This window comes from Nycticebus coucang, chromosome 14 (genome assembly GCF_027406575.1).
Source record: "Nycticebus coucang isolate mNycCou1 chromosome 14, mNycCou1.pri, whole genome shotgun sequence".
Lineage (NCBI taxonomy): Eukaryota > Metazoa > Chordata > Mammalia > Primates > Lorisidae > Nycticebus > Nycticebus coucang.
This window is the reverse complement of record NC_069793.1, coordinates 61,498,267-61,564,407: the sequence shown is the minus strand read 5'-3', so window position 1 is coordinate 61,564,407 and position 66,141 is coordinate 61,498,267. Positions and strand designations below refer to the sequence as shown.

General features: G+C 38.0%; 4 protein-coding genes across 4 annotated transcripts; all 4 read left to right on the top strand.

The window, feature by feature from the left end:
- Positions 1–13,348: 13,348 nt before the first annotated feature.
- Positions 13,349–14,287, top strand: LOC128565429 (olfactory receptor 51B6). Its single transcript, XM_053561861.1, has one exon. The coding sequence runs from the start codon at positions 13,349–13,351 to the stop codon at positions 14,285–14,287; it is 939 nt and encodes a 312-aa protein (XP_053417836.1).
- Positions 14,288–35,385: 21,098 nt separating this feature from the next.
- Positions 35,386–36,429, top strand: LOC128565760 (olfactory receptor 51M1). The gene has a single exon (XM_053562471.1). It carries the CDS (start codon positions 35,402–35,404, stop codon positions 36,392–36,394), a length of 993 nt encoding a protein of 330 aa, XP_053418446.1. The 5' UTR covers positions 35,386–35,401; the 3' UTR covers positions 36,395–36,429.
- A 9,404-nt stretch (positions 36,430–45,833) lies between these two features.
- LOC128564448 (olfactory receptor 51L1-like) lies at positions 45,834–46,781 on the top strand. The gene has a single exon (XM_053559924.1). It carries the CDS (start codon positions 45,834–45,836, stop codon positions 46,779–46,781), a length of 948 nt encoding a protein of 315 aa, XP_053415899.1.
- An 11,589-nt stretch (positions 46,782–58,370) lies between these two features.
- Positions 58,371–59,309, top strand: LOC128564623 (olfactory receptor 51I2-like). Its single transcript, XM_053560110.1, has one exon. The coding sequence runs from the start codon at positions 58,371–58,373 to the stop codon at positions 59,307–59,309; it is 939 nt and encodes a 312-aa protein (XP_053416085.1).
- The last annotated feature ends 6,832 nt before the right edge of the window (positions 59,310–66,141 follow it).

Genomic DNA, 66,141 nt, shown 5'->3' with positions numbered 1-66,141 from the left:
AACATTTCCCTCAACAATGCAAATTTTATAGAAGAATTCATATTCTGTGGAGTACTTTAGGGGATTGTCAAGGAACTCATCCCTAATGTTTTTTCCAATTTACTGCATAAATTTGGAATTGCTTTCACAGTAGTGATTCCTAACCCACATTTTCCTGCATATAACAAATTAAAAGTACCTGGAGCCTAAGAGAGAAAAGTATGGGAAGAAAAGTTCTGCCACTGCCCTTGTGACTGAGGAACAGGTAGAGAGAGGAAGAAAAGTTTTGACTCCTGATTCTATGGAGTTGTGGGGGAAACTTTGACTCCTGATCTATGGAATTGTGGAGAAAAGATGTTCTCACTAAATGTTTTTTAGCCCCTTCTTGACACTACAGAACTACTCCCTACTTGTAACAATGACCAGACTAATTTTAAGTTAGATGATCATAGACCTTTGGGCTGGAATAATTGATTAGGCCAGCCAAAGATATGCCTTATAATAGTGTTTCTATTTCAATTTGAAAATTTTATTTTCCCCTATTTCCATGTAGTATTTCCCTCTCTGTTTTTTTTTTTTTTTTTTTTCTGAAGGTCCACTAAAATAATTCTCTTGAACCTGGTCTCTCCCATTTCAAGTTCTTTTGCATTTAAGCGACCATCTTCCTGGTATCCTTCCTTTAATTCTCAGCCACAGGGTTCTGAATCTTCCCTCCCCCATACAGAGTAAGAGTTCTATTGCTGCTGAAACAGGGAGTTATCTATTAGTGAAAAGAAGAGATGTGTCCTTTGTGATGACACTTCAGTCACTAAACTAGGGTCCCCTTACGTGTAAAATTCACCTTTTATTTGCCTTGCACAACACTGTGCAAAGTACCTAACATGTGATATATATATATATGTGTGTGTGTGTGTGTAATATATATATATATATATATTTCATTATTTACTGAGTATTTTTAGTGTCCATCCAGTGACAGGAATGACATTTTAAGCACTATAATTAAATGGTAATAAGATAAAGTCTTTGAGCTTTTAACCCATAAGGTAACTTGAAAAATGGATAGTTTTAGATAAACATAAATATAATTTTAAAGCAAAATAACAGTAGTTAGTGATGATTGATTGGGGGGGGCTACTACATACAAGGTAATATAGTAATTGGGGTGGTCTTTGAGTATATCTCACTATACCTATGAGGAGGTGACATTTTAGCAAAGACCTAAATAACAAAGAGGAGTTGATCATGTGAAGATGTAGAGAAGATTGTTTCAGTGAGAGGGGAGAAAAGCATGTCTGGAGTTTGATGAGCAAATAGGAAAGGGAAAGTAGGTTATATTAGAGATCCATACAGTGATCAGGTCTCATAGGGCTTTACAGACCTTATTTTTTTCTTTTTGATTTTATTAAAAACACGGTTGGAAGACATTGAAGACATTTTTAAAATCATAATGAATGAAGGGGTGGTGACATATTCTTATTTGCATTTTTAAATTATTAATCTGAACTGCTATGTGAAGCATAATCATGTTGGGGGGAGGGAATGGAGATTAGACAGTCCTTGCAATAATCCAGCTGAGTAGTAATGATGACTTCACCAAGAAAGAAGCAATGGAAAAAGGAAGGAAAAAAGGAAGGAAGGGAGGAAAGGAGGGAGGGAAGGAGGGAGGGTATGGAGAGAAAGAGAAAGAAAAAGAAAAAAGAAGTAAGGAGAGAAAAGGAAGGAAGGAAGGAAGAAAGGAAGGAAGGAAGAAAGAGAGAAAGAAAAAGAGAGAGAAAGAGAAAGATTTTCGAGATAGTACCAAGACTTGATGATAAGTTGCAAATGGAAGTAAGGGAAAAGCAAAGACTGACCCTAGATTTCTGACATGAACAAATGGAAAACTGGTGAAATAGTTTCCTTAAAAGTGAAAGTCTGAGGGAGATACATGTTTACTTGTGAAGAAATCAAGAGACATTAGTAAATATAGCTGAATCAGAGAAAATCTATTTCCTATATATTTTTTGTCACACCAGAACAGTTTCTTCAAGTTATTTTTATATCAAATCATAAAGAAAATCTCATTCAAATATGCCTCTTGGTGGTTATTTTGTCACTGTAAGGCATCACCCTTAAGATGCCCCCCACCCCAGGAAAAACATCTTCTTATCTTGCACCTGCACAGATGTGATCTATCTGTAATAATTTCTAGGAGTTATGAGGTGACAGACCACTAGGCATGAGGTGACAACTCAACACTTTTGGCTTGATGCTAAGGAGTGGAAAATTGACAGAATCGCTTTTCAGTGTCTATATTCTGTCTCCCAGAGTAAGGGACAAAAACCATAATTTAGTGCCTATTGAGTATATAATGAGTGATATTGTATTCTTCATTTAGTAGTTTGATAATCCTTCATAGCTCCTCCTTCTCTTCTGTTTTCTATGGACAATTCCACTCCCCTATCCACACTGCTACCTCTCTGAGCCTTCAGCAATGATCTTCTTAAGCCAATCTTTTACCATACCACCATTTTGCAAGAAATTCCCAATTGTAGATGTATATGTAGCACAAGTAATGAATCACTATAGGTAACTCTATCCAAAATATGAGGGATTGATTATGTGTTGCCAGTAGGCTTGAATGTAAAGTTTTCTCTTTCTATTCCTCAGAATTCCATGAAGATCTACCTTGCAATGCAGTGATAATGGGAGTTATAGAATCATCCTATTTCATACTGTGGGAAATGCACCTGTCCTCAATTAGGAGCTACCTTTGATTTCTAAGAAAGACCAAAACTAGGGTAAGGTCATAGGGAAAGAAAGAGGTTACAAAGGCTGAGGATAAAACCAAGAAAAAGAATCTATAATTGAACATACAGAAAGATGCAGGCAGAATGGGGATCAAATACCCCATTCTTGGCAAAGAAAAACACACCTAGAAAAAGGGAAAAACACAGAAATAAGCTGAGCAAGGTGGAATAAAAACAGTTTAGCCATTTACTTTTAAAACAGCTGCTAAGTTATTTACCTGAGCAGTTCCTGCTTGTACCAAAAGCCTGACCTGTAAGGGATACAGCTTGCAAACACCCCTGCTGGGTGTGTCAACACTCTGAAGACGAGAATGGCCATAGGAGGAAGCTGAGAGCAAGAACTGGGGAGGAACATTAACCAGGCCATCCCCTGCCCAGTCAACAGTCAAAGCAAATACTCACTGTGGGGATTTGTATGATGGCCAGGGCAGAGATCAAGGGAACAGCTTGAACCCTGAAATATGGACAGGAGTACTTGTACCCTTATCACAGAGAAAGATGTCTGGGTTGGAGATCAGAGGAAAATTCCTCTGTTGCACCAGTTATTCAGAGGAGACTGATGTCATGGCATCTACTCCACAGAGGACTAAATGGGATTAACTTCCCTCAATGAATCTGTGGTGTGACCACAGACAGGAGGCTGACCCCCTCACAAGGCTCAAGTTTTGGATTTCTCAAGGCTGCTCAGACCCTTAATGTTAATGATTATAGATAGAATAAGAAGTAACATACTAACTCAGAGAAACTTGTGGCATTTTTTGTTCCCTTCCTCAGCTTACCCTCTGGGCTAAATGAGAAAATAGCATTCAATAAAAGCTAAGTGGAACACTCAGGGCCATTTGCTGGAACCCCACAAGCTAGTGATAGTCCCCTGTGTTCTTACCTTTAAAAACTCTATTCTGCGTGTCCTGTCTCTTTATCTCTCACTGCTTTTAAATTTACTTTTCTTCAGTCAATTGCAGCCATATCCACAGGTTTTAAAGGACCCCACCCCCGGGATGGGACCCCAGTAGAAATGGAAATAAACTTCTGCCATTTACAGTTATAATCCTTCTTTGCCTCTTTTAAAAAAAGTCGAGTAGAATAAGGGCTGCCTCTTTGTTCATGTCCTAGAAAAAATAAGAGCCATAGGTAAGGGTCAACCATATTTATATATGGTTATATATATCACTGAATAAAATGTTTCAGTTATACTTATTCCCAAATCTCTTCACAAGTTCTATTAACTTCAGTTGAGATCTGTACAAACATCCAAAATTGTGGACTAGTAATGCTCCTCTCTTCTTCCCCTTAGTTTCTCTATAGAGCTTACAGAGGATTTGCCTAGTATTGTCTTTCTGTATCTGGTGTATATTTCACCATACTTACATATATCATAGCTTAGTTGATGGTGTTGGGGAGCAGGATTATTATGTCCTTCCTGAAGACTCAGCTCATGTAGCTTCTTCTCAAATTCTGATTAGAGAATCAGTCACTGAGGTTATTAATGAAGAAACTATCTCCCTAGATACCATAACCTCTCCTATGAAGGTTATGGACATTTAATGTCTCCAAGCTCTTAAATTATCATATCTAAATACAATATTGGGCTAATGAAGCCACAGGTGGCAGCTTTATGTGTAGGGAATAAGAGAGTTTTTCTTTATAGCCCCAGTAGTCCTTGGTACCACCTTTGGGAGGCCATTTATTTTTACAACTACTTTGAAAGCCAAATCTTTTCCAGTTGCTCTCAGGAGAAATTTATAAATTTTCTTGGCCTAAGTCTTCTGAATTCAAATTATGGTTTCTGCTTGGTTTGTCTCAGAGCTAGCTTGAAAGTAGGAAGCTAGATGAAGAAGAGTTAGTATTGCAAAAAGCCCAACAGCCTTCCCGAGTAATCAGCCAGAACCTGCAATCTACACTTATCACTAACTTATTCCCTTATTGAGTTCATCTTGCCATAATTTTTCTCTTTTCCTGATCTGTAACAAACATGCTTATACTTGCTTATACTCACACACTAAACTAAACATACTCATAGCACAGTTCTTTGCTAGGCATACCCTATTGCCTTAGTCCTGGGGATGATATTTTTTTCCCTTTCCAACTCAGACAGGAACCACTCTACCTATTACTGGTTTTAAGAGGAAATAAACAAATATTACCAGAAGAATAAATTTCCTATATCTGAAGAAATTTTTCATTTGTTACTATGCTCTGTTATAATTAATGTATTGTTTAAACAAATCAGATTAAGAGAGTCATTTCTGGAATCATCAACTGATTATTGTTATAGGCTGAAAAAATGTTTGCACCCAAAATTTGTACATTGACATCTTGACTCCCAGTATATCAGAATGTGCCTGTATTCAGAGAGACAGCCTTTTGTTTATTTATTTGTTCATTCATTGATTTGTTTTGTTAAACAGAGTCTCACTTTTTTACCCAAACTAGAGTGCCATAGCATGGTATCAGCCTAGCTCACAGTATTCTCAGACTGCTAGGTTCAAATCATCCTTATGCCTCAGCTTCTTGAGTTGCTGGGACTATGGATGCCCACCATGATGCTCAGCTATTTTTTTCTATTGATAATAGAGACAGAGCCCCACCCTTACTCAAACTGGTCTCAAACTTCTGAGCTCAAGGGATCCTCCCACCTTTGCCTCCAAGAGTGCCAGGATTATAGGAGTGAGCCACCATCTCTTGAAAGAGATAATTAAATTAGAATGAGGTTATTAAGGTGGGCCCTAATCGAATAAGACTGGTGTCCTTATAGGAAAAGGAAATTTCAAATACAGATAGAAATTTAAGATACAGACAGATACGGAAAGAATACCATGTGAAACACAGGGAGAAGACAGCCACCTACAAGTTAAGGAGAGAGGTCACAGAACAAAACAAACCCTGCCAACAGCTTGACCCCAGACAACTAGCTTGCAGGACTTAGAGAAAATAAGTTTTTATTATCTAAGCCATACAGTCCATGCTACTCCATTATGGCAGCCATGGGAAACTAACACTCTAGGAATATAAACACAGACAATTTACTTAACCCCTTTAAGAGTGAATTCTTATTAAGGTATAAACATAAACAAATAATAGAATATTTGCTATACATTACAAAATGCTAATGAAAAATATCAAAGAACACCCAAATAAATGGAGAATCATATTATGTTCATGAATTAAAAGACTCAATACAGTAAAGATACCAATTTTTCCCAAATTGAGCCACAGTTTTAATGCATTTTTTGTGTAAAATACTATTAAATGCTTTTCAAAGACCTAGTCAGCTTTATTCTAAAATTTATGCAGAAAGACAAAACATGTAAAATAACTGAAATAACTTTGAAACAATAATAGGAGGAATCACTGCATTCAACGTAAAGTTTTATCATATAGCTGCATGAATCAAAACTAGGTGGTGTTGGTGGAGAGACAGAGACACAGATACACCATTCTCTACTCTCACACAGAATAGAGAACCCAGAAATAGACTCACATAAATATATAAGTGGTTTTTGGCAAAATTTCCAAAGCAATTTAGTGAAGGAAGGATGGCTTCTTCCACAAATGGTGCTGGACCTAGGTAACTATTGGTGTGGGAGTGGAGAGGACACTTGATCATAGTGGATGTGGGTAATGAACTTACATGTGAAATATAAAATTCTAAAACTTTAGGGTAAAATTAAACAAAAAAAAATTGAAAGCTAGAGCTAAATGAAGAGTTCATAGATTTGACAACAGAAGACTCTGTTTAAGAGGATGAAAAGATAAGCTACAGACTACAAGAAAATATTTGCAAATAACATGTCTGACAAAGAACTGTTGTATAAATTACTTAGAGAGTTCTCAAAAGTCAATTATAAAGGAATCAAACAATAAAATTAGGAAATGTGCAAAAGTCATGAAACAATTTTTATTGGAAAAGGTGCACAGATGGCAAATAAATGATAAAAATGATGTCAATGTCATTAATCATTAGGAAAATGCAAATTAAACCCAGTGAGATATCACTAACATTTCAGACTGTCCTTAACACAAAATTTGATAGTACTAAATGCTTACAAAGATAATGAAACTCTGGATCAATTATACCTGACTAATGGGAAAGGAAAGTAGCACAGCCCCTGTAATAAATGGAAGTTTCTTGTAAAATTAAATATACATTTATCATGTGGTCTAGCAATTGTTTTCATGGACATTTATTTCATATAGATGAATACTTATGTTTATAAAATATCTGAACATGAGCATTCATAGCAACCTTTTTTTTTTTGTAATTGCTAAAAACTGGTAAATACCCAAATATCTGTCAACAAGTGAACAGATTAACCATGGTATGTCTTTCAATGGATTATCACTCTGCAATACAAAGGAATACACTATTAATATGTGCTACAATTGGATGCAACTCAAAAAAAAACATGCGTTGAGTGAAAATTGTCAATGATTCCATTTATGACAACTTTCTTAAAATGGAAAAAAATTAGAAATGTAGAGAATGTATTAGTAGTTGCTAAGTATTAGTTAGGAATGAGGGGAGTGGGCAAGAAAGAAAGGTGGGTATGTCTATAAAAACTAATATGAGGGACTATGGTGCATATCAGAGAAATGCAAAGTAAAATCGTGATAATATACCACTGCATGCTCAACAAAATGGCTTTTGAAACATGAAAACACCTGTGTTGTTAAGGACGTGAAACAACCAAGACACTCATAAACTGCTAGTGGGATATAAACTTATAGAAACTTTTCTAACTATTTGATAGTACATACTGTGAATAAACATACGCCTATCCAAGGAATTGTATTCTTATGATTAGGCCCAAGACAATTTCATACTTAGGTACATAGAAACAATCAAATGTATAATAGAATGATCAGAGCAGCATTTTTGTAACAGCCCCAATGATTGCTATTAACTATCAAGAGCAGAAGAGTAACTATGAGATATACTCGTATAATGAGGATATTGTGTAGGAATGAAAATGAACAAACCATTAGTACATGAAAACACATGGGTGTTTCTTACAAACATCATGGTGAGCATAGACGCTGGATGCAAAAGAAAGCATAGACTTTGATTCCACTTATACAAAGATCATAACTAGGCTCAAGAAGTCTAGGAGGTGAACTTAATAGAAGTGAAAAGGAGCTTTTGAGGTACTGGTAGTTTTACTCTCTGTTCTAGGTGCAAATTACTGGTGCAAACTTACTCTACAACAAATTCATTCTGCTAGACCTAAATGATGTGTTCACATTTCTTTACATAAATTAACTTCAATAAACTTTTACTAAATAAAAAATTGCTCAATGAAGACCTTCTTAATGTATCTATAATATACTTTCTCAATATAATTTTCATTCTCATTATATTAATTAATCAATATAATCAATAGTTAAATTAAATCTTATCACTTGATGAATTAATAAAACACATTGTATCCATGCAACTATGACTAACACTTAGTAGATGTTAAGAAAATCTTTTTACTAGGTAAAAGAGTGATAGCGATTTTAAATAGGAAGTGAAAGTTATTCTCCATCAATCAGAGAAACATAAAATTGCCTGCAAGAATATTTTGTCTCCAATATGAGAAATTAGGAAAGTGATGCCCCAGCTTACAACTTTGAATATCTACGTGCCATAAAATTATAAAATATAGAGTCTATTTCTCAAATAATTCACTGTTCAGTGAGGGAAGATAGTCCAAAATACAAATAATTATTAAAGAATAATTTTGTTTATGAAAAAGGTAAAAATACTTGATATTAACTATTGATCAAACTCTGACTACCATTTTAAGTATATTAGACTCTCACAATAACTTTATGCAATGCCAACTTTCATATGCATTTTAGAGATAAGAAACATGAAGTATAATGAGATTAACATTTTCAAAGTGGCACAGAAAGAGCCAGAAGCACAATGTAAACGAAGTATTCTAATTCCAACATTCAGAGTAGGACACCTGGCCTCTGGGGCATTGGCGTTATGATTCTCATCCTCATACCTTACTCATCACTTAATTAAACATGACTGCTACCCTTGCCCTCTCTTTGTGTGGAGGATGTGAGAATGGAGGATATAGAGAGAATAATAAGGGGAAAACAAGGACTAAAAATGCTGGTCCCCATTTCTGAGATGGCCATCTATGAGGCTCTAGATTCACATTGCAGTCAGACATCTACATTTGGGGAAAGAGCAGCAGAGTAACTTTACTGAAACAGACATTCTACTCTCTAATTTTTGCACATTCCTTATTTTAGGGACAGGGTTGGGAGTTCTCAAAGACAGCTGGGGAAATGTGCTCTCCCACAACTCTGTTTCGTTTCAGATCTCTAGCTGGTCTACTTTTGCTTCTATATCCTGGCAAATATTAATCAGTCTCCTAGGACAGAGCTTGAGTAAAAGCTAGGACATAGACAAAGATCTTAAGGATGGCTGATCAAAGCTCAATGCCTGAGAGGCTGGCAGGTACAAATACAGAAGGAAAAAAAGGAAGGAAGAAAACCAGAAGGGAGACAGAAGGGGCAGTGTCTATCTAAATCAGGAATGGCCCCTGGGGAGGAGTTTCTAAAGTAAATATGTTCCTGCCAGCCAGAGCCTTATGTGCAGATTCTGAAAACCTGATGTGACCAAATCCTTCGTGGACTAAAGATATGAGATTTATGACTGGAACTGAAGAGTGGCAGAGAGCAAAATTTCAGGTCAGTGAAAGTATTCGATGAATCCTCTCTCTCAGATCACCAGGTAGGCACCAAGGCAGAGCAGGGCAGGCAATAGGAAGCTGGTTTCTCAGCAGGAGAGAAGTTGTAGTTCTATCTGTTTAGAGTAGATGGATAATAGATCCTAAAGACACCCAGACATCTCTAAAACTTGGTTTCCTTAAGGATTACCTCTTCAAAGGCATAAAATAAGTCAGGGTTCTAGAACACATGAGGCAAAGGACAGTGTGGGAGTAAATCAGGGAATAGATGTGAAGTCTGGCATAAATTATACCATTGGCCTTATTTCTCTCCTCCTGTCTGAGATTTTAATCTCTTTGCTTTTTATTCTAATCCTAGGTTTACTCTACCTCTGTTGTCCCCACCCTCAGAAGTCTAGATAAGTTCCAAAAATGGATTATTTTTCCAAATTCCTGAGGCAATATAGCTTTGTAATTATCAGAGTTTTAAGCACTTTCTGGAAAAAAGTTCTTAAATATCCATGAGAATGACACAGCACAAAATTAAATTTAGATGGAACCTGGCACGCGTGTGGCTCCACATAAGATCGTTTTGCCCCATGATCATATCAATGTACACAGCTATGATTTAATAAAAAAAAAAAAAAGATCATTTTCAGCATGTGGAAAAGTTCGTATTGTGTAATAGGCACACAACACCTCCTGAATCGAAAACAGGGCAGAGTTTTTATTTCTGGATCCCTTATAAGGACCCTCTAGACCTATCCAGGTGCTGGGGATTAGCAGTTAGTATACTTAGAGTGAATAGACCACTGGGAGGGGTGTATCAATTGCTATGTGCTTCTGTGGCTTGAGACTCTGCTCAAAGCCAGGGATGCAAGATGGTCAGAAAACCAGCGTGTAAATGCAGACAAACCAATCAGTGAAGGATTCTGAAGAAAAAACAAAACAAAACATAAATTATGTGCTAGGGACTGTATCAATGATTAAGTATTGGGAATGAAGCTCTGGTAGATAAGATACATTGAAGAGTGAGCATAAGTTTGAACGATCCAAAAAAGACAGATAAAAAACAAAGGTTAGAAGATAAAAGTGCAGAGTGGGGATAAGTGTGTCAGAGGGAGGATAGTGTCAGTGAAGGAGAGAGTCCCAGGGAAAGTGAAAGGATATGTAAGAGGTGAGAGTCTGAGTGGGCTCTCTCTGGACTGTCTGCACGGAGGCCTCGGTTTATGGGGCAGCATTTGAGAGTCTGGGAATTAGCTTCTCATTAGTGAAAACACAAGTCTACATTAAGACAGTGACAATGGGAGAAGATAAGTGGCTGCAAGGTTGAAGCAACAGTCTTAGATTTTTTAACCCCTGACGGTTTATCTCATAAACTACAAAAGCAGCTGAATAAAGCCAATAAAAGCATTCACCTTTTCAGTATGAAAACAGAAAAGAGAAAGAGACAGCACACTTAATTGTACTTTTGAATACTATAGGGATTTCACCCATGTCTAATATCTCCTAGTCCTTAATAGACAAAATAAAGACTCTGTATTTGAGTAATGGGTCGCCTTGGCCATGCATAACTACATGAAACTGCAAATAGACTGTTGTGAGGAGTCTACAGTAAAAAAGAGGTGAATGTAAAGCCCCAGTGCAGAACTTGACACATGAAGAACGTGTTGAAAACTCAAAGATTATTGTCCCCTTATACTTGCTTCTCAGCTTTCTAGTCCCCAGCAGGTTCTCTCACTACTGTTTCTTCCCTTCTTTTTCCACATCATCTATTATGTGTTTATTTATTATTACCATAACACGGCTAGATTCATAGTCTGTCTGATCTCTGCCCCCCATAGCTTTATGGAGGTGTACTGCAAATTTGATAAGAAGGGAGACTTATGTATTCTCACTACCAAAAAAAAAAAAATCGGGTGGCGCTCATGGCTCAAAAGAGTGGGATGCCGGCCCCATATGCCAGAGGTGGCAGGTTCAAACCCAGTCCTGGCCAAAAACTGCAAAAAAAAAAAAACTTCAAAAGAAACCATGTGCTGCAGCATCTGTGTCTCAGTGATAGGGCACTGGCCCCATATACTTTGGCTGGAAGGTTTGAACCTAGCCCCGGCCCACTAAAACAGCAGTGGCAACTGCAGCAAAATTAGCCAGGCATTGTGGACGGTGCCTCTAGTTCTAGCTACTCGGGAGGCTGAGGCAAGAGAATCACTTAAGCCCAAGAGTTGGAGGTTGCTGTGACCTGTGTGACACCACGGCACTCTACCAAGGTCGGCAGAGTGAGACTCTGTCTCAAAAAAAAAAAAAAAAAATCATGTAGAGTGATATTTATATTAATTATATTGTGGTAATCACCTCGCAGTGTATACTTATGTGAAAACATCTCATTGTATACTTCAAATATATAACATTTTTATTTGCCACTCCTCTTTTGTTTGACTCTGTGTAAGTTGAGTGTTTTTCTGACCCTTTCACTAACAGGCAGGATTTAGTTATTCCATTCCTCCTGTTCTAATATTTTGAGGATGGAATTGCTTTTCTCCCAACCTCCCAGAGTTCCAATGCTCCAGTCTCAAGGTCTTCTTAAGCTCAGTCAGAGGTGCCCACAATTGTTCATTACTCTTTTCTCCTTACCCTTTGCTACCCAGACACATCACCTTTTCCCTGCTGCTTAGAGAAACTCTAGTTTAATATTTTCATTCACAATCAAAGACAGTCCTCAGAAATTCATCGTCATCTTACATCTGATCCCAAGGCTTCCTGAGAAAATTGGATCATTTGACCCATCTCCTGGTGAACAATCCTGATATAACATCCAGATAGAGAGCAAGGAGGATCTTCTCTGTAATAACCACCTCAGAGGGTGGTCACATTTACTCTGGCTCACGACATCAGTGAGTGCATAATCTATTCTGAGGTTGGCTGCTTGCACCAGATGATACTTCAGAGTGCCAGTGAGTCACAGAGCCTTCTGATATTAGTTACTTCTCACCAGACCACAGCTTTAAAAAATACTCTCTTTGAGCTAACCTAAATAGCAAATTTTTATACCATTGCATCTCCAAATAGGTGATATACTACAGTAGTTTGGTACCTTTATGAAATGGTGTCCTCAAACCCTTATTATAAAATCTATGTTAAATTAGTTGTTTTTATCTATATTATGAAATTAGGGGTTTTTGAACAGGGCATCAGTAAATCAGGCCATGAAGTTAGGTGACAGAGATTTATGTATTTAAAGACATTTAAGTAAAATGTATGTCTTATTGTGTTCAAAACTCTCCAGTTTCAACAATTGAATTTTCCACCCTGAATATAGTCAATCCTTTAAATTAAATTACAATGTAATTTATTTTGTTTATTCATTTTGATATATTATTTGTTTCTTTGTTTTGAGACAGGATATTCATACTGACTCTTCAAACAAACATGCTTAGAGCCATGTTTCTACAGATCTTTTAGGTCTGGAAGTCTCTAGGAAACCCTTATATCCACCCTCAGTGCCACAGTCAAGGTGAAGAGTACCATGAAAAACACCCTGTAAGTCTAAGCCATTATAGCACTATTCAAATATAGTGATTTTTTTCTTTCCTTTTGTCTTCATTTGGGGGGTTATTTGATTTATAAGAACATCGACAAAGTCTACTCTGCATACATTGCTGTATCCCTTGTGTATTCTCGAATAACCTCACATATAGTAAATTCTGAATAATATGTAGAGTTGCTATTTATAAATTCTATTCTACACTCAGGAATCTCCCAGGAATGACTAAGTTACCATCCTTGCTATTGCTGGAAGTCAGGACTGGTGGACATCTTATGAACAGGTAGCATTCTCAAAGGGAAACTTCTAAAAAATTAGATTCTATTTTATTAACTGAAGGGAGTATCCTCCTCTTGACAACACTGGTAATGTGGCTCAACACCACGGCTCCCCACTTCCTGCTTACCGGCTTCCCAGGCCTGGAGAAGGCACATCTCTGGATCTCTATCCCATTACTGGTGGCCTATATCTGCATACTGCTTGGCAATGGTACTCTTCTCTTTGTCATTAGGGATGATCATAACCTCCATGAGCCCATGTACTATTTCTTAGCTATGTTGGCTACTACAGACCTTGGAGTAACATTGACTACAATGCCCACTGTGTTGAGTGTTCTATGGTTTAGCTACAGGGAGATTGGCCGTGGGGCCTGCTTCTCTCAGGCTTACTTCATCCATACTCTTTCTATTGTGGAGTCAGGTGTCTTGCTTGCTATGGCCTATGACCGTTTCATTGCCATCCGCAACCCCTTACGATATACCTCCATCCTTACCAACACCCGAGTAATAAAGATTGGGGTAGGGGTATTGACAAGGGCCAGTCTGTCAATTATGCCAATAATCCTTCGCTTGCACTGGTTTCCCTATTGTCGATCCCATGTACTGTCTCATGCTTTCTGTCTACATCAAGATGTCATCAAGCTAGCCTGTGCTGACATCTCCTTCAACCGCCTCTATCCAGTCATGGTTGTATTTGCGATGGTACTTTTGGACTTTCTCATAATCTTTTTTTCCTACATTTTGATTCTCAAGACTGTCATGGGCATTGCTTCTGGAGAAGAAAAGGCCAAGGCCCTCAACACATGTGTCTCCCATATCTGCTGCATCCTAGTCTTTTATGTCACAGTAGTTGGCCTGACATTCATTCATAGGTTTGGAAAGCATGCTCCTCATGTGGTCCACATCACAATGAGCTATATCTACTTTTTGTTCCCTCCTTTTATGAACCCTGTCATCTATAGCATTAAAACCCAGCAGATCCAGAATGGTATATTCCGCTTGCTTTTGCTGCCTTGTTCTAAAGCATGACTTTTACTCCTCGGTCTCAGGGGAATAACTAAGGATAACTAAAAGTAGACAAGTTTGTTGTCAAGTGAAACTAAGAAAATGTGTTTCAACCAGACCCTCTGCTACATGGATCATCTTACCCTGACTTTTATTGATGAGTTGTATATAACATGAAATATGTATAATACTAAGCACATATCTCAAGTGCCCAACTAATGTTAGCTGCTTTCTCCAGGCAAATCATAGTGTTTGGAACACTATGGGACCTGATATACATATGTATGTGTGTATGTATGTTTACATGTGCGTATGTATACATATATACTTATATATGTATGCTTATATGGTTTGGGGGTCTATGGCATAGGTCCCAGTATTTGTTTGTTTGTTTAATTTTTGAGACAGAGTTTCACTCAGTCACCATAAGTAGAGTGCTGTGATGTTATAGCTCACAGCAACCTCAAATGCTTGGGCTGAAGCAATCCTTGTATCTCATCCTCCTGAGTAGCTTGGACTGCAGGCAGCTGCTATAATGCCCTACTACTTTTTCTACTTTTAGTAAAGATGGGGTCTCATTTTTCTCAGGCTGAGCTTGAAGTTCTGAGTTCAGGGGATCCATCCCCCTTAGTCTCCCAGAGTGCTATGATTGCAGGCATGAGCCACCGCACCTGGAAGTACCCAGTATTTGAATTAAAGGTCATGATTTTTCATATGGTTTGTTTGTATCAGTCATGATAGACCTGGGAATAAGGCTTTCTTGGTCACAGATATACATTCAGTTTGCTTGCTCATATGGAGCCCATTGCTGTTTCTAGAAAATTGCACCACATGAAAGAAACGAGTCTTATTCTGTTCCTAGTTCAAGATGGTAATGACTCCAGGGAGAGTATATCTATGAGAAATCTGTTCAGGTAGAATCATGGTAAATAAGTATCAAATAATGATATTGTTGGTAGTAATTTAAAAATAGAGATACAATTCCTAATCCAGATGAGCATTGTCTTGATGAGCTATTCCCAGATACTGCTGAATGGAGAGATGTATTTTGAGGCAATAAAGTGGTATTAATAGTGCAATTTGCAAGCACACCATAGGCAAGGGTAGATAGCTGTGTCTGGGTATATGACACATACCAGAGTTGAAAAATCGTTGGTCCTGCATGAGTGGCAGGGGAAAAGGCAAACAATGCTTGCAACTGTATGGTTTAAATATCATTCAACGTTGATTCTACTCACAGTCTAGGCATAGAGGAGAGAAATAAATAAAATTTAAAGTGACCTATGTCTTTCTGTATGTCTGTTGGTTCTTCTGTACAATGTCCACCTGAAGAAGCCAGGTCCCATGCCTCAAATACACCTTTGAATTTAACTCAGCAAAAGCTATTCTGTGAGTGGAATGTAGCACATGAAATTCTGGGAGCATGTGTACATGGAGCTGGGTGGCTCCTTTTAGACTCCTGGCATTTCATGTCCGATTCTCTCTCCCTGGGCTATGTCATACTGTCAGAGTGGGCCATCGCTGCTCTACTGCTGTCCATCACAGAAAAATAATAATCTTAAAAAACTCTTTGAATTTATGAATAATGTGAAGAAAACAAAATGAGGACATAGCAGTTTTCAGGTTAGAACATGATCTTTGTGTGATCAACCCCAAAGACTGTTTTATACTCAACTTGGCTGTGTTTGCCTATATTACATGTGAAATTTATGTTCCAGAGGATAAAAATAACAGGTCTTATTCACCAGTGTATTATAGAAACTCCACATGCACAGTTTTTACTGAAATACCATGTTTGAATAAAGTAAGTAAAAGACATTTAAAGTGACCCATGTCTTCCTGTGTTTCTGTTTAGGTCCCTGTTATTGTTTCCTGTAATGCCTTTCAAGATAAGAGCAACCTAAATTGTATTCTCATCTGGTACACTCAAAAATGTATTCCTTTCTTTGTGCTCTTAGAAGGGGGACAAATTCACATCAGAGCCAATGATCCTGAAGTATGCCATACTACACTGATATAAAGGGTATTAGAAGAGTGATATATTTCATAAAATCTGTAAATAGACACATTAGATGGACACCCTCAAAAATTTCTCTCTTCCCTTCTCATCCTCTTTACATCAAAGAGAAATGATGGAGAGATCAGAGAAAATACATTAAAGCAGTGGTTCTCAACCTTCCTAATGCCGCGAACGGCTAATACACTTCCTGTGGGTCGTGACTCACAAGTTGAGAACTGCTGCATTAGAGAAATATGTGGGTCACTACAAAAATTTTGAAACAGCCTGCATTATGATCCATTATTTCACTTTCAAGAACACAGTTGCAACGTCCTTTCTGATTTACCCATGCAAGTTTCAACTTGCTGGGCTTATTAGTTTTGCTGGGAGTGCGTCCTTTGTTTCCATCCAAGTGGATTTTATATTTCTTGAGATTGTGCATCTCAAAACTTTCATGATGACACATGTAAAAAACTGAGAGTTTCAGCTTCTGTTGTGGAAATGAGTCCTGTGAGAGAGAGCCGAGCTCTGGGCTCACAATGATCCCAGGAGAACATCTGAAGATGAGAACCAAGGGGAACAGGATGGGAGAGTGTTCATGATGGGTCAAAGCAATGCTCTGTTCTGCTCTATATATTAACATACACTTCAGTGTATAGACAAGGTCATGCAAGTTCTTAAAAAAAAAATGGTCCATTCATGGCTGTCTTTCATAAAGGATAAGCATCTCTGCAACCAATGAATTCCACGTTTTAGTTGTCCCTCATGAATAGTGAGTTACCATTTTTAGAACATTGTCAAAAGTAGAGCTGAGTCCAAGCTAATTTCCAAATGATTCCTATTTAACACATACACATAGAAGACAACTATACATCTAAAATATAAATGCTTAATTTTTACATAGAAAGTGCACTCAAAATGAAGAAGTAGATCAATTCTTGATCCAGAGGAAGAGGTTTTACTGTGAATCTTGGTGGAGGGCTACTAATTTGAACTCTTTATAACCAGAGCCTGAAAAGGAAGTAAGTTCATATTGAGTCTGGACATGAATGAAGCTTGGTGTACATTCTTTAAATGTGAGAAAGGGTGGGCCATATGTGCAATTGCATGAAAAATAAAAAATAAATGAGGAGAAGGAGCTTGGACTAGAGGCAGAAGAATGCCTGGCTTAGAGAACAGGGCTTCACAGCAGGCTGTAGGGATGTTTCACCCTCATATCCGTGAGAAGGACTCCAGGCCGGGCAGGTTCTCACTCTCCATGGTGGCAATTGAGGTTGATTACAGATTCAGTACAAGAAGAGACATCCCAAGGCTGAGGAAGAATAAAATTGCCTTAAAATTTAAGACCTTGGCTCTGTTTATGCATAGTTAGATGAGCTTTTGAACTCTGCACTTTAACTCCTTGACTTTAATCACCAAAAGAGGACTAAACATAAACAGAGCGTTTTAGGTAACCCAGGGGCAAGCCAAATGTACAAACATAGACCACAGCAAATGCTCTGCCTCAGTTTAAGAACTATGCTATGCATAATTTGTGTGGATGGCCCAGGACATTTGCAAATATTTCTGTTTAGAAATACTTGCCATACTTGTAATTTCTGCTGTCCTATCCCCAAGTTGCTCCCTATGCTAGCTCCAAATTCACTAATTAGAATAGAATAAGAGGCTCAATGCCCATAGCTCAGAGGCTAGGACACCAGCCACGTACACCGGAGCTGGCAGGTTTGAATCTGGCCCCGGACCTACCAAAAAACAATGACAACTACAACGAAAATATAGCCAGCTGTGTGGCAGGCGCCTGTAGTCCCAGCTACTTGGGAGGCTGAGGCAAGATAACAGCTTAAGCCCAAAAGTTTTAGTTTGCTGTGAGCTATACCGCCACAGCACTTTACCCAGGGCAACATAGTGAGACTCCATCTCAAAAAAAAAAAAAAAATAGAATAGAATAAGAGGTTAAAAATGTTCTCATCTAAATGGAAGAATTAGGTAAAGAGTGAGTTTGTTTCTTTATTGCTCTCCTTCCTGAATCCTCAGGTGTATCTCTGGATGTCTGTGTCTTCATGCACTCTAAGGAATCTAAACTGTTTGCCCACCTACTATGTGACAGTAGACTCCTCAAAGTGAATGATCAAAGTCCCTTCATACAAGGTTCTCCCCCTCCTTCCTGAGCTTGTATTCTGGGTATACCAAGCTCACAGGACATCTTCAACCATCCTAAATTTTAAGCAGCCACTTTCTATTTAATACTCTTATGAAATATTGATTTTTGGTGAATAGTTTTTAATCATTGAGTCATCATAAGAGCACTGAATACTCAAATGAGGGAATGAGGGAAGAGAGAGAGTCAACAGAAGACTAGGAGACTATAAGAGGACTGCTCAGGCTGCCGCTGATCCTTCTCATTCATGCCACAGCAGCCCAGTGAATGTCAGGCAAATAAGAGACCCTCAATAATGATGCTTATAATACCTTTGAATTCTAATTCAAGTGATGGATTTTCACAGCTTCTAAGTAACTTTCCTTTGTGTCTAGTGAAGAGTTCTGTAGGTGTTTAAAGTATAAGTCTAACAACTTTGCTTAAAATAAAGTCAGGACTCCACGGAAGCATATAATGAACTTGAGCAGCTGTGTCACTCAGCAACAGGTTCAGTCTCTTCACAGCAGAGTTTCTAGAGGGCCATTGGTGTGGGCTGGTTGTGGGAACCATAGGATACATGCCTTTGGCTGGTCCCAGCCTGGCAATAAGTAACCCAACATGGAAGGATGGATAGGTTCAAGTAGGTATGGATAGAGGGACAGCCAAGTATATTCTTATCTATCAGTCAGCAGCCATTGTTTTTTGTATGCGCATGAGTGGATATGGTTACACTACCCTGAAGAAGTTTTTCCATAAAGCATATTTACATTCGTGCATTGCACATATCATCTGGTTGCCCTGATAGGGTTCTGAGTGCAACTCAGACTACGACTGAGTTTACATTAATCCAGGTGTATCGAGTGCCCAGTGAAGTAAAATACACCTGATTTTATTCAACCCAACCTGATATATGTCAATTATACTGTGATTTTAAAAAATGGTTAGATAAAACTTTTTGAGGATAAGGTCTGTAGTTGATGCATCACTTGCACTTGAGTCCACATTCTCTAGCATGTTATAGGTGCTCAGGATGTGCTGGCTTGATGGCAGGTGAAGTTTATGTCCTGAACCATTCTTAGAGGAACTTTGTTTGCCTCTTGGGGATCTGACTGTCCCAGTCAGAAACGGAGAGGGGAGATTTAGCGTCGTCACCGGCACTGTGAACCACACAAGTTGAAGGTGCTAAGTGCTAATGTGTGGAGACTTAGGACCAACCAACCATGCTGTTAGCAGCCAGGCAATCAGTATGGTTATTGCTGACCAGGCATATGAGAGCTCCTAAGGGGCGTGCTTACTCTGCCAGCTTTGTGCTAAGGATCAGGTGATTTACAGGTAAGCACGGGTAGGCTCACAGTGTGTAAAGAGCACAGAGCAAGCTTTAAACAGAAAATTAAAGATCAAAAGAATAGATGGAAGGAAGAGGAATAAAGGAAGTACACAAGGCAAGGGGAAAAGGGTCAGAGAGACAGGAGGAAGGACCAGGAATGGAACCCAAAGAAACGTCCTCTGCAGGTAGGATGCTAAAGAAAGAAGGGAAATCAGGGTGTTTTCCTTGGACCAACGGGTACTAAAGTAAAATTTTAAATTTAGGAAAATAATATTTCACTGGTGACTGACTCCTGTCTAACAGCAAACAAGCGTCTCTATGCACACAAGGTGGGTAGGGTTGAGGCGGGGTACTATCTGAGCAGAGAGACAACAGGCCCAGACTCTAAGCCCCACCCCAAACTTGGTGTCTTATCTCTTGGGCACATGCCTTATGGTCTTCTAGCATTCCCCTCCCCAAATGTGCCAAAGCTGCCACCTCCCCTTGGAGTCCATGAACCAGAATAAAGGCCTCCAAGGACAGGGACAGAAGACAGTCTCTCAAGTCCTAATGTGGCCTAAGGAAGAAAAAGTTCTCCCACACATACACTAAGGGCAAAGACACTTAGCCAAGTAGAGTTTTAGCTATCTCATTGTGAACTGGAATAAAACTGTTTGAAATCAAATTTTTTAAGCTAAAATGAAAAATTATGTTTCTGTTGTGTTGGCACATCAGAATAGGGACTCTGGCACAATACATGCATTTGGTAACATGTTCTTTCATTTATGATTTGTGCCTGCATCTATTTTCATTATCTGGAGTCTTATGTCCAAATACTGAACCAGGCTAAGCATTTCCTGCCTTTACCCAGAAGTCAGTAGGGATTCAGACATCCTTCAAAGTTGTGAGCTAGAGCTACTTCTCTTTAAGCCTCACTTGCTCCTATGGAGTCTTCAGCTGTGAGCTTCTTATATATTTTGATATTAGCCACCTTATCAGAGATACAGCTTGCAAATATTTTCTCCCAAACCATAGGCTGATTTTCCTTTTGTTTATTGCTTCCTTTGTTGTGCAGAAGCTTTTAGTTTAGTATAGTCTATTCTTTTGGTGTGTGCCATTTTATTTTATCTTTATTTATTTATTCTTATTTCTTTGGATTAATATAAGGGTACATACAATTAGGTTACATTGTTTGGATTTTTTAGGCAACATCTAAATTGTAGTTGAGTACTTCACACAGGAGGTGTGCCATATACCACCACATCATACCCATTAGGTGAAAGCTTACTGAACCCCTTCATTCCCCCCTTTTTAAATTTTATTTTTCTCTCCTTTCTTTTTAATCTATCTATTTTACTCAGTGTTTCTGTTTGAATGATTTATACTGATCTGTCTTCAAGTCTAGTTATTCTTTCTTCTATGTTGTCCGATCTGCTCTGGGTTTTATCCAATAATTATTTTATTTTATTATATTTTCTTCTAGGATTCCTTTCTCTATAGTTTCCAAGTATTTTCTGAAATTTATCATCTCATCTTAGAAGAGCAGATATGTTGGTAGAAAGGCAAGTGAATGTTAGTTTAATGTTAGCAGAGGGGCAAGTTTCAGTCAAACTGGCTAGGAAAGAACCTACCTTTCATGTGAATTTCCCCTAGAATGTGAAATACAACTTGAGATAGCCCATCTAACTCTGAAAAGCAGGGTACACATGTATATTGTCATCACAAAATAATTCTATTGGAAGTCACCTAGCAATATTTTTTTGCCTGTTGTTTTTTGGTGTATCTGATACAAATGGGCTACGAAGGGTCTTCTGATTCCTACTCCTGGTCTAGGTAATTGAAATGAGAATATATTCATGATGTTACTACCAGAATTACATATAGGAATACAGACAGGGCAGAACAAAAAGATGATCTGGTTTGAGCAGGTAATGCTAGAAATTTCCCAAGAGAGCCACTGGTCTGTTAATAATTAGTTCAAAGAAGGCCACTCTCCTGCTTTTGTACTCAGTTTATTAGTAGATGAGTGATATGTTTACAGTCTTTCTTTAGAGTTTGAGATTCATGACAGAGGCGACCTTACTGTTTATTCACTGCTATATCCCAGAAACATGGATAATACTAAGTATATAGTAGGGCTGAATAAATACTATTTGGATAAATGGATAATATTCTTAAGGCTCTCTCTGAAAGTTTCTATGTCAATTTGCATGTCTCTGGGTATATATGTGTAACCTATTGAGGTTTCCAAGTTTTAATAAATAAGGACATTCATCCCCAGTTTTAACATAGTATGTGCATGAGTGTGTGTGAGTGCTCCCCACAAGGTGCATTCTCAAACATGAGAACTCAGGGTCACAGGTCTACGGTGATGATTGTCATGAAGTGATAAGTTCCTTGGGTCAGAGTCAATGTGCAGCTGCTAGCAGAGATCAGCTTAAGAAATTGGAAAAATAGGATCCTGCATAAAGGCAAAATCCCAATAAATAGTATATTATTATTTGGGGATCATATCAAAAGCTAAGCCTCAAAAGTGGGAGGGAAGATAATGTTAAGCCTGTGTTAGATAGCAGCGTGATAAGATGTACTTAAACAGGGACATAGTAAGAACCCAATCCATTGTTCACGATAGATAAGCCCATCCCCTTCCTCATACACCCACAAGTAAGGCAAAGTCCCACTATCAAAACCATCCCACTGACGACTTAGCCTGCAAACCCATGTGACATAGATAGATAAACTTACTCTTTAGCCCCCCTCATTTATGGAAATGAGGAAGCATTAAAAACAGTCCCATAGACTTGGCACTTTCTCAGTCCTCGTAAGAAAGTATGTGTGGATTATCATAACTTAATTCAGATCATAAATAGCTACTTCAATTTTTTTTAGAAATTATCAGTTGTTTGTCATGCTTGACCATTTGAAGAGCTTCCTGAAGCATGTATTATATGAACATCTTCTACCGGAGAGACTAAAAATAGGAGAGGTTAAATCATTTGCTGTATGGTGATGTGGCAGGGCTGATATTTTATTAAGTGAACTAACTTTGCATTTCAAAGTTCTATAAACTTGTTTCTTCATTCTGTCTCCCAAGAAGATGAGCTCAACATCATTGAAAAATATTCCAGTGGCCATTTGTATGCTTGGAAAATTATATCTTCACCCTCTTCTGGGTGATTCACTACTGTATTATAAATTTATTTACCTGGTTACTCCTCTAGAAATTATTTTCTAAGCTCTTAAATTTTATTAAATGACTTATGTCTGTGACATACATGCTGATTTCCTAAGACCCCTTCCTAATCATTTAGTATCCTTAGTGCCTAATGTGTAACATGTCCTTAAAACAGACAATGTAGGCAGCTACCAAGAAAATTTAAGGAGGTATTCGGAGGGTCCCGAAATTGGCAGTTTTTCACTTCCAGGACTTCAGAGTGTTTATTTGAAGTCAGCTTCCACATAGTTCTCTGTGTGCTTAGTTTGCTTATTGTAGTCCTGGCCTTGATTCTCAATATTTCTTTGGGGAGGAAAGGAAGGAGAGCCAGGTTTTACAAATTATTTGCAAATTCTTTCACTGCAGAGAATTTCACATTCATTCTGGGATTCTGTTAAACTAATGTTACCTCCTTGATAATGGTTCAAGTGATAATATGCTTCTGGTGAGGAGAAGAAAGAGAAATGTGTGAGGTGGGTGAGATGAAGGTGAGAAAAAGAAAGTTAGTTACAATCTCAGAAAGAAATAGTTCTCCCTGGGCTCAAAATACAGATTATTACAAAGGAACTCGGAAGTTTCCACTAGGAGTCAGGTCAGCCAGGAATTGACAGTAAGACCTCAGCTATGAAAGGATATAAAGAAATGGTTAGTCAGAATCAGGAGGATGCCTCCAGACTGCTGTATTAGGGTAGTGCAGATGTCTAAGTCCTGTTGGTGTGTTATTCTTCATTCATCCCAGGACAAGTAGCAAGTCATATAGAGTGTATTCTCTTGAACACGTGCCCCATTGGTGCCCGCTTTCTGCACCTGTATCTCCTGACTTTGTTGCTTTCTCATTGAAATTATCATTTAATATCATCTTTAATCATCAGAGAAATGCAAATCAAAACTACTTTGAGATATCATCTAACTCCAATGAGACTAGCCTATATCACAAAATCTCAAGACCAGAGATGTTGGCGTGGATGCGGAGAAAAGGGAACACTTCTGCACTGCTGGTGAGAATGCAAATTAATACATTCCTTTTGGAAAGATATATGGAGAACACTCAGAGATCTAAAAATAGATCTGCCATTCAATCCTGTAATCCCTCTGCTGGGCATATACCCAGAAGACCAAAAATCACAACATAACAAAGATATTTGTACCAGAATGTTTATTGCAGCCCAATTCATAATTGCTAAGTCATGGAAAAAGCCCAAGTGCCCATCTATCCATGAATGGATTAATAAATCGTGGTATACGTACACCATGGAATACTATGCAGCCTTAAAGAAAGATGGAGACTTTACCTATTTCATGTTTACATGGATGGAGCTGGAACATATTCTTCTTAGTAAAGTATCTCAAGAATGGAAGAAAAAGTACCCAATGTACTCAGCCCTACTATGAAACTAATTTGGGGCTCTCACATGAAAGCTATAACCCAGTTACAACCTAACAATAGGGGGAAGTGGGAAAGGGAGGGGGTGAGTGGGTAGAGGGAGGGGGATCGGTGGGATCACACCTGTGGTGCATCTTACAGGGGTATTTGCGAAACTTGGTAAATGTAGAATGTAAATGTTTTGGCACAGTAACTGAGATAACGCCGGAAAGGCTATGTTAACCTGTTAACCATTGTGATAAAAATGTGTCAAATGGTCTATGAAGCGAGTGTATGATGCCCCATGATCATATCAATGTATACAGTTATGATTTAATAAAAAAAAGAATTTCCCAAATATTTTGTATTCCTCTAGCATCCTAAAACACGTGTCTGTTTCTATCATTCACCTAAAGCATTTTAAAGACTTCATTAACTTTTAGTATCATGTCTTCAGCACGTTGCAACAATTGCTCATGGCAAGCAAAACCAATTCTTTCTCTCCCTACAACGTTCAGTACAGGACATGCACATGAGTTGCAACCTGCTCACAACAGACTTGTGGCTGCTGATTAAATAACAAAAGAGTCCAGGCCTGAAGATGTTGCCTCCTCCTCTTTAATAATGTTTCCGGAAGAGATGATTCAATACTGTAGGAAAAAAATTAGGGGAATGTCATACCTGCTTTGGTGAGATAAATGTTTGAGTTGTCTGAGCTTGATGAACATGAATAACTTTTCTCACCAAGCTCAGAGAATAAATTAAAAAATAATAAAAAAAGAAAAGACAGGCAGACTGCTATGGTTTGGATGTGGTTTGTCCTTAAGAAAATTTATGCTGAAATTTCATCCTTAATGTGACAGTATTGAGAGTTTGGCCTAGTGGGAGGTATTTGGGTCACAGGGGTGGATCCCTCAAAAATAGATTAATATCCTGTTATGAAGGACAGTTAGCCTTTGTTCTACAAGAATGGATTAAGTATGAGAGGGGGGTTGTTACAAAGAGTCTATCTTCCTTGGTTTCTCGGTTTCTCTCTCTTGCTTCCTCTCTGTCATTGACCTGGCCCATGCCTGCTCCTCTCCCACTTGTCATCATGAGGGGAAGCAGGATGAGGCCCTCACCATGCCTAACTGTCCAGTCTTAGATTTTCAGCTACCAGAATCATGAGCCAGATAAACCTCTCTTCTTTATAAGTCATTCGGCCTCAGGCACTCAGCAACACAAAACTGAATGAGACATAGACATTAGTCCAAATTTGGACATGGAGGAGAGATGGATCCTCAGCAGCCAGAAGAAATTTCCCTCAAAAGTTTCCACAATGAGGATGCAAACTGTTCCTTCTTCAGAACGACAGGAGAGAAGTAGGATATGAAGAAAGAAGAGGTTTCTGGAAGGACTGCTGTAGGAAAAAGTAAAGACTTCTTCCTATAAACATGCCAGAACCTCTGTGCTCAAGTAGACACAGGTGTCCAGAGAGCTGGGAGGTGGGGGATGGACAAAATTAACTCCAACATGAACCAGAGGAACTCTATGGCAATCTCAATCTCCATGAGTGCTTACAGCCTGAAAGATACACATCAATCTCTCACCACAAAATGGGTTTCAAACAGGGAAGGACTTAAGCTGACAGGTCTAGACCCTGAATCAGGGGACAGGTGAGTTGCCCTGTAGCCATTTTCTGTGAAAGAGACTCCCAAAGAGAGTCTGTGAGTCTGAATTCACCAAGAGCCCTAAGAAAGATTTTATTAATGTCTGTGCTAGTCAGAATGGGGATCCTAGGCTTGCCCAGTTAAACTAAGAGTAAAAGACACACAGAGGGATCTGTGTCCTGTGAGGTTATCAAAGATAAGGAACAAAAATCATCTCTCTGTGTCAATTTCAGAGTTTTACATAGGTTGCTGGATGTGGATATGTCTGTTTTACGTATGCATTAGAGAGAGGGAGCTAAACCTCAAAGGAGGGATGAACTGGCTGGTACTTCCTTGAGCTGTGTGGTGGGTATGGAGGACGTGGGAAAGTGGTGCTGAAAGAAAGGGCAATCTTTCTTGACCTGAGGGGCTAGTTCCGGGTGGAGAGGGCCTTGCGGGTGGTCTGAATTTGAGCCTATCCTTGGCCGAACGCTCCCCCTGGTGGTTGAATTAACAAAATACAGCATATATATTGACCTGGCTTTTCTAAGAATTTCACCCCTCTGGGAGCTTGGGAGCTAGATATGAATTCTAGATTGAGTTTCTAGATTGCCAAATATAACTTTGGCATCTGAAAGCATGCTAGTCTCTCTCTCTCTCTCTCTCTCTCTCTCTCTCTCTCTCTCTCTCACACACACACACACACACAGACATATTTCCAGCAATAGTACATACACTGACAACTATTAATAAATTTACAAATAAGCATTCATTTGTTTGCTTTCATTCTTTTGCATTCATCTGTTTGCACTCATACCTTTAGTAATGGATTTAGAAATTTTAGTTATGGATTATAATACATTCAAAGTTAAGGCCTAATGACTCACACTGACATATTGGTACTTCACCACCCCAATTGTCACACACCCACATTCACTTCACTTCATACTCAACAATATTCCAACAATACTCAATGCAAGGCAACAGAGATGAGACCAAGGGTTTCTCCTTTGTGGCCCCTGTAACTCTCCTCTCAGCCCTTAGCCTATAGGAACCACCTCTGCCCTGCTATCCTGGTCTAGTCACACTATTTCTTAACTCTATTTAACCATCTATATTCTTTACTGAACGCGAGCTTCATAAAGGCAGCAGCATGTCATATTTATCTGTGTATCTGAAAATCCATGACCAAGGTTTCTCACAGTAGGCACTTAATAGATTCACTGAATGAAAGTTCATATGAATATTAATGCAATTTCTGTCAACATTCAGAGAGACTGTTTTGCAATACATGAGTGTGATAAAATAAATCTAAAAATAATTTAGGACAATAAAGAAGCAAAAATGATAAAAATATTTTTGGTTCAGTTTTTAAATGATTATTTCTTGGTCATTAATCCTTCAATTATATCATTCAGAGAAGAGTGAAAAGCTATCATACAGATGTAAGTAAAAATCATAATAAGACAAACATTATATAATCCATTAGAAAAATCCCAAATTTATCAAACAGCTATCAATTACATATCCTCACCAAGCTCCAAAATGACATTTGTCTCCAGAAAAGGCTTTAAATCCTTCCTGCATATTGATAACAATGTACTCAAAAGTATGATTATATCATCCCCTCCCTTTTGGAATCTAACCATCAGAATATGTGTACTCTTTTTTTTTTTTTTTGAGACAGAGCCTCAGCTGTTGCCCTGGGTAGAATGCCATAGGATCACAGCTCACAGCAACCTCCACCTCCTGGGCTCAAGCGATTCTCCTGCCTCTGCCTCCCAAGTAGCTGGGACTACAGGTGTCCGCCACAACACCTGGCTTTTTTTGGTTGCAACCATCGTTGTTGTTTGGCGGGCCCGGGCTGGATTCGAACCCGCCAGCTCAGGTTTATGTGGCTGATGCCTTAGCCACTTGAGCCACAGGCGCCGAGCCAGAATATGTGTACTCTTTGACATGTCATATAACCCTTTTAGAGACCTATATCTTCATACTTCTACTGTCTCATTTCAAGGTATGGAATTTAAATTAAATTTTATATTTTATATAAATTAAATTTTATATTTGAATATTGGAAAATATCATAGTTCTCAAAACATGACATTTTTGTCACCTCTACTCCCTGGATTATGCTACCCCTCCTTCCTGGAAACCCCTTCCTATAAATTCCCATCTTGTGAGAATCGTACCTACTGTACCAAATTTGGGTGCCTTCCCTGGCTTTCTTCTATAGATCAGTCACTACCCATCCAGATTCATGAAATTATTAAGTCCATCCCTTACATTGGTCTTAGAATACTTGTACCATATCTTATGTGATAAATAACTCTGAATAATAGTAATATTTGCAGTTGATGGTTATAATAGCAGCATCGTTGCTCCTATACATTTCCTGGCTTGATTCCCTATGGAAAAGGCTAAAAAACATGATCTTAATAAAGGCAGAATATTTTCAAGAATCTCGTAGGGTCACCCTCTCCTACAAGCCTAAATAAAGATCTCAGCTCCCTCCATTTGTGCCAAACCAGAACCCTCTTCATAACTATAATTTAGTGGCATCCTGCCTTTTGTAGCCTGTCCTGTTATTCTGACTCTGCCTCCTACAGTCTGGCCCTACCTACTAGTTGTATATGTGGTTTAATGTGGTACCTCCTGTCTGGGTATGTTCTGATCACACTGGCATGTCATAATCTTAAAATCTGTCCTACTGTTGGATCTATATGCCCCATTTGGGGGTTCCTTAAACTACTCTAATCAATCATTCCCTAAAGATATACTGTCTTGCTTCGTGACGGTCTCCCAGAATGTATGCTGTGTTTGTGTGTGTGTGTGGGGGGGGGGTTGTGTGTGTGTGTGTGTGTCTGTGCACACTATAAAAGGCAAGAGAAGTGTTCGTATGACCCAACCAAATGAATTCAGGTTCTGTAACACTAACTGAGGAAGCAGTACCTGTCCTTTTTCTATTTTTTTAAAAATATGATGGTATTTATTCTTTGGAAAGTAAAGAAAACAAAACATTTTGAAAAGACTGCTTGTTATAGGACTTATTGAGGGAATGTCCCGTGGATTGGAGGTTGAGTAGAGTGTTGGGAAAGTGTCAGATGCTGTCCTGGACAAGTATTTGGGGTGGGATTGTACACAGAAGATTGACTTCTAGGCTCAAAAATATAGAAGCTTAAAAAGCAGAAAGAAAAATTAATTATCCAGTAAAAGGAAATGTAGAACTAGTCAGGATAGTGAATGCAGGAGTGAGAGGAACTTCAGGGAGTGGTATTGGGGTGCTTCAAAGCAGATGAGCTGCTTAGAAGCCACAGTGGATGGACATCACATGGATAGTCCTCTTCATACATCACATCCAGCCTTTCTGGCTAACAACAGGGGAGGAGTGAATAGTGAATGAAGTGACAGGAGATAGGGATTGGTTTTTTTCATAAAGCAGAAAGAATGAGGTGAGAGAGTAGCACTATTATCACAACAGATATCTGCCAGTACCCTGAAAAGTTGGGGTTCTTCAGCTTCAATTGAACCTTGAAAGGAGGAGTCAGGGGAGTAATAAAAGCCTCCTACCCACAGGACTCCAAGCCCTGGAGACTCTGTTTACCTCAGGTGCTTCCAGCTGGAACTGTGGTATTTCACACGCACAGAGGAAGAAGGATAAATCCCTCCATTACTGATGCCTCTCACTGACCTGGAATGATACTTACTTACACCCTCACTTCTTCAACACACAATGTGTGGACTTTGCTTTTTAAAAACGATCTGCTTCTGGTGAGTCTCCACTACATTCCTGTGCCAGGACTGGGGGGACTATGAGAGAGGAGGTGGAAGAAGAGGATGCATAGGTGTCCCAAAAGATCAGTGAACCTGGAAGGGTGGTCTCAGCTCTAATTCTGGATTCTTCCCTAAAAGCTTGAGAGACTTTAGGGAAGTACATTCTCTCTACATTGTCCACACTGGGCCTTATTTTTTTCACTTGTAAAACAAGGTCTTAGTATACAAGGATCCCCATAGAATCTCCTCCATTGCTGATACTCTCAGAGTCTCTGCACAGAGTAAGAGCCAGGGAAAGGATCTGAGAGTAGGGTGCACCCTCCTTAAAGAAGAAGAGAGATCACCTGCAGTATTCTGCAAGGAAGGCCAGAAGAAAGGGCTCCCTTGCTCCTATATGCTCAGGCATAACCCTTTCTGGGTGAAGAACAGGGATTAGGGGAAGCAGTCATTCACTTATTCAACACGTAATTAAGTGCATTTTATGTGCTGAGCCCATGAATATAATAGGAAGATCTACCCTCAATCTGCTTATAATCATACAAACAACTCCCTGTGACTACCTGACATCCAGGATATGACCTGCTCCTTCCAAAATCATCCCCCACCTTACTCATAAAAGGCATGTTTATATGTGAGTCTAACCACAGTGGAAATGTTCTCTGGGGGCTGAAAAAGGAGGAATCAGATCCAAATGTTTGTGCTTAGACATGGCTTTCATTTGTATATTCTTCTACTTATAAGAAAGTGTTCTTTTAAAAAAAATAGCAATATTGAATTCAAACATTTACTATTTATGATGTAGCTAAGGTGGAGAGCTAACTTATCACATAACTGAAAATCCTTCTTTTCAGGAACTTTCTCCTGTGGTCTAGTTTGTACTTCCTCTGCTTGAATATTGCAATTAGATTGTAATTAGTCAGGACCGACTAAGTGCTGATAAAGGGACTCCTGCTACTCAGTAAAAATGGAGAACACCTGTTGCTTGCCTTCTGTGGACAATTGTCTCTCTTTCTGGGAGAAACTTCCTAGTTCTTTTCCAAGAGGAATTATTCCAGCCCTGTCATTGTCTTTCTACAGACTTCTTGCTTCCACCAGATCTCTCTCCCTGCCCATCACATCATTCTGAAGCCAGTGAACACAGAGCTGAGAATAGAACTCCATGCACAGGTAAGCAAAATGAGAGGTGAGCACTTTATCCATTCACTTACTCAGTTTTTCACGTGGAAAAGTACACAGTAATGCCTACCATGCAGTAGACACCATCCTGAGTTCTAGTCTCAAAGAACCTCAGTCATTTTTTTAAACAGTAGGTCAAAGTTATGTTATAAGTACATGTTATAATTAAAGAATAGCTATAAACACTATATGCAGTAAGTAATGTACATTATATAAAATATAAGTATAAATACATGTAGACAATTATATTTGTATATTTATATATTTATGCATAGAAATATATTTTATTTACACATGTATACTCTTTTACATATATGAAAATATGTATAAAGTATATAAGGAATATATGTTATATAAAATGTAATATGAGTAAATTGCATACATCTTTGTTCTTATATAAATGTATATATAAGTATATTCTACATATAAGTATAATAAATACATAAAATGCAAAAGTATAAAGAACATTTGTGCATATTTACACTTTAATGGTGCTACATAAAAGGTACGATATGAGTACAAGAAGGATTTACCTAACTCTACACAAAGAAGTCAAGGAAGATTTGTCAGAATTAATGATATTTGTACTAAGTCTTAAAGGATCAGTAAGTGTTTACTGGTTGGAAAAATAGGAGTAGTTTTTGCCAAGAAGGCAAGAAATATAGAAGAATAGAAATAATATAAATATGCACAGGGAATTGAAGAAAGACAGATGTGGGTGTGGTGCCTGGGATAGGATAGAGATGGATTTGGAAAGGTGCCCAAGGAGGAAGGCCTGGCCAAACACAAAGTGTTACAGAGAATTGTGTTATGTGGGGGCCACGCACTTTGGAACCGGGCCACTAGGACTCAAATTCCACCACCAGTATTAGTTGACTGTGAGGCCTTGGCAAGGTTCTTCAATTTCTTAATCCCCTTGTCAGAGTGATTTAGGGATGACCCTTGGTCTTCCTGAGCACTATTCCTTCTTGCCACCTCCTCCCAGGTTTCTTTCAGTGTACGGCAGCATATACTGTCACCTCTGTCCCTCCTTATTACCCCCTCTCCAATCACCTTTCCAGTCACATCACTTTATTCACTGAATATTTGAGCACTGATTCACTTTTTTGTCCTTTCCACTACTGATGGAGTCATAATTCTTAGTGACTTCAGTATTGTCTTTTTCTGATCCAATAGACAGCCTCATTCCCAGCTCTTTGGCCTCCTCTCACAAAGGATTGTGTCATTTAATTTAAATTTGCAGCTCAATTATACCTCAGACTCCAGAAATCCCCTTCCTTTTCACTGCCCCTTGCCTCATGTTTTAATATTTATTTTCTATAGTAGATCATCGTAATCATTCCCTTGCATATGTCCTGAACTTTAGTCTGCTATCCCTCAATAACTCCAATCTACTCCAATTCAACACTTCTGCATAGTATTTTCCTGCATTCGAGCAGATGAATGTCTTGATGAAAAATACCCCTGAATGTTGACTGGCTGAACTTTGAATCTTTACACATCAAAGAGGTGTTCTGCACTACTACAGCCCCCTTGTCCATGTCTTCTCTCTCTTCTGGCTTTCTCTCTTGAACACACCAGAATCAGATTTTATTCCCAAACTTCCCACTGAAACTGCTCCTGTCAAGGTCAGCAATGAGCTCCATAATGCTTACTCTTTGGTCATCTCTCAGTCCTTATTACCTTAGACCCTTAACAACATTATAGAGAATTGATTAATTCCTCTTGAAGTACCTGTAAGACCACACACCCATGGCTTCTTCCTATACAATTGGCCTTTTTCTCCTCAGTCTCTCTTTCTGGGTCCTCTTCTTTTTTATCTCTAACTATTGGATTTGTTAAGAGAGAAATACTAGAAACTTCTACACTCATTTTTAGATGTTGTTATCTAGTCTAGATACTGTCTTCCAGATTTGTATCTCCTTCTAAAGTCTACATTTCTACTACTTTCCCATTTCTACTACTTTATTTCTAAAGTCTACATTTCTACTACTTTCCCAACATTTTACTTCCTAACTTTAATAGGCATCTATTTAAACATGTCAAAAACATAACTCTTAATTTCACAACCTTATTTCCTACAATGCGTTGACCACATCACTCACTTGACTTGGTTGCACAGGCACAAAAACTTGAATTTGTCCTTGACTACTTTATTTACTAATATCACAATAACCAGTCCAACTGGTTACCCAACCACCTGTCACATCTTCCACCACTAAGATCAATCTCTCTGGGCAAATACTTGGGTCATTATGAAAGTTTTGAGATACACAAAAATCAAGAAATGTAAAATCTGTGTGGATGGAAACAAAGGCGGTCCCCACAGCAACACTGATAAGCTGAGCAAGTTGAAAATTGCATAGGTAAATCAGAAAGCATGCTTTATTGAAAGTGAAATAATGGATCATAACATAGCCTGTCTTATAACTGTTGCAGTCATCCACATAGAAAGCCCTTTTAACTGTTTCCTTGATTCTGTGCTGGACCTTCTATAACCTTTATCGATGTAGCACTTCTGTTCTCAACTCTATCTTACAAGTATAACAAAATTCAAACTAGCTTTCATGACCTACCAGACCATAGATGATCTACAATTTAGCTATTGCTTCATGAGCATCTCCCTCCATTTCCTCACCTTGCTGCCTCCATTGCATGTACATTGGCCTCCTTTTATCTTACAAATTTGTCCAGCTTCTGTCTCTTCAGGAACTTTCACTTATTCTTCCATCTGCCTGGAATGTTCTTTAAGATGTCCACACACTTGCCCCCAATTACATTCAGACCTCTTCTCTAAAGTTCTTTCCTCAAGGAGGTCTTTTCTGACTATCTTATCTAAAATCCATCATTTTCACCTTCCTCTTTTACTAGCTCCATATTCTTTATAGCCCTGCATTACCTTGCATTATAGTATGTATATGTTTAATTTTGTCTTTATTTCATTTTTTCTTTTTTTTGAGACAAAAATCTCACTTTGTTGCCCTTGGTTGAGTGCCATGGCAACCTCACAGCAACCTCAAACTCTTGGGCTCAAGTGATCCTCTTCCTTTAGCCTCCCAAATAGCTGAGGCTACAGGCATCCACTACAGTGCCTGCCTATCTATTCTGTTTCTGTCACTATTATACTTCTAGTAAATAAAAATTCAACAAATATTTTTTGAATAAATTAATCGAAATTATTTAAATAAGATTAATGGTAAAAATAAATGTTTATTAATTAACTTAAATAATATTTAAAGGGTTACAATCATGTGGTGGTTCAAAAAGTCAATCTAGAACAAAGATAAAATTTAGAAAAAAGGGCAGACATAGTTTCTGTCCACAAGAGTTCACATCTCAGAGGCAATACAGAAAATGGTAATAGTGCATGAGAATTTTCACGGTAGTTGAAAGTATTGTGAGGGGTATCCAAACTAACCTTGAAGAACTTAAGAAGGCTTTCTCAATGATATAACATCTGAGCTGAGGAAGATTATATGAAGAGGAATAACCAGAAAAAGAGTAAGAGAACGCTATTCCAAAAATTACTGCTTTTATTCCAAGAAGCATGAAAATACAAATGTTTAAATATGAGCAAGAATACTAGAGAAACTGGAAGAAATTTTTAGTTTCATTGATGCCATGCTTATGAAGGATAGATTAGAATAGAGGACATAAGCATAGATAAAATAAGGCATGGCCTTGAATGTCATTTTAAACCTTTTGTATTTCATGTCAAATTTGGCTTTAGAAATATATCTTTTGCTTTGATTCAGAGTAATCAACTGAAATAATCAACTAGTAGTGCAAACTAGTTGCAGTTGGAATAATCCAGCAAGAGATAATCACAATCTGAATCAGGTTAACGTTGATGAAGATGATAGTGAGTAAATATGTTTATTGCAATCCCACGAAATGAAAATCCCAGGATTTGTTGACTGAATTATTAGATACTGGGAAAAGGTGTGATATGGAGGAATCTAACATAAAACTTAATTTTTTTACTTAGGCTACTGAGATAACTAACACAAATAAACAAGAAGGGTTTTTGGAAAGAGGCAATAAGTTCCCTTTTTTACATGGCTTTGAGGTAACTATGAAACCTTAAAGTGCAGATGCTCTATGTATTAATAGATATACAAGTTTGGAAATCAAAAAAGAAGAGGTTGTTCTGGAGCTGTCAATATACAAGTATGGATGGCAAGTGAAATCACAGGAGTGAATGGCATTGCCAGGTGAGAGATAACAAAGTATGGCCACGGAATTGCCAAGAATGGGAAAAACTATATTCAAGGGATGAGTGATAAAAATACAGCAAGAAAGAAAACAAGTAATAGAAATAAAGTATAACTAAAAGTAATACAAATAAAGCAGAAAATTGGTGAGGGTAAGGTTATCTAAGAAACTTTCAAGAAGGTAGTGAGGGTGGTGAAGTAGGGAACAGTGGCGTAGATGATATCAAAGGTGATGACATCACGATGCTGCCTATGTTACTGTGAATGTTAGTGCAGCTGAAGAATTGGTAACAAAAAATATCCATTTCTTTTTAGCTCAATCCCTGAGGAATGTCAGCCCAATATTTGCTCAGTCCTCAACTCATGGTTCCACTGAACATTACTCAGTTTAGCCCCATGTTCTACCTCACTGGCTTTCCTGGATTGGAAGCCATTGAACACTGGATTTTCATCCCCTTTTCCTTTATGTACATAGTGGCCATCTCAGGAAATTGTTTAATTCTGATAATCATTAAGACCAACCGTCACCTGCACACACCCATGTACTGTCTACTGTCCTTGCTGGCCCTTGCTGACCTGGGATTGTCATTGTCCACCTTGCCAACCACCATGGGGATCTTTTGGTTCGACTCCCGCAGCATCTACTTTGAAGCCTGCCAGATCCAGATGTTCTGCATCCATTCATTTTCCTTCATGGAGTCATCAGTGCTGCTCATCATGTCCTTTGACCGCTTTGTAGCCATCTGCCACCCCCTAAGGTACTTGGGCATTATCACCGGCCAGCGAGTGGTCTGGGCAGGCCTGATTGTCATCCTCCGAGGACCTGTGGCCCTTATCCCTATTGTCCTCCTCCTGAAGACTTTTCCTTACTGCAGACCTCCAGTCCTCTCCCACTCATTTTGTCTGCACCAGGAAGTGATACACCTGGCCTGCACAGACACCACCTTCAACAACCTGTATGGGCTGGCAGTGGTAGTGTTCACTGTGATGCTGGACCTGGTGCTTATTGCACTGTCGTATGGCTTCATCCTGCACACAGTGGCAGGCCTGGCTTCCCAAGAGGAGCAGCTCAGAGCCTTCCAAACATGTACTTCTCATCTCTGTGCTGTGCTGATATTCTTTGTGCCCATGGTGGGGCTGTCTCTGGTGCACCGCTTTGGGAAGCATGCTCCACGTGCCGTGCACCTTCTTATGGCCAACATCTACCTTTTTGTGCCACCCATGCTTAACCCAATCATATACAGTATTAAGACCAAAGAAATACGCCGAGCTATCATCAAGCTCCTAGTTCTTAAAAAAGCCAAAGCTGAGTCATGGAGCTAAATTGCCACCGAGAGCCCATAAGGGGGCCCCCAATTAGATTGAAAATTTATAGCATTGACTACCCACTGTAACTCCCCATGTTCCCAAAGATTTTGCCCTTGTCTTACATAAAGTATAGGCAAATGTATTTATTAAGCTATGGCTTAAAAAGATAGATCTTTTCTTGCCCATATCATAATGCCTCCTCCTGTACCTGAGAACTGGCATTTTCAGTAGTAGCAAAAGCTGCCCAGAGGAAGACTTTACTGATGGTTATTATTCAACCTATAAATACTGAAACTAAAAAGGAACAATAAATAGCAGAACACCCAGAACAGAACCTAGCAGAGACCACATGAAATGTCATCTGCTCTAACTCACCTCACTCCTTCCGTGGCTCCTTGGGACTGATTCCATCTTTTCTGCCTGACCAAAGTTTTTCTCCCCTTTTGGCTAAACAGTACCTTCTGGACCCCTGCATCACATCAGAAACATCAGAACTCATGTACTTTTTCCCAAGACCTGATTCAGGCAGAACTCTCTGACTCTTTCTGATGTTATATTCCTTTCACCGTGTTCCTCAGGCAGAAGCCATGAACCTCATCTCTAACTCTTCTTACCTCTGATTTACCTTTCTCATAGAATCAAGTTCTATAACCTCAAGTTCAACATTGAGCTGAATCACTGTTTACTTCTGGGTGCGTTAGTTAGAATACCTTGCATACCAGTGTGTAACATGACAAAAGAGTACCAAGGACACACCAGAAAGAAGTCTAAGAAATAATCTCATTGCTCAGGAGGGTGTGAACTTAAACTTGACAGGACTTCTCTGCCATTGACTAAATTCCATCTGTGTTGGAGACTCAGCTTTGAAGGGCCACGAACATGGCCCTTTTTCTTTCTTTTTTTTTTTTTTTATTAAACCATAGCTGTGTACATTAGTATGATTGTGGGGCACCATACACTTGGTTCATAGATCGTTTGACACATTTTCATCACATTAGTTAACATAGCTTTTGTAGCATTTTCTTAGTTATTTTGCTAAGACCTTTATATTCCACATTTACTAGGATTCACATATACCCTTGTAAGATGCATGGCAGGTGTAATCCCATTAATCCCCCTCCTTCCCCCTCCCTCCCCCCCCTTTCCCCTTTCTCCCTATTCTTAGGTTGTAACTGGGTTATAGCTTTCATGTGGAAGGTCCTACATTAGTTTCATAATAAGGGTGAGTACATTGGGTACTTTTTCTTCCATTCTTGAGATACTTTACTAAGAAGAATATGTTCCAGCTCCATCCATGTAAACATGAAAGAGGTAAAGTCTCCATCTTTCTTTAAGGCTGCATAATATTCCATGGTGTACATATACCACAATTTATTAATCCATTCGTGGATCGATGGGCACTTTGGCTTTTTCCATGACTTAGCAATTATGAATAGGGCTGCAATAAATATTCTGATACAAATATCTTTGTTATGGTGTGATTTTTGATCTTCTGGGTATATGCCCAGTAGGGGGATTACAGGATTGAATGGCAGAAGGCCCTTTTTCAATAGCAGAGCAGCAGATGATCCATCTGTTTGCTTCCATCCTGAATTTCCTGTTGTAACATCTGTCATGTCATAATGTACTGTTTGTGAGTGTGTGTACATGTTTGTCCATTAGCATAGATGACTTAACAAGATCCTTGGAGAAATTATGTACGTCTTGTTCACCAGTAAATCTATATAAATATAATGCAATAAATAAACATTAAATTAATTTATGGATATAAAAAATTCATAAAGTAGGAGTCAGAGCTATGAAAAAGAAGTTCTTCCCTCATCTAGGGAAGCTACTGCTTCTTCACATTTAAGAAACCCAAGAAGACTCCTTTCTGATGGGATCCATCAAAATGGTATTCTCCATCATTGTCCTAGTTCTCCTTCGGTCAGGCCATCTGGGTCCTCCTATCCCCTCTGCCACAGGTTAAAATTACCATGACCAGAGGTACTTCTTCAGGGTTTCGCTTCATAGTTCTGAGGCTTAGGAAAACTAGTATATAAACCATGACTCCTCCTGTCTGAGCAGGGTCCAAAAGAAAACTTGCAGAGTCTATTTAATCAAGTCAATTCTCTCTCTTTTTTTCCAGGGATATAGCAATATAGAGGCTACTGAGCCCTAAATAGTGGAATCCCTGCCCCAACATAAGGCAGTTTTCTTATCTCTGTATTCTAACCTATGCCTCCTCCTTCTTTCCTCTGCCATCACTTCACCTTTTTTATAACCAATGTATAATCTGTGAGAATTCCCTTAGGAATTCTTTTACATGGATGATAGATGTTTATTTGACCCATTTCTGATTCAAATTTTGAATGTTTTCCTGTGTGTCTGATCAAAATGAGAGGAGGATGGTTGCTGCAAAAGGTGTCAGTGGTGCTAAACACTGACTTATGTATCCATAGCATACTTAGTGGTGGATAAGAGGGAGAGTAAAAACAGTATATTCCACAGGTCTGGAGCTCTTATAGTTTTAGGTCAACTCACCTCGGTTCTCAGTCAACAAAGAGAGACCCAACTGCCACAAATAAAATACCTGGTGGGTTAGAAGCATCAGATACCACTGTAACATAACTGGGCTTTTGAAGTCATATTTGGTTCCTGTTGTCTTAGTTTCTGACCTTTTAGGATCTAGTTGCTTTTGGCCTTTGTATTTCTTGAAGCTTGAGGACACAAGTTCTTTCATCTTCCACATGTGCGATCATAAGATTATTTCTATTACTAAGGAAACTCCTATAAGATAATTGAAAAATGAATAAAATCTATATAAGCACCTAAGAATAAATCTAACAAAGGATGCTCAAAGCTTTTTTGACAACATTGTTGAACATTATGTTCAACATTGTTGAACATAAAGATTCAATCTGGATAACATGGAGAGATCTTGTCTTTACAAAAAAAAAAAAGAAAGAAAGAAAAAATCTAAAACTTAGCTGGGCACGGTGGTGCATGACTGTAGTCTCAGTTACGCAGAAGGCTTAGATGGGAGAATCACTTAAACCCACAAGTTGGAGGTTGCAGTGAGCTATGGTTGTGCCACTGCACTGCAGCCTGGAAGACAGAGAAAGACTATCTCAAAAGACAAAACAAAAGAGTCTGCTCTACCATGCTGCTGGAAAAAGTAGAGGTCAATATTGTACTCATATCAAATATACAGGGCCTATTTATCCATTCTAGGTCTCATATTCCTTCACATAGTCAGGATACAATAAAACTCAGGTTAAAAACTTCTCTGGAAAACAATTATTGAAGACAATGAATAGGCCATTAAACTTGAAAAAAATATTTCAAAATCTTACTTGCTGTTGCCTTTGAATGAATGCCATGGTTAGACTACATGTGCATCTATAGGCTGAGACTTCAGCATTGTTAAAGAAGCTGCTCACTCCAACACAATAAAATGTTACCTTCTTCAAGTGTTGAAAAAAAAAAAGAAATGGACGAAACAAAAAACAGAAACATGAATACGTGGGGAGAGAAGAAATACATTCTTAATGAGTAAGATTTCTTCTTTTAAATATATAAATTATTCTAAAATTAATCTAAGAATCTATTCATTTCTAATCAAAATTTCAACTGATCATACTGTAGAAATTGATAGGTGATTCCAAAATGCAGATGGTAAAGCAAAGAGACCAGGATTGTCAAAACGATTTGGAATTAGGCAGTGAATTAGAGATACATCCTAACAAAAACAGAGATTTTTCTGTAATGCCATAATAGTTTGAATGGTGTAGTGTTTGTCCATAGAGCAAACATATATGCAAAAAAGAGTAGGAAGTCCAGACACAGACCAACAAGTATAATTTTACCTCTTAGAAGTAACATTGAACACAATTGGGAAATGTTGGATTATTCACCAACTTTTTTTATAAATATGGAAAATAAAATTTGATCCCTACCTTTCAGTATGCATAAAAACATTCAAATAAAGACAAAAATAAGTACGTGTATAGATAAATTGATGGATAGATGATAGATAGATAGATAGATAGATGATTTAAATACAGTAAAATGGAAGTTACCAAAAGGAAAAAGACCATATTTACTACCGACTATAAAGTGATATCTGGAACTTATATAAGCAACTAAGGTTAAATGTCCAGGATTTAAAAGGGCCTCCATAGGGCGGCGCCTTAATACATGTTAGTTAATAAATGTTAGTTAATAAATACTAATATTTATTAAGCGCACATTACTTGATGAATTCTGAGCACTTTTTGTTTTTATTATCTTATTTAATCCTCTCATTATATATGTAAATTAAGTAGATATTAACATTTTCAGTGTTTTAGAATTAAGAAACTGAAGTTCCCAGAGGAAAGAACATATCCTTATTTACATTTCTAATGTAATGGCTCAAAGGAGTAGGGCACCGGCCCCATATACCAGAGGTGGTGGATTCAAACCCAGCCCTGGCCAAAAAACTGCAAAAAAAGAAAAAAAAAGAGCCTCCATAAGTCAGGAAAACAAAGGAGAATTCAATAAGAAATTGAGGAAAGATAGGAATAAGTAATGCACCAAAGTAGAGAACTAATGTTCTCCACTATTGGTCCAAAGTTGCAACAGACATGCATTCATTTTCAATACATAAACGTATATTGAAACATGTACAATAAACATGCATTCATTTTCATGAAAAAAATTAGGAAAATATGAAACAAATGATACACAGATGCCATATTTCACCAATAAATTAGAAAAAATGAAAACAAATTCTGATAATACCAAATGTAGGTGAGGATGTGGAATAATGGCTTATTACCTAGTGGCCATTATAGATTACTACAGCCCATGGAGATCTACTTGGGGTCTCTATCAGAAGTGAAATATGCAATCTAAGTTTTATTTTTTTCAAAATTAGGAAATACATCTAGATATAATATACTTGAAAACTTCTATCTGAAATTTAAAATGTAAATTAGCATTTTTGCTAATAGATGAACAATAAACAAAATAATTAAAAATCAAGATCTGTGCTGACAAGTAAGTAAAAGAGGCATTTTCAGACATTGGCATAGATTTGAAAAGATTCATATTCTGTGTTTTAGAGATACCACTTCTAGAAATCTGCCATAATAAAATAAAAATAAATTAAAAATAAAGATTTCGGATGTAAGCTTCCTGAGACAATAATTTTTTCCTGTCTGATAAAAAATCTGTATCCAGCCCCTAGATCGATGATCAATAAATATGTGCTGAATTAATTCATAAATGAATATTATGTTAATCTCATGATTGCTCATAATGAAAAAACTATAGGCATACAAAATGTCTGGGATGAAAATATCACATAAATCAAGCCATATTCATTTAATAAATATTAATTGACAATTTAAATAATATATAAATGTTTAGGTAACTATGTTCAACAAAATCTTAAATAAAATATTATGTGGAGAAAATTCTCTATGTAAGAGAGTTTAAAAACATATAGTATGGGTGGCACCTGTGGCTCGGTGGGTAGGATGAGCCCCAAATACCGAGGGTGGCAGGTTCGAACCTAGCCCCAGCCAAACTGCAACAAAAAAAAATAGCCAGGCATTGTGATGGGTGCCTGTAGTCCCAGCTACTTGGGAGGCTGAAGCAAGAGAATCACCTAAGCCCAGGAGTTGGAGGTTGCTGTGAGCTGTGATGCCACAGCACTCTACTGAGTACAATAACATGAGACTCTGTCTCTAAAATATATATATATTTATATATATAATGTATATATATAGTACATATTCATAGATAATAAGTTGTTATTTATAATCTTATTTTGTATATGCATTTCCCCATCTTTTGCATTATCCAAATTTTCCAAAGAACGTGTTTGAATTTTATAACTTAATAAATATTTTACAGAGTATAACTGTTGTTTATATCTATGATGATAATGGATCTAGTGATCATGATAATGATAAATACTAATATTTATTAAGTGCACATTACATGATAAAGAGTTCTGAGCACTTTTTATTTTTCTTATTTTATTTAATCCTCTCACTAAATATGTAAGTTAAGTATATATTAACATTTTCAATGTTTTAGAATTAAGAAACTGAAGTTCCCAGAGGAAAGAACATATCCTTAGTTACATTTCTAATATATGTCAGAATTGAGACTCAATATCAGCTTTGTCTGATTTTCATAAACTATTTTGGGGGAGCTGGACCTCCTGTCCAAACATAGCCAATCATTTCAGGGCATGCCATGCTTTTATTGAAGGAAGCCTAATCATTTAGTTTCTCGTGAACTTTAATGTTTCCTTTCCTAGATGATATTATTTTTTCAATTTAGTATAAAAAAGAGACACCAAGAGAAAACAGTGACATAAAATTATAGTAATAACTACTTTTTAACTGACTATTTTAAGAATAGATTTCATAGTAAAAATGAACAGAAGGTACAGAAATTTCTCATATAATAACTATTTTTTTTAATTTTTATTTTATTTATTTATTTTTTTTTTAATTAAATCATAACTGTTTTTAAAAAACATACTATGCCCTGGGTATTTTTCTAGAGGCTTAACTCCTATACTGTAATTCATATTATATTAACAGTAACCTTATGAGATGGGTACTATTAGATGATCCATTGTACAGATAAGTAAACTGAGCCTGAGAGGCAAAAGAGTGCATAATATAATTTAGCGACATCTTAATATTACACCAGGATTTGTGTTGTTCTAATGGTAGTGTTTGTTTTTAACTGTGCTATCCTGATTCAAATAAAAAACAAATACACACAAGAAAGTAAAATCCAGCAAAGCTGCATTATTCCTACTAATTGCAATACCTAGCTATGAATGGTCTGGACCATTCCCCAGCACTGGCTATGCTCCTGCATGCAGTACTCTTTACAAGTAACTCGTAGTTACTTTACAAGTTAACGTTACAAGTTAACTCGCCTCAGAGATCTGTAAGCCTTTGAAGCTATATTGAAGTGTGTTGGTAAAACACATATTTTTTAGGTGATTGGCATTCCCATAATTTTACAATGTCTTGCCTTGTTAACAACTCTGAGCCTTTGTACATTTCCTTCTGTATCTAGGCTGTAAAAGTCAGAGGGAGCAGCCAGTAGTAAAGAAGACCTGCTAAATACTCATATCTCTTGGGAAGCCTGTTTTTGCTCTCTCAGTGAGACTTAGTTTTTCTCGCATTAACCTCCTGCAGAAAACAATGAGTTTCTCAAAGTTTTGTGTCTTATTAATCTTGCCGTCGAAATGTCTGCCCCTAAGCTACAGATCTCAACATATTTGCTGAATGAATAAGAATTAATAACTCTTAAAAGGAGCATTGCAAAGGGAATTTTGTCTGGAAAAGCAGAGGAAAATGGAAAGGAGGCCTGAGTGTCAACAGTAAGTGCTCTTAAAAAGATGGCAACTGTTAGGTAAGAAGAGACTGAAAGACAGTCAGACTCAATGAAATATCTCCCAGTAGTCCCCAGGGGTAACTAAGTTTCTATGGAGGTAACTGGGATACCCAAAGACTACATTCTAGAAGGATGCTAATCACTCCTTAGTGTTTGTCAGGTCTGCATCCATCTTGGAGATTCCTCTGAGAGCTCAAGACCCAAGGGAGAGAGACAGAAGGCTTCATTATGGCCAGAGTAGCCAATGTAGAGTGGCATCTCATCCGGCTGACACAGGAGAGGGAAAAACCCAGACAAAAAGACACCAGTAAGTTGTTGAAAAACCTTTGGTTTGTGAAAAGAGGGAGCCAACACAGTGATCTGTCTAAATCTCTTACAGGGCAGGACTGTAAGCCGGTTTGGTGATAGGGTAGCTTTTGGGAACATGGCCAATTTATGGTTAGGGCTACTGTTTTGTGATGTCTTCCCCAATCTTTTAGGTTGATAAGAGAGACATGGACTTATTAATTGGGCTGTGCTTTGTAGTGGATTAATACAAGGTCATGACAGGGAAGGAATCACATCTCAACAACTCTACCCTAATTGATTAGAGCTCCTGATACTTCTGAACACCTCCTTCCAAGGCCCCATGAAACCCAGTAGTTTCTCTGGATCGGAGGCAGGGTCCATGTGAAAATCTCCCATCACGGAAAGAAGCTAAGGTACAAAGAGGGTCAGTAAGTTTACCAAATCCATGTGGCTGCTTGTCCAAAAACCCAGTCATGAGCTCAAGCCTCCCAATCCTGGGTTTCTTCCTCAGTACTGATAGATCACTTACTGACTTTCTCCCTTCTTAGAATTTACTGTAGACTTGAAGGGAAGAGCTATATCTGGCATATGGTAGATAAATATTCTGGAGAGGTTTAAAAAAAAGGTAACATTGGAAAGCACAAATAGTAACGTGCATCTATTGAAGATAGGTTCTAACTGCACCATATAAATGGCTCTCCAACCTGCAAACACAGTATAATTGTCTCAGTTTTTCAGCTGAGAAAACTGAGATTAATCCAATAATTTCCACAATTATAGAGTTAACAGATTGTAATGCAGATCTGATCTTAGAGCCACCACACTCTGCTGCCTGAGGCAAGTGCACCTGGAGGGCCTCGGCAATAAGTTAGGACAGTCTGTGTCTAGAGGGTGGATTAAGGGACTGAGCATTTGTGGGGGTCTTGAACCAACCCTGGTGGATACTCTGGGATGACTATACTACATAGAGTCCTCACTATATTACAGATATGAGATGAGAAGGCTGGACAGCAAGCTGTGAGGGAGTCCTTGGCCTCCTTGAGGTGCTAAGCCCTTAAGGCTCCTTGATGCCTGGCCCTCCTCTGCTGTGCATGCTCTTCCCTGTGGGCCTCTTGGTATCCAACCATATCATCCACTCCTTTGCATCCCAGCTTTCTCTCTCTCTCTCTCTCCTCTCTCTCTCTCTCTCTCTCTCTCTCTCTCACACACACACACACACACGCACATGGTCCACCCTCTCTCAGCCCTATACTTTCTGTCACTCAGTATACTCTGTGGTCTATTCCTCTGTGTCCTCTTTCCTCGGTGTCTCACTATCACTCCTACCTCCCAAGGCCTCTCAGGAGCACCCAAATTCTTCAAAGGAAACTGGCCCTGTCTGCCAAGACATAAAGATAGCAGAGAGGAGATAGAATTTAATGTTGTATAATGGAATAAAGAGTAGGAACAATAGGGGAAAATTACAAGGAAATTGGTTTGGGGGTTTTAGGAATATTAACAAATATATTTATTATTTATTACATTCCAGCTGTGTCCTAAATTCTGAGCACATAGCATATCTATTAAAACTTATACCCATTCTTTGATAACGAAGTAGCATTAACCAAAATAAGTAAAATAAATTAATGAGAATGCAAAAACCAGTTTTATATCAGATGCTGAGATCAAGGACAGTAAGCCTTGCTTGAGAAGCCTCCTGCTTGCAGGCCTATTAACCTCCAACACATTGTCTGTCACCTTCCCAGGCTGACCAGGCCTCTTCACATGGAGGATGCCCACACAACCAATTGCCAATTTGAGCTTCTCTACATTCCTGCTGACCGGCTTCCCAGGGCTAGAGTGGGCTCACGGGTGGATCTCACTGCCCATTTCTGTAGGATACTTTGTGGCCCTTGTGGGTAATGTCACTATCTTGCATCTGGTGAGAACTGACCCTTCCCTCCACCAGCCCATGTACTACTTCCTGGCCATCCTGGCTGTGACGGACTTGGGCTTGTGCATGTCCACGCTGCCTTCCGTGCTGGGCGTGCTGTGGTTTGATGCCCGGACAGTGCACCTGGTGCCCTGTGTTCTGCAGCAGCACTTCCTCCACTCCTTCTCTTTCATGGAGTCCGCAGTGCTGTTTGCAATGGCTGTGGACCGCTTGGTGGCCATCCGATTCCCACTGCGCTATGCATCTGTGCTCACGGGTCCTCGTGTGGCCTTGGCTGGGGCTGTCCTGGGCATGCGGAGCGCCGCCATCACTGCTACGCCCTCACTGCACCTATTGAAATTTGACTACTGCCATCCTGGGGCTCTCTCGCACGCTTACTGTCTTCACCAGGACATGATCCGCCTGGCCTGCTCTGACACACGTTTCAACAGGCTCTATGGGCTGTGCATCATCATGCTGGCCATGGGCTCAGATGTCCTTTTTATCCTGCTCTCCTACACCATCATCCTCCACACCGTGCTCGCCATCGCCTCTGCAGGAGAGCGGCTCAAGGCCCTCAACACCTGTATCTCCCACATCCTGGCTGTGCTCTGCTTCTATGTGCCTGTGCTAGGCCTGTCCATTGTGCACAGATTCGGCAGCCACACCTCGCCCCTGGTGCACATCCTCATGGGCACTGTCTCTGTGCTCTTCCCGCCCCTGATGAATCCAGTTATCTACAGCATCAAGACCCAGCAGATCCGCAGGGCCATTCTCAAGGTGGTTTCACTGGGGAAGATAAAGTGAGACGCTGGGGACAGATCATAGAAATGCAAAACAAGAAATGAGTTGAAACATCTTTTTAGAGGCTTCTTGCCACAAAATGATTTTGTTTACTTATTTTTCTGTGATCAATTGTATAGCATGCACTGACTATAATGTTAAAGTTGATGTTTATTAGTATCTATATGTATTTATAAATATGCAGTCACTACTATTTTCTTACATAAAAATAATAATTGCTTTTTATATAAATCTTCCCAAGTTCAAAGTAATTTTTATATTTTTTGTTCTGCATGTTAATTAGAATTGTAATTCTATAATAATAACATTAGTGATAATATACTCTTATAACATGGAAGGTAAAATTATCACTTAATATTCTCTGGATTACCTAATGGCTTTACCACCATTCTTCACAATAAAATATGTGTTTATGAATTATTTATTTATCTTTTAGATTCAGGGTTTCAATCTTTTACCCAGGATTGAGTGCAGTCATGTGATTATAGATCATTGCAACCTTGATCTCCTGGATGCAAGTAATGATCTTGCCTCAGCCTCTCTAGTAGCTGGGACTACTGGGACATGCTACAATGTCAGTTAATTTTTCTGTTTTTGCTTGCGATGGTGTCTCCCTACATTGCTCAGGCTGGTCTCAAATCCCTGGCCTTGAACAATCTTACTGACTCAACCTCCCAAAGGGCTAGAATTAGAGGCTTACGCCACAATACCTGGACTTATTTATTTTTAAATTGACAGAAATGTAAATATATTTTCTGTGTTTTGAAGTATATATACATTGTGGAGTGACAAAATCTAGCTAATTAACATATGCATTACTTGGCATAGTTATTTTTTTAATGAGAAGACTTTATATATAATATTTCACTGTTTTTGAAGAATACAATATATTACCTACTATATAGTAACAATATATTCTTAACTATGTTTTAAAATATATATATTAAGCTTGTTTCTTTAACAGAAATTATATATCCTTTGACCAAGATACCCCAATATACTCCAATCCCAACCACTCCAGCCCATTCTACTCTCTAACTGTATGAGATCAACTTTTTTAGCTTCTATATATGAGTGAGATCATTCAGTATTTGTCTCTTTGTGCTTAGCTTATTTTACTCATGAGTATCATTCAGGTTCATGCATGTTGTCACAGAACAGAATTTCCTACTCTTTTATGGTTGACTCATGTTCCTTTGTGTTTGTTTACTACATTTTGTTTATCCTTTTCTCTACTGATCATCACTTAGGTTCGCTGCATATCTTGACTACTGTGAATAGTGCTGCAATATACATGAGAGTCCAGATATTTTTGACATAATGTTTTGTTTTAGAGGGATATATACCCAGTAGTGGGATGGCTGGATCCTATGGCCATTTTATTTTTAATTTTTGAGGAAGCTTTGAATTTACTTTCCATAATGGTTGTAGTAATTCACATTCTCACCAACAGTGTAGTAGGGCTCTTTTCTCTTTACAACCTTGTCAACTTTGTTATATTTTTCCTTGTTGACTACATCCATTCTATCAGGAGTGAGGTGGTGTCACTATGTGGTTTTAATTTTCATTTCCTTGATGACTATGGCTATTGGACATCTTTGCATACCCATGTTGGCCATTTGGATGTCTTCTTTTGAGAAATATCTATTCAGGCCCTTGCCCTTTTCTCAAATCGGGTTATTTGCTTTCTTGCTATTGAGTTGTTTGAGGCCCTACTATGTATTACATATCAGCCCCTTATCGAACATGTTTACATTTTTTTTTCTTATTACATAGGTTGCCTATTCACTTTTCTGATTGTTTCCTTTCCTGTGCTGAAGGTTTTTCATCTTATGCAATCCCATTCATTTATTTTTGGTTTTGTTGTCTGGGAATTTGGGGTCATATCCAAAAAAATATTGCTGACATCAGTGCCCTGGATTTCCTTGTACTGAGGAATATTATATAGCCATAAAAAGAATAAACTCTTGCCATTTGTAACAGCACAGATAGAACTAGAAGATAGTTTGTTATGTGAATAAGCCAAGCACTGAAAGACAAATCTCACATGTTCTCACTCATATGTGGGGGCTAAACATTCAACCAATTAATCTCATGGAGACTGTAAATACAATGATGGTTACCAGTGGCTGAGAAGGGTAGTGGGTAAGAGACACAAAATGGGAATGGTTAATAAGGGCAAAAATATAGATATTTAAATAGAATAAATAATATTTGATAGCATGACAAAGTGTATATGATCAATGATAAGTTAGGGCATGCTTTATTTTATTTCTATTTTTATTTATTTATTTATTTATTTATTTTTGCAGTTTTTGGCCAGGGCCAGGTTTGAACCCACCACCTCTGGTATATGGGGCTGGTGCCCTACTCCTTTGAGCCGCAGATGCCACCCCTATTAGGGCATACTTTAAAAGAACTAAGAGAATGGAATCGAAATGTTTCTAAAACAAAGAAATGAAAAATACTTGAAGTGATATATGCCCCCATTACCCTGATTTGATTAATACATATCGTATGCCTTTATCAAAATAACACCTTGTGTGTGCCCTATAAACATATACATTTGCCCATAATAATTAAAAATTAAAAATAATAAGAACATTTGTCATGCTTTCAATGAAGAAAAATTAAAAATACCATAGTTTAATTTCAAACTATTTATATTAGATTAATATTACTACCTAAATATAATAGTTGCAGCATAAAGAATTCTGTAAATTTTCCCACAAATACATAAATAATAAAATTGAACAAAAGTATTTCAAGGATCAAACATTGGCCAAAATCAAACAACAAACTTAAGGGGAATATATTCATGTTAAACTTTTAGTAAGATCAGTGAGAATCTGTGACATTCCTGCCTAGAGCTGCTTCCGTGTTCCCACCCCAAGTGTGGTTGCAAAGAACTGCAGTTTTACTAGATGGGACTTGGACTTCTTATTGTCTGAGAGAGCAAATATGATTTAGGGTGGAAGGTAATAGATGAAGCATCATTCTCTGTTAAAAATAACAAAATTGACAATACTGATAAATTAACAGGAAAACTCATAAATTTGGTAGTTTGAAATTGTGTTCCAGGTTTAGGCAAGCAGCAAACAAGGCAGATGTGGCAGAGAGCCCCAAGGACTGACCGAGTCCAGTAAAGGCTACTTTCCACACCTCCATGATTGCCTGGGAAATGATAAGCATGTACAAGGAAGAATCAAAGAGGCTGAACAAAAATAAAAGTCAAAGCAGATTTGAAAACTAGCTGATCTCTGAATGCAATCTCCAACCCACACACAGAACCACTGGCAAAGTACTGAAGCCTTACTAAGTCAAAGTGTTTGAGCGCAACTATGCCAACGTACATTGATCATCACTGAAATATGCAGACACAAGGATGACATCTTAGAAAAATATACTGACAGTAAATGTAAGAATTTAAAAAATCTAAGCAGAGAGATCAATAGCCATCTCCATCACAAAGAAGACAAACTTTCTAAATTTTAAGTTCAGACAAGTTATTTAAAATACATAAATAAATAATAGCTGCACTCCAGAAAAATAAAATAAAATTCAGAAGTACCACAACGTAGTATTTAAAATGTCCAACTTACAACAAAAGAATTATAAGACATGCAAAAAGCATGAATGTGTTTAAGCCACACTGAGAAAAACATCAAAAATGAATTGATGTGATGTGAGCCAAGAACAGCATAATTCAATAGTGTGAACTGGTATAATTTTTAATGTCAAAGTACAATTAATGCAATGTCAATAAACTAATAGTTTATGATTTTGTCTACTGTGAGAGTGGGTTAGATGATTTTTAATTTGCTTTTCTTCTCTAAGACTATGCCTCCCATTCAGACATTTAAGACAGAATGCTAAATATAGTGAGAATTAAAGAAGAAAATGCCTTTAAAGCACATGATAACTTAATGGCAGTTGCAAATATTTCTAAGAACTTCTATAATTTACATAAATAAACACTGTCAAGTCTCAAGAAACTACCATGGTTCCCTCATCGAGGCCCCTTGTGATGATTGGAAAGCAGCCAGAGAAACAAAATATATTAAAATAACTTGCTATTATGAAATGTGTTTGCTTCCTCTCCTAATTGGGTCTTTCATCCAAGACACATTTATCCTCTCCTGATTTCCCTTTACAAAACGCAGCTTCTAATTCTCAGTTTCAAAAATTTTTATGTTTATATAAAGTAGAAGGGTGGACCCAGAATAGAACTTTGATCTACAGCTGGAACCTAATAAGTGCTCTGCACTTTACAAGTTGCTATGAAGCAGAGATCATTTAATCACATTTAGTTTCAGGGAAAATAGAATCAAATTCTTCTCAGGGTACAAGTTCAGGTAGTTGTGGCAGAGAAACAGGAAACCTTATCTCTAAATGTTATTAGAAGATCATGTGATGAGTATTCACGTAATTTTGCCAAGTGATTTTCTCATTCCAGTGTGGTTGCTTACCCATAACCTTCTCTATATTTAAGAAACAAGGAATTATAAATGACACCAAGTTTGTAAAGCCAATGGATAGAATGAGTCCCCTAAAGAAATTCAGATTGTTAATGTTGGAAGAACACGTGGGCATTTCCCTTGGAAATTGGACTGGGTCAGGAATCCCACTCATCAGCCTTTGAAGTATAACATGATTGCGAGCCCTGTTGTGTTTTTATGGCTAGCTTTATCATTATTTGATAAAAATTCAAAACATAAGAGCAATGGAGCAGCTGAAAATGCAACTCTGGCCTGGAAAACTCCCAGATCTAGACACAGGGGGCGCTGCCTCAGGGGAAGCTGGAGAGGTGAGCATTTATGAAGAGTGTGTTTAGGACTACGTCTCAGGTTGATGGCTGTGGGGCCACTAGCAGAGTCAGTGCCTGGTCCAAAACAAAGTGTCAGTGGTAGGTCTCAAGGCCAAGGGCCAGAGGAAGAAGAGAGCTAGAGAAGGCCAGGGCTAATTGTAAAGATAACTGTGGGAATGGGATTCCACTTGTGATGAAGTATCAATAACATTCTGAGTACCTACTGTTTTCTTAGGATTTACAACTAAGTTTTATCATTAAATGTTCTTTTGCTGCCCTACAATGAAAATAAAATTATCTCTATTTCAGAGAAGAGGGTTCAGAGACCATTCATATGTTTACAACTAAAAAATGAAATTAGAGAAGGAAAATAGCAAACTCAGGTACATCAAGTGCCATGGGTGATTCAGGAAAAGTCAATGCAGAGGACAGCCTGACCCGCGTTCTGAGTTAGAACAGCACGATGAGCCAGGATCCTGCTTCCTGGGAAACCCATACAACAAAGAAAATGCAGGCAGAGAGATAAAAGCCTAAATCAGAATCACAGAGAGAACCTGACATCTAGGGGATGCCAAATCTGAATGTGGTGATATAACTGAGCCATGTCCATGAGTCACTAGCATAAGAAAAATAGACTATTAGCAAAATTTACAAATTCACAGAACTTCACACTGTAACATTTTCAGCATAAGATAATTTCTCCCTACATCCACAGGACACAAGAATGGCCCTAACCAATAAAGGGTAAATTATTAAAATGAATAGGAGACAAATAGAGTGTTTAAGAAGGATATGTAAAGATATTTACATATATATTATACAAATATGTGTGTTTAGAGTAATATAATGCATGAATATACAGGAAAAGGCATAAATGCACACACATTCATTTGGTACATGTGTAGGTGGGAAGATACACATGCTCATAGATTCACATGAACTTGCAAATGAAATTCAACATAAAGAATCATGGATGATTATGCACATACTTGCATTCACACACATGTATACACATGGGTTCACGTGTACATTTACATGAACATACACACTTGTATATGTACATAAAATCATCTCACACAGACAAATACACAACCTATGACATATACACAGAAACACACACACAGAAAACTCTATATTTTCTCAGAATTTGCTTTACGATTCCCCAGAGAGCACCTTTGTTCTTGGCCTAATTATTCCTGTAGTCCCAGAAGTAGCACATTCTTCTAAGGTTGTTTTGCCTGAGTTTCCCAGGAGATTGACCAGCAAAACTAGAGATGAAGGACTGGTTATGACATCATAATAAATCCAAAAACCTGTCAGCTCCCTCTTCTGCTTCCAGCTAGCAAGCTGAGGACAAGGCCTGAGCCCAGCTACACTGAAGAGCATGTGGACTTTCATAGAGAAGGGGTCACCCTAGAAGCCCAGGCTACAGGGCATCAAGAGGCTGGAAAATCTGTTCTGGTGAGCTGAACCTGCCTGAGGTTTTTGTTCTGAGATGCAGCTCATTTCTAGGACACATTTTATTTTCCCTTTGCTTGTGTTTTAAAATACTCCTTCTCCTTTGAGGATGCACACTTTTGTGGGGCAGAAAGTCTCATGGTGGCAGAAGAACACTTGTCTGTCTTATCCAGCTCTTTGCTCTTAATTTAGGAAAACTGGGAAAGGAAAGCCTCCATTTTGTCCCCACATTCACTTTGTTTTCCAATACGATACGAGATTCTGTTTTTAAACCTATCTTCTTTCTTTAGGGTTGTTTATCTTCCTCTTCTCAGGCTCCCATAGCAATAGGCATTGTCCCTTACATCCCACGCAGCCAGCAATGTAACTTTGAAGACCTGCTCCACATCACCAATACTTGTCACTCCTCCCTCATTTCTCTCTCAGCTGCACCTCCCCTCAGTGTCACTCCCCTTCCCCCATCTTCTATCATTGCTTGCTCTTGTTCAGACTTTCTTTCCCTCCAAATTTGAACTTCATCTTTTTCCATAGAGCTCTGTGACTTTGGCAAGGCATTTAAAATGCCAGTGTCTTACTCCTCACTCGTTCACATTGTAAAATGGGTGTGATTAGGTCCTTTGGAGGATTTTTGAGGAACAAGATAGCATATAGTATCTACAATGATGACCTATGCAAAGCACTCTTGTGTAGTGCCTGGTACATCATACTAAATCAATACATTTTATTCCCTTCTCTTCATCCCCTCTTCCATACCAAATAACAGGCTTTAACCTCTCCTTATATTTCCCCCTCTACCTGAACACCTCACCTATTAACATTGCTCTTTGACTCTGTACAATAACAGCTCTTCACGTATGATGAAGTAAAAATAAATTAAATTATTTTTCTTTCCTCAAAGAGGCCCTTATTTGATAAAAATAAAGTCTTACTTTCACCAAACTCACCGTTTAGACTAGTATCCCTGTGTTAGTGTTCACTTTCCTTCCTGAAGCCCTCCTTCTTCTTTTTCCTTCCCCTATATTTAGCCCGGTGATGTGGTGAAAATATTGTTTCTAGGTTTTCTCTGGAAGAGGCTTGCAAACCACTAGGAGAAAGTCAGATTAATAACTAAGTTGTAGGCCTGATGCAGTGGCGCATGCCTGTAATCCTAGCACTCTGGTAGGCCGAAGTGGGAGGATCCTTTGAGCTCCAGGAGTTCTAGACCACTCTGAGCAAGAGTGAGACTGTCTCTACTAAAAGTAGCAAATTTAGCTGGGCATTGTGGCAGGTGCTTGGAGTCTCAGCTACTTTGAAGGTTGAGGCAGAAGGATCTCTAGATCCCAAGAGTTTGAGGTTTCTGTGAATGAGGTTGATGCCATGGCACTCAAGCTTGGGCAACAGAATGGAACTCTGGCTCAGAACAAAACAAAACAAAGCAAAGTTGCAATGTAGAGAACCACATACTGTGGGAAGCTGCTATAGTGATGGAATGCAGGAGTGAGGAAAGAAGACATCACAAAAGAGTTGACATCTGAGTTGGATCTTCTAAAGCAAGGAAGAAGGTTGCACTAAATGCCAGAGTGGTAAAGAAAGTTATAGAAAAGACCAGAAAAGGAGAGAAAAGGAAAACATAGAAAAGCAAATTATATAGCAACCCACCCACCCCCACCACCCAAAAAAGTAACTAGAGAAATAAACAAATAAATACAAATGGTAATATCCAAAAAAGAAAAGGAAAAGAAAAATAATCCTATGTCAGGATTTATACAGGAGTTAAGCCAAGGTGTTAAATCTCCTCAGTGAAGTTTCCTAGGTATTAAGAAATATATAGGTTTGCTGGGTGCAGGGGCTCACACCTGTAATCATTGACGCTCTGGAGGCTGAGGTAGGTTGATTGCCTGAGCAAGAGAGAGACCCTGTCTCTAAAACTAGCAGGGCATGGGTGGCACCTGTGGCTCAGAGGAGTAGGGCGCCAGCCCCATATGCTGGAGGTGGTGGGTTCAAACCCAACAAACACTGCAAACACTGCAGTCGGCCAAACACTGCAAAAAAAAAAAAAAAAACTAGTAGGCCATTGTGGCTGGTGCCTATAGTCCCAGCTACTCAGGACCCGGAGGCAAGAGGATCTTTTGAGCCCAAGAATTTGAGGTTGCTGTGAGCTATGACACTGCAGACCTCCACCAGGGGTAAGAAAGTGAGACTCTGTCTTAAAAAAAAAAAAAGAAAAGAAGAGAAATATGTGATTCAGAGAGGATATATGTATGTGATAGAATTTTTCTTTCATCTTAAACAGTGGCATAGGAGAACAAGAATCACAGTTCTTCTTCTTAATTCAAATTAATGGACCTTGTTCAGACGCCACTAGCTTCCCATCAACCAGACCATCTTGAAGTTCCAGGAGATATGTATTTTAAAATCAATTTTACTCACTTTTTAAATTTTTTAAAGTATACAATAAGTACATAATAATTATATACCTTTGTAAGGTACAATTGATGTTTTATACAAGCCTTATTCATTTTTTACTGATGTCCTTAAAAACAACGTAACAGCAAACATGCAAGAAAGATGACAAACCTAAGTTTGGGCTGATTTCCAGACTATTCTCCATAACCCCTGTCATGGGCAGGCATACAGTCTCTCAAATACTTATCTGCTTCCTTTTCCATGGCAGATGACACTGAGGAGTAAGAAGACAGTTATACATAGTTACTAGTTTTTCATGCAGATGTTTTTGTTATTAATTCATGCTCAGAAGAGCTCATGGAAAATAGCGGAACTTTTAATATACATTAAAACAAATGTCTCGCCTTCAGGAAGAGGGGTTAAATTATATCTTAGAGACATTCTAGATCATTGATGATCTTAGTATAATAAGGCTGCATTAAAGACATAAAATTGAAATGTTCAATCTAGATCATTTTAAACAACTAAAAAATTTCTTAATTTCAAAAATTGAGTATTATCTGCAAGTATAGAGAGAAAAGGGCCTAAACTAAGGGGAAAAAAATGCTTGCATGAAAATTAAATGTGTGACTTATATTCTTGATATCATTAGTATCATTATTTCTACCAACAGTAATTGTATTTATTGAAAGTATGTTGTCTGTTAACTGCTCTATATATGTTGACTCATTTAAGCTTCAAGCAAACATATAGGTCTAGATATTATAAGTATACCTGCTTTCCAGAGAAGTGATGAACCAGAAAGAAAGTGACTGAGCCAATATGATGCACTAATCTACAGTCTTACCTCTTTAACACACTGCTCTGAAATCTCAAAATTAAAGACTGCAATCTGGAACTGATAAATAAGGTATACACATAAAAATAACCTGTGCATTGTAATCAATCAAAGGAAATTTCTGAAAATATATCAAAATATCAAAAGTATAAACAGGCAGTAAATTACTTAGGCTGCTAATATACTGAATTGGGGTACAGGAGATTAGAGTTGCGAGGGAGTATATTCTTCCTAATATTAATTAGAAAATAGACAAGACTCGACTCTGTCAGAGTGGATGTCAGGCTAGAACTCCCTTACGTCATCACAAAAGTTGCTATCTCATTGAGAAGTCACTGGTCTATCCTGAAGATTTAACGACCAATATTACTTTCTTGTAACTGATGATTATGGCACAGTTTATAATTTTTTTGTACACAGCATTATATTCACTCCCTTAATTTTTATTATAGATAAGATTCAGCACATGCTACAGATTTAAAGAGTCAAATTTAAGATTAGCCCACTAACTTTACCTAATGAATGCAAACAGTGTAACCTAATTATTTTTGCCATCAATTAACCTGAAAAAAAAAATTCAAAAAAAAAGATTAGCTCTCTAGAAAGTAGAAAAGAGAGGTTAAAGTCATGACTAAGGATTCAACTCTCTCCCACTGTTCAGTACCTCCAGCTTCCTCAGCTCCAATACATTTCCTTCAGTAATGCCTTTTTAATTATTTCCAGCAGTGAGTCAAATCCCTTTTCTTTACTTAATGAGATTATTTGCTTTTCTAATTCTCTTTCTAACACAGATATTTTTATTGTGGGGGGTCTCCTCACAGATACACCTTGGCAGGTGGAGGGAAGTCTGTTCCCCTCTCCTTGACAGATGTACTTCTCTTGGATAATGTAAGGACAAGCAGTTTGCCCTCCCAGGCAGGGTTTCAGAAGGCATCAGCCCTTCTGCCATCAAAGCGACATTATTAATCAAAATTTAGGGATCATAATTTATTAAAAATGCTATCATCTCTGCAGTTTCAGAAACACAGTTTGAAGACTTCACACCCCTTCCTACCATCTCATACACACAAGTAAATATTCACTAAGCCTGCTCCAGTATGTGAACAGGCAATGGCAGAGGAATTTTTCAACAGGCAGAACAGGTGTTTCGTCTTTCCTTTAACAGAAACGCCAGTGGGCAAAATACTTCTTTCCATTAACCTTTGTAACATAGACTCTTTTCTACTTTTTTCTCCCTCCTATGTATAAAAAACAAGTGCTGATTGCAAGAGATTGTGATATGAACATGGAGAATTGAACCTATTTTAGAGATGTTTAATCCTGGTAAAGCCAGATATTTCTTTCCCCCAGTGAAGAGCAGTCTTAGACATTGGAGTGGCAGGATGGGCATTTAGAGACTATCTCCTGGGCAATTCTATACTAACTTTGAGGAATGTTACTCTTATCTCCGTCCCCATTAGCCAGTGAACATTCAAGGTGCTTTATCAGAAATGTTTAGAATGTCCGATAGATAACAGCCTTCCGTATATTGATGTCTTTCCAATCATGTCTTCTTCAAACTATTCAATACCATTTCTTGCTACAGAAATGAGAAACTCTAGCCGGGCGTTGTGGCGGGCGCCTGTAGTCCCAGCTACTCGGGAGGCTGAGGCAAGAGAATGGCTTAAGCCCAGGAGTTGGAGGTTGCTGTGAGCTGAGTGAGGCCACGGCACTCTACCAAGGGCCATAAAGTGAGACTCTGTCTCTACAAAAAAAAAAAAAAAAAAAAAAAAAAAAAAAAAAGAAGACAGAAATGAGAAACTCTAAAATCATATCATTTATATACACTGTGGGGATTAGTTTGAAATATGAATAATGAATATTATTATTATCTTGTCCTAGATATCGATCTTTAAGTCATAACTCCACATTTTTATATTGTATTAAAGACCAAATTAAACTGGTATATAGAAGTGGAGGAAGGAAACGAGTTGGTAAGTAATACAAGGCAGAGAATTTGCACATCCTTCTCAATCTATAATCTATCAACTTTTACATGTCTTACCCCAGGTTAAATTCTAGGTACATGCCTAGGCCAAGATCCTCAGACTCCAGACACAAGAAAATGTTCAACAACAGTCAATTCACCCCAAAATATTTTTTTCTGACTGGTCTTCCTGGTCTGGAAGCACTCTACCCCTGGCTTATCTTTCCATTTTGCTTCACGTATCTTGTGGCCTTCATGGGCAACAGCCTCATCCTGGCTGTGATCAAGAAAAACACTTCTCTGCACCAGCCGATGTACCTGTTCCTTGCTATGCTGGCCTTTGCAGAGCTTGGTGTCTCTGCCTCTACACTGCCCACTGTGCTGGGCATCTTCCTTTTTGGTGCCAAGAAGATCTATTTTGAAGCCTGCCTTTTGCAGATGTTCTCCATACGTTCATTTTCCATCATGGAGTCAGGAGTTCTGCTGGCCATGTCAGTGGACCGCTTTGTAGCCATCTACAATCCACTCCAGTACACTGCCATCCTGACGCTGCCCCGCATTGCTGGTACAGGGGCCGCACTTGGGCTGAAGAGCGTGATGCTCATGCTGCCACTGCCCTTTCTCCTGCAGCGCTTGCCTTTCTGTGGCCGTAACACCCTCTCCCACTCCTACTGTCTGCACTCAGATCTGATCCAGTTGCCCTGCAGGGACACTCGCCCTAACAGCATTCTGGGGCTCTGCATCGTCACTTCCACTTTCGGGTTGGACTCCCTGCTCATCGTGGTCTCCTATGTGCTGATTCTCTACACGGTGCTGGGCATTGCCTCTGGCGAGGGGAGGAGGAAGGCCCTCAACACATGTATGTCTCACATCTGTGCGGTCCTCGTTTACTACGTGCCCATGATCAGCGTGGCGCTGGTACACCGCTTCATGAAGGACGCAGCACCTGCTGTCCGCCTCCTCCTGGCCAATGTCTATCTTCTGGTGCCACCTGTGCTCAATCCCATCATCTACAGTGTGAAGACCACGCAGATTCGCCAGGCATTGATCCAACTCTTTCTTCAGAGAAAATATTAATGACCCTAGGGAAAACGATATAGTGTCCCTCAAACTGGTCAGTTTCATCACCAAAGGCTGGCTGGAGAGAGAGGGAGTACTCAGACCAAAGTCGGAAAGTGTGAAAATGCCAGGTGTGGATTAGCGCGTAAGGAACACACATTTTCATACAGTATAGGTTGCAATCCAATTTAATATAATATTTTTGTATACATTCTTTTCACTGCAGAAATTCCAGTCTTTACCACTGTTCTAGATTAAATATTGTGGTGTTTGTTAATAGGCATAGTGACGTGAATAAGAATTTTCACTTTAGCAATGCTTAAAACGGAGTTTTTGTAAAAAGTGACTGATCATAGACAGGTAAGTAGTTCAGTGAACTAAGATTTATCCATACTATGGAATATTCTGTAGGAATAAACAAACAAACAATAACACAAGGTAAGACACAGATTGATAGGTGTCCAGAGCTTAAGCAAGAAATAGCAAATTAGTCAATTATCTGTACAAATTGTATATACATTTAAATAAATCTTAATACTAAATATAAAAACATTTAGGCACATAAAAACCAATTTGTTTAATGTGCAAAAACACACTAAATTAAAAACAGTAGTGGCTCTTTAGGAAGATTCTGTGATGGTGAAGAAAGAAGCAAAAGAAATTCTCACTTTACCCATATTATTTAAAAATTTTCAAAAAATTTATTCAATACTTGTTTTGCTGTTGAAAATTTTATATTAACACCAATATTATGTATTAAAAAATAATTATATTTACATTTTAGAAAAGGAAAAGACTGTAATCAATTTGTAATACTCGGGTGCATTTAACTTCCTCAATTACAGAAGGTGCTGAATGTGACTTGTATTCATCTTTTGTTATCGATATATATTGAGGCATCTAATTTTAATACAATTTTTTCTTTCTTAAAGTGTGTATACATTTTTGTCATCCTCTGTATATAACATACACACTATATCTGTATATATACTAGAAATACTCTATCATATGTACCAGATATCCATAAATGCATGGCTATGGAGAGGTCTGGATTAGTAAGTGTCATGCTCTCTCTCATAGTAGCCTTGGTGGCCATGAAGACTATGCTGTCTCTTCACCCCCATCTCATTATGCATTCTACCCCGTTTCCCCGAAAATAAGACAGTGTCTTATTTTAAGGTGTGCTCCCAAAGATGTGCTAGGTCTTATTTTCAGGGGATGTCTTATCTTTCCTGTGAGTAGGTCTTATTTTTGGAGGGTGTCTTATTTTCGGGGAAGTGGGGTACCCACATTTTTTGCTGCTTTACTGTGTATCTCTTTTCACACATTACAGCTGTAATCAGGCACACTATCTGTGTACCCCACTTTCTAAAAAAATGCATAGTCAAGTACGTTTTAATTATAGTAAGACTTAGTTGTGTCTCTTTTGTTAGCTACATAGACACATTGATCTCTATAGTGCCTGGAACATAATAGGTATTCAAATAGATATCTAAGGAACTAATTATTTAATGAATGAACATCTACGTATATTTCTTTGACCCGGAGGTTGATATCACCCCTCTTCTACTATGTGGATTAATCCCTCTGAAGACACTGCATGTGTCACTTACACTTTCTCCTCTATTTCTATATTTGCTACATTTTCTCCACTCTTTCTTATTTCATTCTAATAGGCTCAAAAGTGAAGGATATTTTCCTGGAAAACACTAACACTTCAACTTCTTGAGAAAACAGTAAAGGTCTTAATTCAAACTTCATCCTCGGTATTAGTCCATGTGTTTCGGTTAAACAGGCACAGTGACTTTTGGAGACTTTTAGAAAAGCACACGCATATTTTAATCATAACCATATACAAAAGCAATCTCTGGTGATATTTTGTGTATGTTATATGCATAAGAGTGCATTTGGAAAGAAGTTTGAAATTAAGAAAAGAATGTGTGAGGCTGCTGCCAAACCTATAATGGTTTAATATGGTATCTTACCCTATCTTATATCCCTATGACATATATTGTTTATATTGTACCTGGGCTAATAAGTCATGAAAATAGATTCAAATTCACACATATATGATTTTAATTGCTTCCACCTTAGATGACTTGATAATCTGCCTCCAAGTGTGGTGGAGATTAATTCGGACTGAAGTATTGAATGTAGATTCCTTTTTTTTTTGTCATAGAATTCGTTTTTGTAATTATTATTTAATGATCTTTTATGCATTTAATTTTTTTCTTTTTCTCGTAGGACTGTCTCCACGTTGTTCATTGTACTTCTTTCCTTCAAAACCATATCCATTCTCCCTAGTGAATGATCCCTCTGTTCCATCTCTTCCCCACTTGCCAGTTCTTCTCTTAGAGGAGGGAATCGACATAACATTGATGCTTTTTTATCTCCTCAGATGCAGTGAAATTCAGGTTAGCATTTCATGGAGTATGCATGTTCTTCCCTTCTGAGAGGAATATGAATAACATTTTGTTCTTCTCTTCCATAAGATATAACCTATTTGTATCATTCTCTACCCTAAAGGGAAGCCTTACCTGAGCGATTCATTTGTGTCAGTGTCCCAGAGTTGTAAAATCTAGATCTCCACACCTCTACACCTGACTATATATTTTTCATGTCATCTGAGTGACTATGTCCTATAGAAATTCTTTTGCCTTTTCCCAAATATTTTGTCATTCCCTGAGACTCAGGTTCTTTACCCAACCTATTTACTATGCCAGATAACCTCCTGTTTAGCAGGAAGACCAGTACTGATGTACATTTTTTTATTTCTCTCTCCCCATCTGCAATCAATTCCAGTATCTAGAAGCATTAAAATTCAAGAGAGATGAAATGGTGATTTTGCTTGCTGACCTCCACCCCCCAAAAGATTAGCAAATATTAGACTTGAAAAGGCCTCTGGGTTATGGAGTCCTGGATCATTCTAAATTACAGTGATGTCAGCTTGGCGTGTTCAGACAATTGTATGACTTTGTATCCCTATTGCTAAGCTACAAGCTACATTGGATGGAGAGGGAGGGAGAAAAATGGAAAAAATGAATGTTTTAAGCCAAAGAGAATGTAGAATGGAATAGAAACCTGAGCTGAAATTTTCCCAGGCAGAGAGAACAGCATCCTTAATATTGAACTCCTCAGAAATAAATCAAGTATCTCTGGAGAAGTTGTGTGGCATGGTCCCCCAATGCTTTATATGTGTAACATATATTAACATGGATTTCCTGGGTCAACATACACGTGTAGCTAATACCCTGAGGCTAGTTCTCTTTTACCTTTCTTTCTTTTTTAATATCTTTATTGAAATTGAATTTAATAAAGATGTAATTTAATAATTACATATGTCACTCATTCATTTATAGTGTACAATTCAATCATTTCTCGTATATTGGCAAAGTTGCACAACCATCACCACAATTAATTTTAGAACTTTTTTATTATTTCAAAAAAAAGCCCATACCACTTAGCCATCAACCACCACATTTCCAACTCTAGGCCACACTAATCCCTTTTTTCTCTCTATAGATTTGCTTATTCTGGACACTTGATACAAATGAAATTATCCAATATGTGGTTCCTTATGACTGGTTTATTTCACTTAGCATAATGTTTTCAAGGTTCATCCCTGTTGTTATGTTCCGAAATTCACCCCTTTTTATGTCTGTGGAATATCGTATTATGAATCTATACCTCATTTTCTTTATCCATTCATCAATTGATAGCTATTGGGGTTGTTTTTACCTTTTAGATACTATGAATAATGTTGCTATAATCACTCATATACCAGTTTTTGTATGAACACTTATGAATATCCAATTATCTTGGGTATCTATATTTATGAAATTGCTAAGTCATATAACCAAAAACATTTGTAAAATTATATATATACATATATTTTAAAATTAAAACTTATTTTAAATAATATTTTAAAATAATATATGTGTGTGTGTGTATCAGTTAGACTTCATCAAAATTTAAAACTTTCTGTATCAAAGGACCCTATTAAGAAACTGAAAAGTCAATCCACAGAAGGGGATACAATATTTGCAAGTCACATATCTGATAAGGGTGCAGTACCAGGGATATATAAAGAATACCTGTGAATCAACAATATGAAAACAAATAACTCAATTTCAAAATGGGGAAAAATAGCTCGAATAGGTATTTCTCCAAAAAATAAAAGAAAATAGCCAATAAGCATGTGAAAAGGGGCTTAGCATTATTAGTCATCAGATAAAGACAAATTAAAACCATGATGAGTTACCACTTCACTCCCACTAAGATCTATAGAATAAAACAATAACAAGGTAGGAAAATAGCAAGTGTTAGAAAGAATGTGGAGAAATTGGAACCTTCATACACTGCTGGTGAGAATGTAAAATGGTGCAGGCACTGTGGAGTTCTGCCACTGGCAGTTCTCGAATATTCTTTAAATATTCTACTTTCTGCCACAAATTAGGTGGATCCAAAATTGTAATGTAGATTAATAGTCAACAAATAAAGATACATATTACTCTTCATGGCATCAAGCTGTATCTGGATTCTGTTTCTAATCAAAGTGATTTTTAATACAATCCATCTACAGATTAAAGTCAGGTTACTTCATGATACTAATTTGAATCTGATAAACTATAATATAGTGTATAATTTACTTTAATCTTTCTGTGTAACTGGAATTGCCTTAGATTCCTTACATATCTATAGTCCTCATTTCTTAATATGTTTTTTATCACTTACCTTGAAGATTGAGATTCTGGAAAAATTAGTTTTCAACTATGAAAGAGAATCCTTCTCTCTATTACTAAAATTTCCTCTTGAAAAATGAAAGATAAATCACCTGTCATACTAAGTGTATTTAAGTTAGGTAGAGAGAATGTGGGTTTTGTTCTAATATGTGCATTGAGTGACAAGTGACTTTGCAATAGTATGCAAAATAAGAGAAATATCTCGAAGCATTGGCTGATCTCTGTCTTGGTTAATTTAGGCTAGTATGAAAAACAGCATAAAATAAATAACTCATAAACACCAGAAATTTATTTCTTGTAGCTCTGGAGGCTGAGAAGTTCAAGACCGTGGTACTGACAGATTTGGTGTTGGATGAAGGGCTGTTTTCCCACTATAAATGGTGTCTTCACACTGTGTGTCACATGGCAGAGGCAACAAGGCATCTCTCTGGGGCTTCCTTTATGAAGACATTCATCCTATCCATGAAGGCTATGCTCTTACTACCTGAACACCTCCCAGAGGCCCCACCTTCTGATACTGTCATACTGGGGAGCTAGTTTCAGCATATAAATTTTGGAGGGAGGCCACAATATCTTAAGAATTTCACTATTAAAATTGCTTTTAATTCAGTCATCGGAAAATATCCATGATTGGTTTATGTCTTTAAATTGTGACGGGTTTCAGAAGTGGTCATAGGTGAGAATGTGAAATTACGAACTTTTATTCATCATCTAAAAGCCAACAGGTTTAAATGAGCACTGTATAACTTCTATTTTGTTCCTCATCCTTAGTACCTTTAATAGTCAGACTGAGACCAAGGGGCATTTTTCTGTTACAAAGACACATTTACTAAGTAATTAGCAGGATGCCTTACAGTATTTATTGGCTAAGAGTTAAGTATGACTTCTTTCTCTAGGCTGTGCATAATTTATAATTTATATTTTTTGTACATAAGGAGTCTTAGGTAACACTTAAAAGATTTTTGCTTGTTTAATCTTTGCCGCACCCTCAGCATCTGGCCGTGGTGGGATGGCTCTGTCCGCGTTGTAAAGTACGTGGTTAGGTGGTCTGTGCTCCCCGGAGCGTTACCCCCAGTCCCCCTGGCTTGCGACAGCAGCGCATAAGTTGCCTAGCATGCCTTTTAGTGAACGTAGGAAGTCATGAGGTGCGGCATAAAAGCCTAAGAAACCTTTACCCTGAAACCTGTCTGTTCAGTTGAATGACTGATTATTGCCTGATTGTTTTGAGAAACTAAGAATAAACACAGTGACTTACTGATCCACAATTAAACACAGCAAGTATGGCTGTGCCGGACTCAGTGGCTCCAAGAGAGCCTGCACAACAACACGTCCCTACCATAAATGTCAGTGACTTGAGACAATGCAGACACGGCAAACAAAATGTTCCATCACGATATGCACACCCACCATCCACGGTGCCTCTCACAGAAAAACTTTTCTCTAACACAACATGCACTATCACCATCTGCAATAAAACTTTACTTAGAAAAACATCTTACTTCACTAATTTTCATATGTAACACAAATCAATAGAGTAGTTTAATGTTTAACAAACAATTAACTATGAATCAAAATATAGTTACTAATTAGAGTAAAAATATATAGAAGTAGTCAAGCATTATACATAAAAGAATATGTTCAGCTGTTTTTAAAAGAGATCATAAGAAACTGAAAACAAATACAGAACTAAGAGAAGTTACAAGCCTTGACATTCCTAGATAAGGGGAAGCAACCAAATGTTACTAATAAAACCACCTCCCTAGAGCAAAAACCTTAAAAAGATAAACCACCTCCCTCCAAAAAGAAAAACCTTGAAAACATATAGTGCATGATAAACCACATATGGAGACATAAAGATAATTTACAAGCATAAACAAAATAATGATTACATTGTTTTAACCCTGGAAAGAAAATATATAAATACCATGCTTAAAAAAGTAAAATCACAGCTGCTTTCTTCATCACTCGGTGTGTGGCAGTCTGTCATTTTCATCCTGCGTCGACCTTTCAATCAACCTGTAACGTTCACCCTAAACACCCTCGGACTGAGGCCCATCGACTGGCGGTCCGCGGCAAATCTTGCTTTTTAATTCTCTACTTAGTGTCCT

Bases quoted from the DNA above. Each gene is read 5' to 3' on its own strand.
- LOC128565429 (XM_053561861.1), top strand. From the start codon at position 13,349: ATGTGGCTCAACACCACGGCTCCCCACTTCCTGCTTACCGGCTTCCCA.
- LOC128565760 (XM_053562471.1), top strand. From the start codon at position 35,402: ATGTCAGCCCAATATTTGCTCAGTCCTCAACTCATGGTTCCACTGAAC.
- LOC128564448 (XM_053559924.1), top strand. From the start codon at position 45,834: ATGCCCACACAACCAATTGCCAATTTGAGCTTCTCTACATTCCTGCTG.
- LOC128564623 (XM_053560110.1), top strand. From the start codon at position 58,371: ATGTTCAACAACAGTCAATTCACCCCAAAATATTTTTTTCTGACTGGT.